Source organism: Eublepharis macularius, chromosome 1, assembly GCF_028583425.1.
Source record: "Eublepharis macularius isolate TG4126 chromosome 1, MPM_Emac_v1.0, whole genome shotgun sequence".
Classification (NCBI taxonomy): Eukaryota; Metazoa; Chordata; class Lepidosauria; order Squamata; family Eublepharidae; genus Eublepharis; species Eublepharis macularius.
In genome coordinates this window covers 183,611,504-183,683,592 of record NC_072790.1, presented here as the reverse complement: position 1 = coordinate 183,683,592, position 72,089 = coordinate 183,611,504, and the positions used below count along the sequence as shown (strand labels likewise).

Sequence of the window (72,089 nt, the reverse complement as noted above, 5' to 3'; positions counted from 1 at the left end):
TGAGTGCAGAAAATCTGCTGTTACAGCCCCAGAGAGAATCTGTGTTACGTTCTGAGGGCCGTGATGGGGGCGGGAGGCACAGATTTGCTCACCACTGTTCTCATCACAAAGAGGTGATGGGGGAAACCCAAGACTGTGACAGTTTCAACAGACACTTTGCTACAAACAGAAGCACAGGTCTTTCTGAGATTTCCGTTCTATAGGTAAAAGTCTGCGGCAAGATGTTATGTAAAGCTTTTAACCTCTTGCCCATGCACTTCGAAATATTAACCCATTCTGTGCAGCATTTTCATTAGTTTGATGAAATCTAGACAGACATGAAAAGATATCGTGAAGATCTGTCATCATTTTGTAGTGACCATAATAGGTAAATTTTACAGCCACAGTCATGATCACACTTCCTTTTTTTCAAAGAAAGGATGACCACCAAGTCTCACAAACCCAAACTATCTGAATCTCAGTATTGCTACCCACATTCAAAATCTATGCATCTTTAGCTGTGATGTTTTCTTAAAACCAAATTTTTCTGTAAGAATTAAAGTTCTCATTTTAAACGGATTTTCTGTTTGAGCTGCAAGAACACAATGTATGTTATCAGAAATGGGATTTTGGTTAAGAACATTTGTAATTTGCACTCGAAACATTGGGAGCATCATAAAATAGCTCTTATTTATTATACTGTTGCATAATGTTGTCTTATTAAATCAAGGCGTTAATCGTGCACACATGGCCAGCCAATAGATGCTATCTGAATACGTTTTGAACTGTGGCGACACATTTTTCCAATATATGTTCAAAGCTTCTGTCTGCAAAATACAGACTGCTGTTTCTGCAAGAGTTCTCCATTGTCTGGAGACAAGCAGCATCACTTACAGTTTAATCCTGAGCAGAGTCACTTCAGTCAAAACCCATTGTCTTCAAAGGGCGTAGACTGGAGTAACTCTTTTCAGGATTGCACTGTTAGAATGTCACTCTTGCAGAATGCACTTTCAATGTGCTTTGTCAACACTTGCATTCCCACCTCTGATTGGTATGATTCAACTACCCAATGGGCTGGTTCATCCTTGTCTATATGGCAGTATATATCTCACTATTGATGTGCGCAAAGAACTGCGCCTTGAGTTGCATTTTCCAACTCACTCACTTCATGTGATGAAATATACCCACCTGTAGGATACGATGGTTGACTCTCTCAAAACCTATCTGGCTGAAGTCGATTGGCAGTCTTGACAAATGAAAACCCGTGGTAGATCTTTTGAATCGATGCCTATGCAAAAGCAGTGGTACCAATCCTTGCATTTTCCTTCACAGTAAACCATTGTTAAGTCACTGCTGGGAATCATGCAATTTTCCTTCAGAAAACATTTTGACCAGCGAGCCTCGAACAAGGATGGTAAAATGGAGGAGCAATATGTAAGGGTGCCCTTAGATCCCTTTGGACATTCCCTAGAGACATTGATGCTCCTCTCTTTCAAGATTGCTCTCTTCCTTGGAGGAACGTCAGCCATCTCCAGTGGAATATATTTCTCACATCTTTCAAGATAGGTTTTCCCACTGTACCATATTATTTCTTTTGCAATCCAGGGTCTAATCGCAGTCATATCCTTTTGTGTGAACTGTAATTGGTCAGCAGATGCAATTACATGTGCAATGGCACATGTGAACGGACCACAGTCACTAGAATTTTCTTGCCTGAGTATATCAGTAGGGGCATAAAATGACCGGTCCGCAAAACTACAGGGACATTTTGAATCCATCTCATAGAGACAAGCCAAAAAGGATGTTATGGCATGAATCACAGAAAAGTTTAATCCATGTTTGGAATCTAGGTAGAGCATGGTCTTCCGTTTAAAAATTATAACTATCAGTATCTAGTGGACTCCTCTGTCATTCACTGGAATCATCAAAACATCTTTCTGCAGCACCCCATATTTCAAACAGAACTTCAGGGTTTGCACTGACAGTCTTTGACACATTAAGGTCTGTATGAAGTGGCAACTAAGTGGGAAAATTGTCGCTTCATGACCCATTGCCTTGGCCATGATCACCCGGGGGGCAAGAAATGCATCTATTATCCGGTCGTTTACTCAGTTCAAGCCTTTCAGTGTGTCTATGTCATAATCATAAACACAGATGTTGGCTACCGAGGACACAAGTCCCACATTTTGTAGATTGAGTGTGGGGAAGGTGCAGTCGTACCATGGGGGAGACGATGTGCAAATCTGTGATTTGTCCAGACACCTCTCACCTTGTGTTGAGAACATGGGGCTGCTATCAAGGGAGAGAACATTAGACTCTGTAAATTCCTCTTCCACATCTTTTGGAGTAGAAGTCATTTTAGGCTGAGTGCATCCCAGGTTCGACATATCCAGCAAGTGACCCACTTTTGAGGAGTCAAACTCCTCAGAGGCCTGTACTGAATCAGATGCCGGAGCTACGGTGATCTTTTCCTGAATTCTAGGGAACTTCCTTCCTGATCTTGTCTTCTGCCGTTTATTTCATTTCAGCTGTGTGAGCTGCAGTCTGCGAGGCTTGCCAGGCACCACTGGCATGGAAATAGTTTTTTTGGCAGCCACAATATGGTAGCAAGTCCTGGATGATGGGTAAGTGCAGCTCTCTTTGGGGAAAAGGCGGACAACATAACTATGTTCTTTAGTACCCCTCGCCACAAATACACCCAGTAGTGGACAAAGAACTGTCAAATTGTTCTGCACGGTCATATCTGCAAGTACCTCTTGACATGTAGATGGTGATTTCTCATACCTATCACCTTTCATTGGCTGTGGCAGTTCTCCTTTTTTCACAAGATCCAGTATTTGTGCTGGATCACAAGCAATATGAGGAAAGATTTATTTTCTGGTAATCGAGAGCGCTTAATAAACTGAGGTCGTATATGAAAGTTTCCAGTGTTGCATAATCCACACAATGTTTCTTGCCAGTAAAAATTTTGCATGGCATACAAGGATAACACCATTGCTTCCACTGTCATTTCTTTCCATTCTGACAATCTTTTTAGAGCAGCATGAAAACTCTCTGAGACATTTGTGGTGATTCCACTTTTTTCATTGTATATGTTCAGTTTCTTCAGAATCCAGGCACCAGCATGATTGATTATTGCTTGGTGAAGTTCTTCATTGAAGTAGTCTAAGAAAGGTTTGCTCCACTTCCTGCTAAGTTTCTTCAATTGAAGTGTGTAGTCCTTCTCAGAGGATGACCTGAAAAGGCAGACAATGTCTGCAAGGTACACCTTTGTATCATCTGAATTAGCACCATGTTTTTTCAGCCAGAACATGATGTCTCTACGGATGTGATTCCAGCAGACTACTCTGTGGCTCTTTAGCAACACACGATCCAAAGCCTTCTCAATCCCTTTTTCTCTGTCCGTCACTATGACCACATTGTCTGAATCAAGCAAAGGACGATGGTTGTTGTGGGTTTTCCGGGCTGTATTGCCATGGTCTTGGCATTGTAGTTCCTGACGTTTCGCCAGCAGCTGTGGCTGGCATCTTCGGAGGTGTAGCACCAAAAGACAGAGATCTCTCAGTGTCACAGTGTGGAAAAGATGTAGGTCATTTGTATCTACTCAGGAGGGGTGGGGTTGAGCTGAGTCATCCTGTAAGAGTTTCCCAGGGTGTGGAATGCTAATGGCGGGAGGCTTCACTGTATCCTGAGGAGGTTCTTTTGCATATGGATTGGTACTTGATGTGCTAATCTTCTCTGCAGGGCTATTGTCGGGGATAGAATGTTTTGTTAGCCTGGTGTTTTTCAGAACTGGAAACCATGCTCTGTTCATTCTTAAGGTTTCTTCTTTCCTGTTGAAGTTTTGCTTATGCTTGTGAATTTCAATGGCTTCCCTGTGCAGTCTGACAAAGTAGTTGGAAGTGTTGTCCAGTATTTTGGTGTCCTGGAATAAGATACTGTGCCCTGTTTGCGTTAGGCTATGTTCAGCCACTGCTGATTTTTCAGGTTGTCCAAGTCTGCAGTGTCTTTCATGTTCTTTTATTCTTGTCTGGATGCTACGCTTTGTGGTCCCGATGTAAACTTGTCCACAGCTGCAGGGTATACGGTATACTCCTGCAGAGGTGAGGGGGTCTCTACTGTCTTTTGCTGATCGTAGCATCTGTTGTATTTTTTGGGTGGGTCTGAACACTGCTTGAAGGTTATGCTTTTTCATAAGCTTTCCCATCTGATCAATAATTCCTTTGATATATGGCAAAAACACTTTTCCTGTAGGAGACTGTTTTTCCTTGGTTGTTTGATTCATCCTGGGTTTGATTGCTCTTCGGATTTCATTTCTGGAGTAGCCATTTGCCTGAAGTGCATGGTTTAGATGATTAATTTCCTCATTGAGAAAGTGTGGCTCACATATCCGTCTTGCACGATCCACTAATGTTTTCATTATGCCTCTTTTCTGTCGGGGGTGGTGATTGGAGTCAGCACTAGAATCAGCACCCCACAAACCTAGTGTATAGTTCCGGTTTGTGGATGATACATTTATCATTTGGAGCCATGGGGAGGAAGAATTGATGGGGTTTTTGAATCATCTCAACAACATCCACCTGAACATACAATTCACAATGGAGAAAGAAATCGAGGGGAAACTCCCATTCCTGGATACCTTGGTCATCCGCAAAGCAAACTTTCAGTTAGGTCACAAGGTCTACAGGAAACCAACTCACACTGATCGGTACTTACACAAAAACTCCAATCACCACCCCCGACAGAAAAGAGGCATAATGAAAACATTAGTGGATCGTGCAAGACGGATATGTGAGCCGCACTTTCTCAATGAGGAAATTAATCATCTAAACCACGCACTTCAGGCAAATGGCTACTCCAGAAATGAAATCCGAAGAGCAATCAAACCCAGGATGAATCAAACAACCAAGGAAAAACAGTCTCCTACAGGAAAAGTGTTTTTGCCATATATCAAAGGAATTACTGATCAGATGGGAAAGCTTATGAAAAAGCATAACCTTCAAGCAGTGTTCAGACCCACCCAAAAAATACAACAGATGCTACGATCAGCAAAAGACAGTAGAGACCCCCTCACCTCTGCAGGAGTATACCGTATACCCTGCAGCTGTGGACAAGTTTACATCGGGACCACAAAGCGTAGCATCCAGACAAGAATAAAAGAACATGAAAGACACTGCAGACTTGGACAACCTGAAAAATCAGCAGTGGCTGAACATAGCCTAACGCAAACAGGGCACAGTATCTTATTCCAGGACACCAAAATACTGGACAACACTTCCAACTACTTTGTCAGACTGCACAGGGAAGCCATTGAAATTCACAAGCATAAGCAAAACTTCAACAGGAAAGAAGAAACCTTAAGAATGAACAGAGCATGGTTTCCAGTTCTGAAAAACACCAGGCTAACAAAACATTCTATCCCCGACAATAGCCCTGCAGAGAAGATTAGCACATCAAGTACCAATCCATATGCAAAAGAACCTCCTCAGGATACAGTGAAGCCTCCCGCCATTAGCATTCCACACCCTGGGAAACTCTTACAGGATGACTCAGCTCAACCCCACCCCTCCTGAGTAGATACAAATGACCTACATCTTTTCCACACTGTGACACTGAGAGATCTCTGTCTTTTGGTGCTACACCTCTGAAGATGCCAGCCACAGCTGCTGGCGAAACGTCAGGAACTACAATGCCAAGACCACGGCAATACAGCCCGGAAAACCCACAACAACCATCATTCTCCGGCCGTGAAAGCCTTCGACAATACATCAAGCAAAGGACATTGCTTCGGAAGGCTTTCAAAAAATCTCCTGTGATTATTTTCTCTTCTGTTATCATGTATCATAAACATTGCTGGAAGCAATGGTGACCCCGCAAAAAGAACATTATTAAATAACAAAGTGGATACGTAGACATCTCCAAGTTGGAAAGTTGTATCATATGAGAAGAGCATGGGCAAACTGGTCTTCATTTTTATTACTTTCCAAATTTCAGACAGAATATCCTGTAGTCCCATAATAACAATCACTGAAGGATGCAGTGAATAGTCATGAATGAAGCCTTCAAGAAGTTCTGTAAATTCCAGAACACTATACAAATCATCATGGCTAATCCTTGTATATTGTCTTTTAAGTTTTGGTTGGTTTCTTATCTGTTCCAGGTTTCTAGGCTGAGCTACAGGTATATGAGCGTAGTCTGTTACAGGGTCATTACATAGCTGCTGATAGATCTTTGAAGGGTTTGCATTCATATCTGAAATCTTTCCTATAATTGAAGGCATTGTACGAACATGTGTTCTCATCAATTTTTTTTCTATTGCCATGAGCCAGTGCCTTGAATTCCTTTTCATTTCCAATGTAGTGTAATAGAACTATTTCACTGGAAGGCTCAAGCAGTATATAACTGTGCCTTGAAAAATTTCCTGTACTGGATCCACTTTTGATTTTGTAATAATATTTCCTCAGCTTTGGATCCTTTTTGGGCCACAGTCGCACACCACAGTTTATCCAGGAATATTGATCACAGCGCCAATAATTTTTTCTCTGAGGTGCACCTTTGAACGAATAGAGGAAGACATCACGACCATGAGGCTTACATGGTGGATCAGTTACAATCTTCTGATAATCAGGATAACTTAGAATTTGCAGTGCCTCTTCCACCGTAAAAGGTTTCGTTCTCCTACAATATAAGACCATCCTGGAAACTTCTCTCTACTGAATTTTGGAGGACTGTTCTAATCAATTACAGTGCCAGTTTTTAATCTGCTCCTCTTATGCAGTTGAGAAATAAATTTAATATGTATCTCTCACCAGTTCTGCACCTCCAGCTTGGTCACCAGACAGACAGGCCACACCAATATGAGCTCCACCCAAATGTCAACCCCCTTAAAGAAACAGTTCACTGAAGCCACTTTAGTTTCACTTTCCATTTAGTCAGCAGCCATAAGAAAAAAATCTCCAGTAAATTCTAAACACACAGAGTTCAGTAAGTGACTGATCTAGGGCAAGAGCCTTCAAGGATTAACAAGTGTCCTCACACTTCTCTGTTACACAACAACTAATAAAACCAAACCAAAATATAAGAAACCCAAAAGCAAACCAAAGAAAAAGGCAGAGAAATATTTGGGCACTGTTGAGAGGGCTGTTCCCTACAGGCACCCACCACATTTACAATGAGAAGGACTATGAAAAAAGGTGTGGGAGGAATAGAAGAGGAGCCTTGGAGAATGATCAGTAAAGTCCATCATGTTCAAAGAGTTGCCCTGGTGGGCCAACAAACCTGGCATATGTATTTGTTTATTCACTTTATTTATAGTAGACATTTCTCAGTGAAACTCAAGGCTTATTAAACGATCAGTGCAATGGTTGCCACTTCTACCATGCAATGTAATAGGACCAGGATAACATCCTCCTATTAATGGGTTCCAGAGAAACACAACTGCTACAACCACTTGCTGTTTGACGATCTCCTGGACTTGAACCTTGGTCATGTACTACAGACACTTCTGTGACTTTATCCGAATAAAGCGGTTCCCTCTAGTTTTCGTGGCTAGTAGCCATCTTTGGACCTCTCCTCCAAGGTTTTTTTCTTTTTACCCTCAAAGGAAATGAATGCAGCAACCACTATACTGTCCAGCCCTGAAATCTCAGTCAAATCATGATTAAGTAAAAAAGAACTTCTTTTTTAATGTCACATATCTACTGACGATCCTCTTTATTCCCCCCTCCCCCTGACTGCTAGTGACTATCAGAAGAATCACAGAGCTCCAACATAGACTAGCAGGCTTCCCTGGCAGAGGAGGGATCCAAATCTGGGCGTCCAAGATCCCATACCAACATACCAACCACTGTAGCCCAGTGGTTCAACTGTTAGATTACAGAGTAAATATTAATGGTGCTCCAAGAATAAATCTTGAGGATCCATAAATTTTAATGTAGTCTCAGTAGTGTTGTGGAAGCATGAAATGCTATACCTGTTGTTTTGCGGGATCACTCCATGGACGTTGATATAATGTGTGATTGCACAGTGATATTGTAGGAATTAAATTAATCATCACAATATTCAATCAGGATATTTTAGGCAGTTCTTTTCCAAATAGCAGTGTCACAATTACTTGGATCTGTGATTGCTATGGTTCAATCTGTGTCCAGGGATATTTTTTGAGACATTAAGAATTTAGGGTGGGGAATGTCTAAAAATCCTGAGGATGAAAATAATCCATGTTTTGGAGTCACAGGGTTGAAAAAGTGGTGGATCAACAGTATGTGGTGTGTTATTTGGTCATGGATGTCAAAAGTACATAATTTCTCTGGTGCTTTTGCACCGTGGTGGTGCCGCAAAGTGCTGAGTGCCTGTTTTTTTGTTTGCCATTTGTGACAACACACATGATACGGGATTGTATGGCGGATTTTGGGTGTACCCATGTAAAAATTAAGAGGATCCACAAGGATCCGTGTTTTTAAACAACTTTTTGCGGTAAGATGGTGCCACATAGCTGTGGGTCCCTTAATTTTTTGGCGCCATTTGTGGTACTGGAAATGATCTGAGATTATGTGGTGCATTTTGGATGGCCCTATGTAAAAATCAAGTGGATCCATGAGGATCTGTGCTTTTGAATCATGTTTTGCGCCATGGCGGTGCCCCAAGCAGTGGATGGCTGAATTTTTGGTGCAATTTGTGGCAGTGGACATGAACTGGGATTGCATGGTGGATTTTGGGTCACCATGCATAAAAATCTAGAGGATCGATGAGTATCCGTGCTTTCGAACTAACTTTTTGCGCCGTGGCGATGACACAGAGCTGGATGGCTGAATTTTTTGGTTCCATTTATGGCAATGGACATGATCTTGTATTGTATGGTGGATTTTGAGTTGCCCAATGAAAAAATCAAGAGGATCTATGAGGATTCGTGCTTTTGAACCATGTTTTTGTGCCTTGGCGTTACCATAAAGCTGAGGGTAGCTGAATTATTTGGTTTCTTTTGTGGCAATGGACATGATCTGGGAGCATGTGGCAGATTTTGGATGGCCCCATGAAAAAATCAAGAGTATCCATGAGGATCATAGTTTTTGAATCATGTTTTGCACTGTGGCGGTTCCACAAAGCAGTGGATGACTGAAATTTTTTGTGCCATTTGTGGCAATGGACATGATCTGGGATTGTATGATGGATTTTGTCTTGCCCTGTGTAAAAATCAAGAGGATCCATGAGGATCCGTGATTTTGTACAAAGTTTTTCTGCCATGGCAGTGGCAAAACTGTGGAAGGCTGGATTTTTTGGTGCCATTTGTGGCAATGATTATGATCTTGGACGGAATGGTGGATTTTGAGTGGCCCCATGTAAAAATCAAGAGTATCCATGAGGATCTGTGCTGTCGAACCATGTTTTTTTGCTGTAGCAGTGCCATAAAACTGTGGATGGCTGAATTATTTAGTTCCATTTTCGGCAATGGACATGATGTTGGACATTATGGTGAATTTTGGTTGGCACCATGTAAAAATCAAGTGGATCCATGTGGATCCATCCTTTTGAACCAAGATTTTCTGCCGTGGCAGTGCCACAAAGGGGTGGATGGCTGGATTTTTTGGTTCCATTTGTGGCAATGGACATGATCTGGGACAGTATGGTAGATTTTAGGTCACCCCATATAAAAATCAAGAGGAACCATGAGTTTCTGTGCTTTTGAACCAAGTTTTTCTGCCGTGACAGTGCAGTAAAACTGTGGATGGCTGAATTTTTTGCTTCCATTTGTGGCAATGATTATGGTTTTGGTCTGTATGGTGGACTTTGGGTGACCCCATGTAAAAATCAAGTGGATCCATGAGGATCCGTGCTTTTGAATCAAGTTTTTCTGCCATGGCGGTGCCACAAAGGGGTGGACGGCTGGATTTTTTGCTTCCATTTGTTTCATTGGACATGATCTAGTATTGAATGGTGTATTTTGGGTGGCCCCATGTAAAAATCAAGAGGCTCCTTGAGGATCTGTGCTTTTGAGCCATGTTTTTGCCCCGTGGTGGTGCCACGAAGAGGTGCATGGCTTAATCTTTGGGTCCCATTTGTGGCAATGAACATGATCGGGTATTCCAATGTGGATTTTGGATGACCCCATTTAAAAATCAAGAGGATCCGTGAGGATCCGTGCTTTTGAACCATGTTTTTGCCCTGTGGCAGTGCCACGAAGCGGTGGATGGCTGAATTGTTGGTCCCATTTGTGGCAATGGACATGATCTAGAATTGTATGGTGGATTTTGGGTGACCCCATGTAAAAATCAAGATGATCCGTGAGGATCCGTGCTTTTGAACCATATTTTTGCCCCATGGTGGTGCCACAAAGGGGTGGATGGCTGGATTTTTTGCTTCCATTTGTGGCAATGGACATGATCTTGGACTGTATGGTGGATTTTGGGTGGCCCCATGGAAAAATCAAGAGGATCCATGAGGATCCGTGCTTTTGTACAAAGTTTTTCCCCTGTGGAAGTGGCACAAAGCAATGGATGGCTGGATTTTTTGGTGCCATTTGTGGCAATGGACATGATCTTGGACTGTTTGGTGGTTTTGGGGTAGACTCATGTAAAAAGCAAGAGGATCCGTGAGGATGTGTGCTTTTGAACCAAGTTTATCCGCCGTGGCAGTGGTACAAAGGGGTGGATGGCTGGATTTTTTGGTGCCATTTGTGGCAGTGATTATGATCTTGGACTGTATGGTAGATTTTGGGTTGCCTCATGTTAAATTCACAAGGATCCATGAAGGTCCGTGCTTTAGAATCATGTTTTGTGCCATGGCAGTGCCACAAAGCTGTGGATGGATGGATTTTTTGGTGCCATTTGTAGCAATGATTATGATCTTGGGCTGTATGGTGGAAAATGGGTGGCCCCGTGTGAAATTCCAGAGGATCCATGAGGATCTGTGCTTTTGAATTGACTTTTTCCACAGTGGCGGTGCCACAAAGGGGTGGATGGCTGAATTTTTGGGTTCCATTTGTGGCAATGGACATGATCTGGGAGTGTATGGTGTATTTTGGGTGGCCCCATGTAAAAATCAAGAGGACCCATGAGGATCTGTGCTTTTGAATTAACTTTTTGCACAGTGGCGGTGCCACAAAGGGGTGGATGGCTGAATTTTTGGTGCCATTTCTGGCAATGGACATGATCTGGGAGTGTATCGTGGATTTTGGATGGCCCCATTGAAAAATCAAGAATATCCATGAGGATCATAGCTTTTGAATCATGTTTTGCGCTGTGGCGGTGCCACAAAGCAGTGGATGGCTAAAATTTTCTGTGCCATTTGTGGCAATGGACATGATCTGGGATTGTATGATGAATTTTGTCTTGCCCCATGTAAAAATTGAGAGGATCCATGAAGATCCGTGCTTTTGAATTGACTTTTTCCACAGTGGCGGTGCCACAAAGGGGTGGATGGCTGAATTTTTGGGTTCCATTTGTGGCAATGGACATGATCTGGGAGTGTATGGTGTATTTTGGGTGGCCCCATGTAAAAATCAAGAGGACCCATGAGGATCTGTGCTTTTGAATTAACTTTTTGCACCGTGGCAGTGCCACAAAGGAGTAGATGGCTTGGTTTTTTGGTGCCATTTGTGGCAATGATTATGATCTTGGACTGTATGGTGGATTTTGGGTGGTCTCATGTAAAATTCAAGAGGATTCATGAGGATCCATCCTTTTGAATCATGTTTTGTGCTGTGGAGGTGCTACAAAGCAGTGGATGGCTGAACTTTTTGTTGCCAGTTGTGGCAATCGACATTATCTGGAGTTGTATGGTGGATTTTGGTTGGCCCCTTGTAAAAATCAGGAGGATCCATGGGGATCTGTGCTTTTTATGTTTGTTTTTGCTCCATGGCCATGCCACAAAGCGGTTGGTGGCTCAATTTTTTGGTGCCATTTATGGCAATAGACATGATCTGGGATTATATGGTGGATTTTGGGTGGCCCTGTGAAAAAATCGATTGGATCCTTGATGACGCATGCTTTTGAAGCAACATTTTGCACCGTGGTGATGCCACAATGTGGTGGAGTGGTCAATTTTTGTGTTCCATTTGTGGCAGTGGACATGTTCTTGGACTGTATGGTGGATTTTGGGTGGCCCCATGTAAAAATCAAGGGGATGCATCAGGATTCATGTTTTTGAAACAAGTTTTTGCTCCATGGTGGTTCCATGAAGCAGTGGATCGCTGACTTTTTTCATGCCATTTGAGGCAATGGACATGATTTGGAATTTTATGGTGGATTTTGTGTCCTCATGTAAAATTCATGAGGATCCATGAGGATCCGTAATTTTTACGCATGTTTTTGTGCCATGGCAGTGCCACGAAGCAGTGAATGACTGGATTTTGGGATGCCATTTGTGGCAATGGACATGATCTGGGATCATGTAGTGGATTTTGGGTGGCCCCATGTAAAAATCAAGAGGATCCATGAGGATATGTGCTTTTTGATCTTGTTTTTGTGCCGTGGCAGTACCACGTAGCAGTGAATGGCTGAATTTTGGGGTTCTATTTGTGGCAATGGACACGATCTGGGATTGTGTGGTGGATTTTGGGTGGCCCCATGTAAAAATCAAGAGGATCCATGACAATCTGTGCTTTTGAACCATGTTCTTGTGCCGTGGCAGTGCCACGAAGGGGTGGGTGGCTGAATTTTTGGGTCCCATTTATGGCAATGGACCTGATCTAGTATTGTATGGTGTATTTTGGATGACCCCATTTAAAAATCAAGAGGATCCGTGAGGATCCGTGCTTTTGAGCCATGTTTTTGCCCCGTGGTGGTGTCATGAAGAGGTGGATGGCTGAATTTTTGGGTCCCATTTGTGCCAATGGAGGTGGTCTGGGATTATGATTGTTTTGTTGCTCTCTGTAGCCTGGGACATGATCTAAAATATGACTGCCTTTTTGTTTTGTTTCATTGTAAAAATCATGAATTCATGAGGATCTGTGTCTCAGATTCACGTTTTTTCACCGTGGCAGGGCCAAATATTTTTGGATCTGTGTTTTTTATATTTCAGTCTGCGGACCTGGCTGTGATATGTGATTCGATGTTTCATTTGTGTTTTCCTATTTAAAAAACCACAGGATCCGTGAGGATCCTGGTTTTACTTTCTTCCCATCATTATTATTATTAAGATGGCCCAGGATGCTCAGTGGATTGTGCTTTTCACTGATCCAGTTTCCCTTGACCAGTGAAATCTCTGCACCAGCCCCACACTGCGACAAAACAATAATCTTGTTCAGAACTAGAACCTCTTTTCCAACCATCCCTTAACAACATAAGGGGGCTATGCAGAAATGCGTTGCTTGCTTTCCCATATTGGATTTCCACCAAGCGAAGAGGCCTAGGCCTTTATCCCGGCCCAGACGTCGTGCCCATCGTCCAGTAAAACAGAACTCGGCGCTTCTCCTCGCGGTTGCCTTTTGAGCTACCCTTCTGCCCCACCCCACCCCCCGTCACCCCCACGCCACTATTGTTTCCAGCGCAGAACCACAAGTGACAAAAGGCACAGATTGGACACTTGTCAGCTTCCCTCAAGTTTTGATGGGAAATGTAGGCATCCTGGTCTTGCAGCTTCGCTCTCTGACTGCTGTCCAATGGACTTTTCAACTGTCACTTGTCCAACATTCCGCCAAGCTGCCTACATTTCCCATCAAAACTTGAGGGAAGCTGACAAGTGTCCAATCTGTGCCTTTTGTCACTTGTGGTTCTGCTCACAGAATGAAAAATGGTTCCACGTGCTAGACGGAATTACGTTTCATGGCAGCCACGCGGCTGCGCAAATACTTGAATGGGGCGAGGAGGGTTTCTCAGCTGTAGAAGCCCAGCTCAGTTTACTTGGTGGTGCCGAATTGCCCGCGAAGAATGGTTGCGGCGCTCGCAGCAGCCGCGCAAAACACCCAAATCTCGCCGCAGCTCACTTCAAGGCTTGACCACCCGCTGCTACCCACCGAGCTGTAGCTAGAGGGGACGGCAGGCCCTACGAAGCAGGCCGCCTCTTGAAGGCCAGCCTGGCCCCACCCCGAGTGTCCTGATGGTATTTTTCCTCTTTGCGATGAGTCACCCGCAGCCCGCTTGGCTCCGAATGCCGCCGCTGTTGCCGCTTGCCGTCGGGGTCGTGAGTCTTTTTTTTACTGAGCAGCAGGAAGGTTTGCATTCTTATGCCACCCTCTGGAGAGGCGGCGGCAACAGCAGCAGCAGCAGCAGCAGCAGGCGGCAACCATGGCTGGGATTGCAGCTAAATTAGCGAAAGACAGAGACGCAGCCAGGGGCTTGGGCTCCAATGCAAAGGCCGTGAAGTATCTCAATCAGGATTTTCAGGCGCTGAGGGACGAGTGTCTTCAGGCGGGGAAGCTCTTCCAGGACCCCTCCTTCCTCGCGGCTGCCGCCTCTCTAGGCTACAAAGAACTCGGACCCAACTCGTACAAAACTCAGGGCATCGCCTGGAAAAGACCGACGGTAGGAGATGAGACGAGCCAGCGAGCAGGGTCGGTCTTTTGTGGGAGGGAATCACAGAGGATGAGGAGGACGAAGAGAAGGGAAGGCCATTAGCGCTTCTCGTTGGGTTGCCTGGAAGCGGTTAGAGTTCGGTTTTGGTTTGGGGTGGAACGAAAGAAGAGCTCAGGAGGCGTGCAGAAAGTCGAACTTGTGTACAAAACTGACATTTGTTTTTTGGGCTGCGCAGAAGCCCTAAAAACATCTCCCAGTGCCAAGGATCGTAGCTGATTCCTTTGTAAAATCTGTGAACCAGATCACCCCTGAATTGTGTTGGGCATTTGGATCAGTTTTGGTTGGGTGCAGTCAGTAATTAGGAAAAAGGGAGCTAAAATAGTATTGTTCAAATAGTACTGTTATCCCTGCTCAAAGTGCTAAAAAGTTGTATTTCCACCTTGGGGGAGGGAGGGGTTATCAAGTGTGGCACCAAGAGGTGGTAGTTCATTTGGTGGAGTGGATATGATTGGAATTGTACAAATGTTGGCCTCGTAAAAAGGATCGCATGGGTTTTGTTTTAAGTTATGAGTAAGTATCCCAAAAATGTTAACTCTGAAGAGGAAGCAAAGTAGGGTGGAGCTGCAAATGAATTGTATGCCCTTTTGCAAGCTGATACTGGATGGAGGTTGTGGTTCTTGCAGGATGCTATTGGGGCGAGCATATATACTCCCACAAAGTGATGGAGAAATTTAGATGGCTTTTCAAACAATAACAGAGGCACAGGATGTACATGCTGGCATAGTATAGTGGCTATGAGAAGGGCCTGGTTTTTATATCTGCACATTGGAGAATGATGAACTTAAGAAGAGCCCTGTTGAATCAGATCTGTGGTCCATCTAGTCCAGTGTCAATAGGGCAATAGTGTTTCTTCATGACACTGGTAGTCAGAGGGTAACTATCACTGCTTTGTGTACTGTTTAAAGCAAGAAGGCCTTTGGAAATGCTCTAAATCTGCAGTCCCAAGGCACGATGAAATGTAAATATTAATTTAAATTCCAGATTCCCATCTTGTATTTTATATGCCTTTGCCAGAATTAGTTCAATACTCTTGTCATATCTGCATTAATGTATCAGAGTTTCTCAAGAAGACCGGAAGTTGCATTCTGGTTAGCATATAAGACTAAGATCTGAGAGATCCTGGTTTGAATCTCCAGTCTTCAGATGGAAGATGATTGCTGGATGAACTTTGGTCAGTCATGCACTCCCAGATTAACCTATCTAGCAAGGTTGTTGTAAGGATAAAATGGGGAAGAATGATGTAAGCCACTTCGGGTCCCCATTGGAGAGAGAAATGGGATATAAATGAAATTTTAAAAAAAACGAATAGTGCATAAGTGGAAAAGTTCATAGCAATTACATGTATAGTTTGCCCTTTCCAATTAGTGTTAATATACTGATATACAATATATTTGTGATTTACAGGCAGTAGAAACTGCTCTTGCCTTAGAATTACTCCACGTGAACCAATTTCTCCTGCCTTTCATTGCATTCAGGAAATGGTTGCATACTGTTTGATAAGGACATTCCACAACCTTTTTAAATGTAGGAAAGATTAAAGGAGATATTTTGTTCCTTTGGCACTGATTCTGCTGAAATGCTATGCTTTGATAAGTGTTATATCTTCCACTAGTAACAAACTGATCATCAAACAACCAATAGGGAAGTGCAAACTTTGTAATACAGGGAGGGTGTTCCCAGGTATAAATTTGATGATGAACCTCTTGTAAAATACAAACATTAAACTTCACGCTCTTCTATCTTAGTGACAGCTTTTTAAGGTTGGACCTTTAAGAATGATGATTCTGGAACTCTAGCTTCTGAAGATTCAATGGCAGATCTGAACAAGTTGAAAAAACCAAGGCCTATTGACTTGAATCTGTCATCCCACAAATAGGAGTCAAGTGATACTTCAGAGGCTAACAAGTTCTGAAACCCTTCTGTGCAGGCCAATTTCGTAGGTTCAGTTCCCATACTGCAGCAATTTTTTCATGACCCATCTGCATCCGATTTGCTACCTAAGTAGTCACTCCTGCAACTATATGGCTTTTCCATGGCTTTCCTGGGAGCACTTATACCATGACCTTTAAAAAAAATCAGTTTTCAAGCTTGCTGTTTCCCTGTGCACATTCTTTATCCTGTATTTTAGCCTTTTGCCCACATCTTACCCTCTGCCAGCACACTTCATTGTGATTGGCCACTGCTGTCTATCCAACCACTCCCTTCCCCTCCTTTCCATTCCTCCCCTCCTCTCTTTTTCTCTCCATTTTCCTTTCCATTCATTTTTTTAAAAAATCTTTTAAATCAAGCGTAGGATCAATGCACCGAAGGGGGAGAGAGAAATCCAGGAAATAGATCGACCCAGCATTCCAGCGATGTATCAATTCATCACATGGGCAAAAAAAAAGGAAAAAGGAAACGGCTGATGCTATGATATCAGTGATGACAGAATTGGTGACAAAAGCGTCAGCACTCAGCAATCCAGATGCATTTTGACATGGTGAAGACTAACCAAACATGAGAGGTGCAAAAGGGTCCAGACAAGCCGATTCCATGCCTTTTGGCTTGACTTCACAGTTGGTGAGGAGTTATGTCCCCGGTGCAGAAGGGGCTATTATTCTAGTAAAAGCTATGATGTACTTGAGGCAACTGAGAGCCAGTTTGGTGTAGTGATTAAGCGTGGGACTCTAATTTGGGGAGCCGGGTTTGATTTCCCACTCCTCCGCTTGAAGCCAGCTGGGTGACCTTGTGTCAGTTACAGCTTCTAGGAGCTCTCTCAGCCCCACCCACCTCACAGGGTGTTTGTTGTTGTGGGAATAATAATAACATACTTTGTAAACTGCTCTGGGTGGGCATTAAGTTGTCCTGAAGGGCGGTATATAAATTGAATGTTGTTATTATTATCAGATGCTTGCAGTAGTCTTAAGAAAGCAGATACGTGATGAAGAAAAATGGCAAACAGCAGCGAAATAAAAAAAATTCTCTTCATAAGTTCGTATCTGCCTAGTGAAGACCCATTTCATGTACCAGACAAAGTGAGCTCTAGTCCAAAAAAAGTTTACACAAGAATAAAACCTTAATATTCTTTAAGAGACTACTGCACCATAATGCCCCCCCAGGGCCAAGGGTTATATGCCCTCAGAGATGTACCATGGTGTATCCTCATTGTCAAGCTGAGTTAATCCTCAGGATACCAAGGTTGCCCTTTTTATTGCTTAGCTCAGTTCCAATCACCTTGTTCCCAAGATTAACAGTCACTCTGCTGCCTGGATAATTTTCGGTGGGCAGCCTTGTTGATCTGCAGTAGAACAGAATTTGAGTCCTGTGGCACCTTAAAGACCAACAAGATTTTCAGAGTGTAAGCTTTTGAGAGTCAGAGCTCCATTCTTCAGACATGAATAGGAATGCTGTCTGGCTCGTTTATCTCTTCCTCCAACTACTTTCACTCAGGTTCTTAGACCTGCTTCCCTGTTGAGGTCCTTCATTGGGTCTGGTAACTCCTGTATTTGGCCACTTTGTCTTCTAGCAGGGTTAACGCCTGCAGTGGCTAGGTCTCCCAGGCTCAGCCAGTGACAGTTGTGGCTTCTTGAGCAGGAATGCCACCCTCCTGGTCCAGGGGATTCCTGTGTCCATACCAACTGTACAGAGACCGAGCTGGTTACACGCCTTCCCTAACCCTAGCTGGGCCCATCCCACTACTTACCTCATTCAGCTGGGCCCTTTTTATTCTCCTGGACCCACTCAGTCCCTGTGTCTACTTCTGAGTAGATTTTTTTCTCCAAAGGAGACCTCTGTGACCTTTGTCCTCAAGTAGCTCTTCCCTCTAGAGCTGGCCCTAGTTGTGGTTCCGCCTATCTATTCCTGCCATACCCTTACTGACACCCAGGATGCCTCCTGCTGCCCTGTTATGGTGCTGCCAGCGAGCTTAGGGCAGTGGCCCATTCCACTCCTTCTCCCAGAGGCCCGAGTGCCCCAGGGAGTGACACACTGCTACTCCTCTGAATTCCTCTGAACATGATAGGCTAAGGAAGTACAGAGCAGTACAGAGTTTGATATAGAAACAGACTAATTTATTCACTTTAGAGAAGTCAAAGGTAGGGTGTCAGCGGCCTGCACTTCACATCCCTTTTTCATGTCATTGGGACTTTAAGTCCAGATAATTTCAAGCATCTCTGTTCTTGTGACAGAGCCCTGCTTCACCAGTGGAAGGGAGTAATTGCAGATGTGATAAAATATTCTAAAACTTATGGTTGGGGAAGTAGTCACTTACATGAGGTTGTTTTTGTTTTATTTGTTTACAGTCTTGTGATAAATAAAATGTGTACCAGTCCAGGGTTTAGTGCTGGTTTAGAAATATGAGTGCATAGTTTATTTTTAGAAAACCAGTATATGTCCTATTCATGTACCAGACTCACCCAGTTTCCCACACCCAACCTTTATATTCTGAAATAGTCTTGTTTTTAGGAGGTACAACTAATCCTGCGCCAATCCTGCTGCTTCACTTTTTTATGCTTTTGTATTCTATTAGGCCACACTTCATTGTCTTGTCTTTTCTTCCTGTCCACCTTCCTCTCTAGATATTTTTATTCATGTCTCTCCTTTGCATCCTTCACCATATAATTTACTGTCCATACTTGGCATAGGAAATTTAAATACAAGTTTTTTAAAAAACTATTTGGATCTTTTACAAAGCCCATCCCACCTGGGATTTTGTCCTGCTTTGCAGGAAAGGGATTCTTGGCTAAGCTCATTCAAGGAACAAATGGAAAAAATATTTTAGGATCCAAACCTCTAATCAATGTGTTTTTTGAAAAGGGAGAGGCAGCTGATGAAACTAAAAGCCTCTGTTGATCCAAGAAATTTCTTTTGCTATAAAGCAGGCAGACTGAAGTTTCATATGCCCTAAATCACAAAAAGCCCACTTGATAGTTAAGAAAAACACAAGCAAAAAGCTATAGATCACATTAAACTAGGGAAGTAAAGATGTGGATCATATGGGCCCACACATTGCTTCAGTGTCTGTGAAAGGAAGGGAACTTAGGAATGTAAACCCCCCCCTCCACTCTTCTAGAACCATAACAAATAAAGAAGCATCCATGCTGTGTCCAGCCATAGCTCTGTTTATTTTTTAAAGTCCCAAACTTGGGGTAAGAGAAGGGTTCATAGTAGACTGAAAGCTTCCCCTAGCATGTTTTTGGAAGCTTGCCTCCAATATCATAAAATATACAGAGGGCTGTTAAAGTCAAGTCTAGATTGCAAATTGAATATTCAGAGGGGCAGATGTAGGTTCTTATCTCTCAAGATAGTATAATAGGTTTTCCCAGTTTGTCACTGGTGCCTACTAATGTGACTTTAGTTGTGTTATCCGCAGGCCTTTACTTGTTGTAAAGCTTATCTCCATGTTGTGAAAAGTGTCACTATTGGTTTCTGCAGATCACAAACATTACCTTGTTGAAGGTTTGGAACACTTGAGAATGCTATACATACATTAAGAGTAGTATTACTGTTGTTGTTAAAGGCTTGGGAGCTAGGCAAGCCATTTTTTCCCTCCACAGTTTATAGGTTGATGTTGATAATACCACATTCTCTGCCTCCCCTCCCCACAAGGCACTTGTACAATGCAAATACTGCTAACAGTAAAATAATGTTTTAACAATCTAAAATACTAATTAAAATCACAAACAAAACGAGGTAAAATTCCATATAGGCACAAAACAGAAAAGACAGATTGCTCAGTTTTCAGTTAAGTCATGTTTTAATTTGGCAGCATATGTGGATACCTCTGTTAATAAAGGCAGGCACCATCTTTAAAGAAAGCAGATCCTTTTGTTACCTGAATGGCCACCCCGTGTTTGTCCTCTGGCCTCAAGAGGCATCCTTCTGAGCATGTCTAGAGTGCAAACTGGCACCACTTGAAGTTTACTCTTTTTATTCTCAGGAGCTAGACAGAGCACGCATATCACACCTGTTCTGCAGTCACTCCATTGGCTTTCCATCAGCTACTGGGCTCAATTCAGGGTCATAACTATCACATTCAAAGCCCTTCATAGCCTTGGTCCCTTATATCTGTGTGACCACCTCTCCATGGGAGCTTCACTCATCTGGACGGGCCTTCTACAGTTGGGCTAAATCAACATCTGCCCACTCATGTGCTTTCTCTATGATTGCCCCCACCTTATGGAATGGCCTGCCATAGGAGGTCAGGAAAGCTCCCACTCTCCTGACTTTCTGCAAACTATGCAAAACTGAATTATTCAGGAGGGCTTTCTACTCGGATTATAGGGCTGTGTTGTAAGAAGTAGCTCAGAGAGATGCCTTGGTAGAGGGACTATAAGCTACTCTGTTGAGTAGCGTCTGCTGATGTAGACATGTGACTTCCAGGGAGTTTCCATGCCGCTGAACATGCCATGTAAATTAGTTACATTTTCTCTAAGAAAGATTTCATCTTTGTGCTCGGCTTTGTTTGCTTTCCGAATTTTCTGCTGCCATACCCTACTGTATCCTCACTGAAATGTCCTAACAGTTGTTCATTATTATACTTTGCTCAGTAAATGTCCTAGCTGTTGATTATATTGTATTTTCACTTACACTGTATAATCTGCATTGGATCTCAGTGAGAAAGGCAGATAATGAATAAATGAATATAAGTTCTGCTATACACTAGTGATATTTATGTCTAGTTCAGGCTATGAGCTGTGAGTTTCCTAATGTAGGTTTAGATGTGGGTACAAAAGAGAAATCATACAACCTATCCTGAAGCAGGAGCGGATGGGATGCTCTCCACTGGAAGTCTGATGAGACAAATAGGGCTTCTCTGAGTTAAGCCTCAAAAGGACACAGAGGGAAGATGGATAGACGAATAGCTTTAGCCTCCAAGTATAGAGTTCAACCTTTGAGCAAGGCAAAAAGTATTCCTTTTGGGGTTACCTCTGTACAAGGGCAACCTGTACCATATAAATGAGGATAATCAATATGAACACTTGATGTGTCTCAGTTCCAGTTGAATGCTTTGAATTAATGTGTACAGAGATTGGAAGTGTGGGTGCTTGAGTATGTGGTGAGTAAACGGAGTACGTGATGGATTGACGATAAAAGTTGTGTAGAAACAAAGGACTGGATACTTGGGGATCAAGATCGGAAGATCCCCTTAATGTAAAGTGTAACAGGACTTTGTTGGGATGTGATATCCTGAGTGAGTCCATAAGGAAAGGAAGTCCACACCCTGGTCGCTTCGATAAATCAGAGCAATACAGCATGCATTGGTACAAATTACCAGTAACTGTGATCTTATCACGGTTACGCTAATGCTTTTCCATTTGGGGTTTTTGTAAGAGCAGATAGTGTGAATGCAGAGGCATTTCCTTTCCCTGTAACCTCAGAGCAGTTTATGACCTTTCGTATTAATATACTAGCAAGGCACAAAGAACCATGATTTTTATAAATCATGGTGGAACCACCAGTTTATTTAGAGGTTTGACATGGAAACCTTTGTCTTATAAAAATAGCAGTGTTAACTATTTCTAAAGGATTAATCTCCATGTCCAGAAACAGGAGAGAGGAAGGAGAATGAATGATGGTGTCTCTTCTGTCTGCAAGCCTGGAAGCCTTCTTTCCCTCTGCATACATGAGGGGGGATTGGAAACTCCCAGCTTTTTGTCTCTAGAGCACTGAATTCTTCCACAGATGTTCTGAGTCTGTGGGAGGGGGGTGGGAGGAGGTCATCCAACCCAGAATGTGTAAGCCACTGGGTTAAGGGGTGACACGAAGCATGCCCTGTCTCTTTATATCCCGTGCCTGTATTGTGGACAGGGCTATCTCCTGGGGGTATCATCGTCTCCATGGCATGTCTTTTTAATTGCTTCAGTTTAAAACACCTTGGTGTCTTGACACGATTCAGAACAACACTTTTGTCACAGGTACAAAGAAGGAGATCCCAGATTCACAGAACCCAGGCCTTATTGGGATTTAAACATCAGTGTATTCAGAGTCTACTCCCTTTTTAAAAAATTATAGTTCCCAGCACATCTCAAGACAAGCCACAACATTTTTCACAGACTGGCATTTCTGAACCATCTTCATTCACAGCCCTTCACAGTAGTAAATAGTTGATAGTCTGGATGACGGAGGCTATGCTGTTGTCTGAAAGAAGAGGTCATAGCAGGCTCACTAACTTATTGTTGAAAGGCATCTCCATTCAGTTTAGCCCTTGTGAATCAGGTAGCAATGCAGTACCCAGGAATACCTCTAGACTGGAGACCTTATCCCCCATGGAGAATGTAACCACCCAGGATAGGTAAAAGCAAGAATCGGGGGGGGGGGGGGTGCTTTCTACCATAAGGTTGTATTGATGAATACATATGAATACATGCTGTAGATAAAGTGGTGCTAAAAAGGATAATTAATCAGATAGTAATTATTAAACTTGAACCAAATACCAGCAATGCCAATGTAAACTAGTGCTTCTGTGCCCTTGACAATTATGTTTGTTACTCATTTCTGATTTGCTGACTTAACCATGGCTTTACCACAGCCTGATGTGTTCACAGATTAGAAAAATCAGAGGATTTTATTTACTGATTAGTAGAAAATAAAAGCCTTGAAAATCCATCAGATGTTTTTAAATCATAAATGTAATTTGAAAGTGCAACAAACCACCCCATAACAGAAGTCTGCCAAGAAAACGCCGTGATGCGACGTCCCTCCATGGATCAGCAATGACACGTTGCTTGCACAGGGGACTAGCTTTAACTTTTTTTTAACATCCAGATTATTGCTGCCTCTCAGTATCAGGAAACATGATCAAGTTATACCTTTGTTTGGCTTACAGTCCTGGACATAATTAGGCTGCTTAAATTCCATAGATTTCAATTAGATTTAAGCAATCTGTGCAGGATTTTAGCTTCTATATATTGTGATGGGAAACATGATCTCAACACTCCTTGAGCATGCATGTCCCAGTATTAAGGTTATTGTCAGTGACTGGACCAGAATGTCCTTACATTTGTATTTCTTTTTCTTACTCTTTTCCCCCCAGGAGCTGTGTTCTAATCCTCAGTTTATCGTTGGAGGGGCTACCCGGACTGATATCTGCCAAGGAGCTTTAGGTGAGGCAGGGAATGCGTGTTTCATTCCTTGCAGAAGCACGCTTAATACAGTGTCTATATTTTTCTGTATGTATCAAACATGTTTTTCCTTGTGCCAGATATATTCCACATTGTTTATTACCTTTAATGTAGTTTTCCTCAACCTGTTAGATTTACTTTGATTGAGATTTAAAGAATCCTAAGGTTAGACCTCCCTTTCCCACAAACCCTGCTGTGGCAAGCCTTATTGCTCTACCCTCATCTCCCAGTTGCATAATGAATGTAGTGCAGTGTGGGTTTCAAGAATTACTGCACTGTCCAGAGAGAGTTCTTATTTCTTCTTGTTAATTTTCTTTTTTGATCCTTCTCCTTTAATCACTCTTCTCAAGAATCTTACATGATCCCTGCACTGGAGCTGAATCCAGCGGGCTTTTCTGCTGATGAAAAAGGGGGGACGGGTCCCCTTTGACCATGAAAAGAGGCTATGATGGTGATCGTGGGACCTGTATGTAAAAAACCTTCATGGTACGAAGTTCGAAGTTCGTAATTGGGAGGGGAATTGAGTAAGATAACACTGAAAAAGCTCGCTTCTTGAATCCAACCCCTTATCTTCTACTGATAAGCAAGAGTTTCTTTTATTTTGTTTAGTGTCATTCTTCATGCAAATTGTACATCATGCCTCAAATGGAATGCTGTTTTGCTTCAGGGGAAGTATGTAGCAATTTGAGCAGGCTGGGGAAATACATTGGTCTTCCCTTACTGCTTCAGAAAGCGCTGTTTCGGTGTAGATTTTTATTCCCTTTCTATTTTGTTCTTATAATGACAGAAACCACAAAAGAAACTCTGTTTCATGTGTCTTCCTGAAACCAAGTGCCCTCCTGCACACACACAGGAGATGATGTAATTGACAGAGTAATCCTAAGAACAGTTGTTTGGGAGTATACTTGCTTAGGATTGCTGTTTAAGCGAGTATGCTTTTTGCTCACAGACCTAGTATCGGGATGCCTTAACATTTCAGACAGAATAAGCCAGGTTTCATGTTGGTACTTAATTCCTATTGGAGCTGCAAATTTCCCTGCCATTTAGTTGTATTAATGTTGTCATGCCAAAATGGGTGCATATGCAGAACTGACATGCAGTCTCAGCATCTCTTTCTTATTTAATGGATTGGAAAGCCATTCCGGAAGCTCTAGAATCTGCCCACATGATTCCTTCGTCTTTCGGCCCTGCAGGCTCTGCAGAGGAGGTTAGGCTACTTTGAGTTCATTCTGCTTTCTTGAGTGAATGAGAGAGAGAAAGAGAGAGCACAAGCAGATGCTGCTCGGGCCTGGTGCTGGCTCTGCAGAGGAGGTTTAGCTGCTTTGAGTTCATACTGCTTTTTTCATTTGTGAGAGAGACAGAGACAGAGACAGAGAGAGTGCAAGCAGAGCTGCTGGGGCCAGCTCTGCAGAGGAGGCCTCGCTGCTTTGAGTTCATTCTGCTTTTTTTCCATTCCTCTGTGAGTGAGAGAGAGCTGGGGCTCGGCACGAGCTTTGCAGAGGAGATTTAGCTGCTTTGAGTTCATACTGCTTTTTTTCATTCATGAGTGTGAGAGAGAGCGTGCATGCAGAGCTGCTGGGTTCGGCTCTCCAGAGGAGTCTTAACTGCTTTCATTTCCTTCAGGGGGTTCTGTGTATGTGTGTGCTGCTTTGAGTTCATTTTGCTTTCTTTTCATGGGGGTGTGGGGGCTGTGTGTGTGTGTGCTGCTTTGAGTTCATTCTGCTTTCTTTTCATGGGGGTGTGGGGTCTGTGGGGGGCTGTGTCTGTGTGCTGCTTTGAGTTCATTCTGCTTTCTTTTCATGGGGGTGGGTGAGGCTGTGCATGTGTGTGTGTTTGTTGCTTTCATTCTTTTGTTCACTGAAGCTGACATTGTTATGGTTCCCACAGCTTTTGAATGCAGATTGGTTCTGTGTTAGTTAAATATATCAGTTATGATTATTTGTATTAGTTAAAATATCAGTTATGGTTATTCCAGTTTTATGCTAGGAATGGATAACTGTGTCCAAGTCACAGAAGGCTTTCATCAATATATTCATATAGGTGTTATTATGTCTTAATAGCTGTAACTCAAATGGTTCTCCCCACCCTCAGCTGATTATCACTGAAATTACAGTGGACATATGGATGTTAAGGAAGTTTATATGAATATTGTTTGTCTGGGTCATTGGAATATTTATGAGCATTTCACAATGTCACAACGACTTAGCCATTGGTAAGGTAGAGTTGGCAGGCAACAAAAAAAGCCATTTTAAACTAAGTATAAATCTAATGCAGCTAAAGTTGAGTATCTAATTTTGAATTGCTCCAGTAAAGCAAAACCCTCCCTAAACATTTGAAAATTCAGTATTCATTAGATTAGGAATTTCAGACTCTGTGGAATTTTGAGAAAGAGTTTTGGAATTATTTTTTCTATGCTGGCATAGAGAATCTGTTAGAATTTAGATTTGTGAGATGGTTTTTGGATTTTTAGATGCCCCCTCCTTGCATATTTTAAAATATGATTCCAAAGAAATGAAATGTTTGGGAAAGGGAATGGAAGATTTCACTTTTTGTAGAGGATACAAAAAGGAAGAAAACCCTTTCTCATAATAGTGTAATTTTCCAAGCTTACTAACATTTATCTTGTCGTAATGCATTGTGCTGGGTTCCGGGAAGCGGCATCACTTCCGGGAGTGGTGTCACTTCCAGGAGTGATGTCATCATGCATTTCTGGGAGCGCGCACACATGTAATAATAGAGAGCTCCACCACCTCTTTTCCCAGAAAAAAAAGCCCTGGGAAGAAGGAAACTAAACTCTGCCAGAGGCCATATCTGCATAAGAGGAAGATAGTTTACATATAAACATTTGCCCTGCAGTGGCTGTATCACAGGCTTACTGTGCAGGGACAAAACATACTCCATCGAAGTGTCTTGTAGACACCAGTGAAAAGATGGGATTCCTTAAAGTTTGAAATTAACGTGGAGAGAGTTGGGGAGTAATAATGGCAGAAGAAGGCCAGGAGGGAAATCATATTTTGGGGAAGTGATTGATGCTTTTTAAATCTACTTTCTACTTCATGTGATAAGAGGTTGTGAGTTGATATGATGAGGTATTTTCCCATCTCTGAAATAGATATAACATGTATGATGGATTCTCATAAAGATCTTGTGTGGGATACTTTAGACATAGGATTCATGAGAATTTCTTGCGCTGCTGATTCTATGCAAGAAATCAGAAGAATAGGGTAATAGCGCTGTCTAGTTTCTGCAGGTGCAGTCCAGCTGATCTGGAAATGTCTGGATCAAGGCAAATATTCAAAAGTAAGTCCCATTATTCAATGGGGTTTACTCACAGGATAGTATTCTTGCGATAGCAGCCTTAAGTGTTTCCTTCTTATTCCAGCATCACCTTCTTTGGAGGTGGGTAACAATTGTGCGGAAGAAACTGTGCTGCTCTTCCAATTCACAAGGCTTGTCCATCTGTGTGGCACTGAGCCACATGGAAGTGGGTCCCAGAATGCTGTGTTAACACATGATTCAGGACTAAAGAGGGAACACTTCATGTTGTCCAGTGTAGCTAATCTACTAGCCATCACTTTTGGATGGTGTTTGTCTAAAACTTGGTGTTACATAGCCCCGTTAATATGTGGGCACCCCCAAAAGAATAGGCCTAGAGGCATGGGGCAGCACTCTCCAGAAATATAACTTTTAAAAATACCAGGAATGGAGGCATAAACTATCTCAAGAAAATTTGGCCAACATGCATATCTTATATATCAAAAGAAGGTCTATTGCTCAAAGGAAAGAACTGATAAAAGGCATTCTCAACACAGGAACAACCTAACAGCACAGGTGCTGCAGAAGCGCATGGATCAAAAGCATCATTGGAACTTCTGAGTTCCTCACACATTCTTGGCTCTAAATAATGGCCTTGGTTTGCAAGATAAACAATCAAAGCTAGTGAAATTTTCTTTTCAAATGCAATTCTAGGATAATATGATAAGCATAAGCAATTCAAGGGCTGTGGCTCAATGGAAGAACATCTGCTTGGCATGTAGAAGGTCCTAGTTTCAGCTCTTTGCCATCTCCAGGTGTAAAGATCAGGTAGTAGATGATGTGTGAAAGTCTTCTGCTTGAGACCTAGGAGACCCAGTGCCAGTTTGAGAAAACAATACTGACCTTGATGGACCAACAGTCTAATTCGATATAAGGCAGCTTCATCTGTTCAAAGTACCAATTGTCGAACTTACAGATAGCATCTGCATATCCATGTCAATCTTAACACCTACTCCAGGTGAATTTTGCATCCATTTTCTAGTTTCCTTGTTTCTATAGGATGGCTACATTATACTGTCATATCCCAGTTATGCAGTATATAGCAATAGGTTCTTGAATCCGTAACTACGCCAATCAGGTTCCAGCCCAAATCCACCAATGACCATAGGGGTCCAAAGTCCTGTTCCAGTGCTAGGAAAGATCCCAATATTAGGTCGATGGCAATTTCCCCCATTAGTACCAAGGTAACTTCAGATAACGTAAAAAGCCACCCTTTGTAGATGGATCCATCTGTCTTCCAGTTACCATGAATATCAGACCCTTTCTCTTCAAGGCAGGCAGAGTATGATTTCTTCTCTCCCATTCTACTTTCCATTCCAAATTTAACTTTTCACATCCCTCTTTCTGGTTCTCTTCTATTAGCTTTCCCATTTCCTGTTGTGGACCCACTGGCCCCTCCCTATTGCATCCTGGTTAGGTACTCCTTTCCCCTTATCCTAAACTCTGTTTCCTCATTGCAGCTTCTGGTCCCAATGTGGGCAGCCCATCAGCAATCTCTTCTCTCTGGGTTTGTTCATTCTGGACTAGCAAAATGGGAAGACATAATTTGTATCAAAAACAGCTTTAATTGAGAATTTAGTTTAAACTGCATGTTTGGGTAAATTGATTGTTTTTTATTTGGTTTCTGAGATACAGCTGCTGAAGTGTCTGTTACAAGATTTCATCACTGATTCACTGGTCTGTATCTTGTTAGGGTCATAAAGTTACTTGCTGGTTAAGTGTTTTGTCTCCCTTCTGTCTTTTCTTTTCTTGAGACTTGTTGTGTCAAAACAGAAGTTATGTATATGTCAGCCTGATATTATTCCAGTTTTACCCTAGGTCTGTAGACTATACATGCAGGGCTCATTTCGAGAGGGAACGCGCAGGAACGCAGTTCCAGCAGATCCCCAAAGAGGTCACATGTCAGGTGGCCCCGCCCACCTGACTCTTGGCCATTTTGGGCCTGTTTCAGCCTTGGCTGGGGTAGAAATGGCCCGGATTGGGCCTCTGATGGGTGGTGGATTACTTTCCTCAACAGCTGCCCAATCCTGACCATTTTGGACCCCTTGTTTGCAATTTTCAGCCCCTTTTTGCCCAATTTGGACCCAATTTTGGCCCTGAATGGTCAGGATTGGGTCCAAAACAGCCAGGGTAGGTGATGTTAGGTGGTGCGGCATGTGCAAATCAGTTATGCTAATGACACACTTCTTGTGATGTCAAGGGGCATGGCATATGCTAATGAGTTATGCTAATAAGTTATGAGTTCCTCCAGCTCTTTTTCTACAAACTGACCCCTGTGTACATGTATAGGGGGGACACTCTGATGTGACAGGCTGATTTGGGTAGCACTGACTCTAGCATCAGTGTGTCGCATGAGAGGAGGCCCAGGAAAAGCTTCTATTCTGGCAGGTGGAGTGCAGAACTTTATTGATCAATGTTGTAGACCACGAAAGCTTAATCAGTGCTTCAGTGTAATAGTTATTAATAATTCATCGTGACTGCATGGAGAAAACTCAGGAAAGGTGGCAAATAAACATCCAAAGCTTAAAATGTTTAAAAGGAAGCTATCTGGTATTAAACCCAGCTTCTGGATAATTAAACAAGCTATAATAATTATACTTTTCAGAGTTACGACTCACACTTTCAAACTCATTTGTGGTCCATTGAATAATACAGTCGAGCAAGCTTCTTGCATTACACAATGCCTGAATTTTAGTTTTAAATTTTTTTGCAAATTAATTTATTACCTTTAAAAGTATTTATCTCAAGTTCTCATATTTTATGGCAAATCCATAGCAGGCCGATGTTCAGTTGGATAAAGCTCATTGGCTGGGATGTGGTGAGTAATTATAGCAAAAGGAAGGAAACAATGTTTTTACATAAAGGAAGCATTCTTATTTTCTGATACATTTTTCTAAGGATGTTGCCATGGTATCATAACATGAAAATACCAGGTTTTTTCCCCTCTGATCTTGGCAGCAGTTTCCTCCCTACAAAAAATATTTGTAGAATAAAAATTCACAAAATATACATTTTTCTATAGCATTGTGTTATGCTGTGGACTTCTCCTATATTGTGCATTAGTGTTTTGTACAAAAATATAACATTTTCAGAAAACGATTTGATAGTGCCTATTGTTGGCTTCAATACATACATTATTTTTCCCTGTCCACTGTGTGCTCTGAGTCAGAACAGTCCTAACAGACTGAAGTACTTGAGCCAGTTCTCTATTGATTTTTGTTCCAATCAAGTACATCTTCTGTTCTGGAAATAATGTATAATAACTAAGAAGAATCATACCGCTTAATATCAGCATAGGAATGGGATGGTGGTGAAATGTAGTAGAATTGAAAGTTCTGTGTAATAAAACCACTGAATGGGAAGGGAAGTCTTGGGTCACAATAGCATTTTAAGAGGCGAACAGGTTTTGGGGAATTTTTTAGTGAGAAAACAAAGGCAAATAATCACCATTTTAGGAAAAAAACGGTCCAGAGGAGTTAGCCATGTTAGTCTGTAGTTGCGAAACAGTAAAAAGTCCAGTAGCACCTTTAAGACTAACCAACTTTATTGAGGCATAAGCTTTTGAGAACCACAGCTCTCTTCATCAGATGCATCTGATGAAGAGAGCTGTGGTTCTCGAAAGCTTATGCCTCAGTAAAGTTGGTTAGTCTTAAAGATGCTACTGAACTTTTTACTATATAGGAAAAAAGCAGTTACTTAAGTAGAATACAGTGTCAGAAGATAGATCTTAAACCTTCATTTCTCAGTAGCCAGTTTCTCTCCAAATTCCAAAACATTCCCTCCATTAACAGAACAATTATTCAAGTGGACCACAGATTTCATTGGACCATGGCTGCACATGGCTGCACGTTGTTCATTGCCATCTACGAAAAACGAACATTGACGAACATGACCTGTTCACGAACATGTTCGTTGTTCGTGGGGGCCAGCAGGCTCTCCTCCAGCCATCAAGATCCCTACCGCACCACTCCCAGAAACCCTACCTGAGAAGGCAGCAGGAAATGTACCAATAATAAATAATTGCTTGGCCCCAGAGCCTGGCAGCAGCCCTGGAACCTGAAGGAGTAGATCCCTACTGCACCACACACAAAGAAAATTCAAACTCCAATGCACTCTCCCTGTCTCTCAAAATGCCAATAGCAACTGCCTCTCCCTCACTGTCTACAAAACCAGAGCTGGGAGCCCCCCTCCCCTTTGCTCTTTGCTTCCTTGTAACAAATTTGGAGCTCCATACTTGAAAGGAAGACCTGCCTATGAAGCTAAATTGGGCTTAGATTGGGGTTTCCAGAGCAACAGCAGGAGTTCAGACAGAGTTCAGGCAGTCCCTGCCTCTGGTTGCTAAGGGAATTGATTGCAGGTGCCAGATTGTCTGCCTTGACGAACAGCAACAAACAGACCTGTTCGTTTAGAATGGGCCCTCATGAACAGCTTGTTCACAAACAGCCAATTGGGCTGTTCGTGGCTTTTTTTAGTTCGTATTGCTGTTCATGCCCATCTCTAATCCTGAGCTCCATACAGTACTGGGACTGCCATACTGCACCATACCTATGCAAAACTCTGCCTCTTCCCTACAATTCGCTTTCCACTGACTGTTCTTGCTCTTCTTCACTGATGCTGGGCAGTGGCAGGCAGTAATTGGATTTCTCTATGGGCCATTCCTTCTGATTTTCTAGACCTGTTTAGCCTTGGGGTAGCAAGAAATTATTAAATGGTTCAATTCACTGGATTAACTAGTAAGCATCCATCACAAAAAGGTCTCAACTATGCATTTGTGTTTACTGATTTTGAAAATACTGATGTTATACATAGTTTTCCATTAGATTTTTAAATTCCACCTTCACAGCTAGCAAGTTGTGTGTGCCTGTGTTTAATGTTTAGTAAAGCAGAGTGTTAGTGGCAGCAAAGGTGAGGAACTTGCATGTGGACATAGTGTACACAGGCATAGGTCCAGCATCAGTGTGGCTAAGTTTTTGGCTCCTGAAAACAGAGCCAGTCTTCAGAGCTTCCATGAAGATGGAAGACTGTGTTGGAGCAGAAGGACAGTGAATTTCCACACACCAATAACAAGGACCTTGTTTGCAAATATCATTTAGATGCCTCTGGCAGGGAAGAAAAGGAGAGAATCCAGAGTTCATAAAACAGCTTTTTTATAAGGTAACCAGTTATTGGTATGATTTTTCCTGTGAATATCTAAGTGTGCTTGCAATTCAGACCTCATTCATCTTGTGGGCAGCTTACTACTATATCATTTTTTTGAATGAGAATTTCTCCACCCTTTGACACCAAATATCCATGGACCAGATCCAGCCACAATTAAACAGTAAGGATCCTAAATTGCTGTTCTGCTGGTATAAAAGCAGTTCTGTTGATCGAACAGCATTTTTGTTTGCAAAAGAAAGAAGAATTGTTTTGCGTATTTCCCCTTCACTGAAATTTTGTCAATATTTTACTTAACCAATGTAGAGAAGCTAATAGACAAGGTTTGTTTTTATTTGTCATGTTTTTTTCCACAGGAGACTGCTGGCTCCTGGCAGCCATTGCATCTCTGACTTTGAATGAAGAGATTTTGGCTAGAGTTGTTCCCAGTGATCAGAGCTTCCAGGACAAATATGCAGGAATCTTCCACTTCCAGGTACCACAGATACAGACTTCTGCCTTTTGCTGATGCATGGGAGAAATGTCATCATAACTTAAGGAGTGTACAGTGTGAGGGCCATACAAAACAAAAGCTTTTTCCAGAATGCTTTCTCTTAACATTTCAGTAGCTCTGCACCAGTTATATCATGTAATACCTTGCTTTCTTGTTATGAGGAAGGGCAGGGCTTGCCTGGGTGCCAGGAGAGACCTTGCCGTGCTCAAAAGAAGCCAGTCATGTTTTAAACAAATTTATTGTAGATGGTGTTGGGGAGCTGGAATGGAGGCAGTGAACACACAGCCTCTGAGCAGCATAAATATTAAAGGAAAAAATTTTAGTGTCAGGAAATTCAGAATTGGGTAGATAGGCTTCGATGGACTTAGAAAGATTACAGGTGTGGTCTTAGAAGGATTGTGGGTGTGTCTGGCACTAATATAATGGGTACAACAATCAATAGGTGACAGTGACAACCCTTCCACACAGCAAAATACATGCTAGAGCCACTAGGACATGATTTACACACATATTGAGGTATGTATGTCTTTATTTGTTATAAAATATATACTGCATTCCTCCCCAACATGTTCTGGGTAATTATTAATTTGTAGCCTGAATTAACTGTGTGTAACTTTCATGCCTCAGGCAAATGGCTGTCTACAATTTTGAATTATACTCTGTGGTTAAAACAATAGCTGGCCTAATAAACAGTCATGTGGTAGGGTGGCAAGCTTTTAGGCTGCAGAGAATTCTTTCTCAAAACTTGCATGTATACAAATGCCTCACTGCCCTCCAAAATTAGGGTGCAGCATCTGTTTTCAGCTGAGGTAAAGTGCATAGTTCCAGCACATATTATATATTGATGTGATGGTTTTCTTTCTCCCTTTCAGTTCTGGCAGTATGGAGAGTGGGTGGATGTTGTTGTTGATGATAGGTTGCCCACCAAAAATGGAGAGCTTCTCTTTGTTCACTCAGCAGAAGGAAGTGAGTTCTGGAGTGCCCTACTTGAGAAGGCTTATGCCAAGTAAGTAGAAAGAGTTATGAAAATTATTCCAGTTAATATTAGGTTAATAAGGAGCCAAAGTGTGTCAGTAGCTTGTGTGTTGGACTAGGATCTGAGAGACCCAGATTCAAATCCTTATTCAGCCCTGAATATCACTGGGTGACCATGGGCCAGTCACTTTCTCTCAGCCTAACTTTTCTTACAGGATTGTTGTGGGAATAAACTGGAAGAAAGGAAGCCCTGAGTTCTTTGTAGAAAGGGCATGTTTAAAATGTGATAAAGAAAATATTTTAATATTTGACTTCTGAACCTTGACTCAAAAAAAGAACTAGTTTAAGGTTAAAGGGAATAATGGAAGGATAGTTGTATAATACAAATTATGATCTGATGGTCTGTGAGGAATCTGGGCAGGGGAGGGGATTAACACTTTGGAAATCATACACATACATTTCCCAAATATCCCTCCTCCAGGATTCTATAAGGAACTCTGGGAGTTCTAGTGTCATCACTGACTGAGATGGACGCTTGAAGTCCGAGCTCTGCTCCCCCCTCCTCTTTTTACATAATTTGCTTCTCTTAAGAAGTTCCGACTGCATCCACTCACAAGAAATAAAGAAAGCAGGAGGTGTTATCAAAAAAATTTGGGTAATTTGCCAAGATCTCAAACAATTAGGTCTTATATTAAGGCAGGGGTTTTGACAGCTGAGGGGCCTAGCAACAGACAGCAGAATTCTAACACGGCTTCAGTAACTGCCGTTAATGCTGTCTCCTCACCAGACACCACAGCCATTACAAAAATCTTTCTGAGGCTTTAAAAGACTGGGATTTTTGACAAGCTCTCTGCATTTTTAAAACCACTTTCCGATCAACTGGAAGAGATTAAAGACATTAAACTGAATTTAAAGCAAGTCAGTCATGCGGCTGAAAATGTGATTGAAATTGGTATCACAGTGCAGGAGGAAATCAGGCAATTACAGGAGAGGGAACTAAGTTTGTCTGAACAGGTGATTACTCTAGAAAATAAAATAAAAGATTCTCATGTAAAATTCAGAGGGTTTAATGATGGGGAGGAAGAAAAAACTAACTTGTCTGTTTTCCGAGCATTGTGGCTCGCCACAATTCTAGATCTAGAAAAAGGGGTTGCCCCACGAATCAACAAAGCTTATCGGCTTGACAAGATAAGCAACCCTCAGCTTGCTAGATCTAGGGATATACTAGCTGAATTCCTAGATGCTAGGACAAAGAGGAAAGTATTGCAGCTTGCCCGTTCCTGTGGTTTCCTTCCATTTAAAGAATACAAGATCTATGTATTTCTTGATCTTCTGCTGAGTCCCTTTCAAAGTGCAGAGAACTGAAGTTTGTTAAGTTTCCTTTTTTGCAGTGGGTTAGTTGAGAACTACTCTGTCAAACAATCAAGAGGCCTATTATTATTTATAAAAGGTTGTTTTATTCTTCTGCTTTTCAATTCATTATTCGCTAATATGTTTGCTTTTTTACTAATGTTTGGTGTTGCCACATTCTTATTGGGTGATTTTGCAGTATTTTTACCTGTTGGTCATCTCAACTGTTATGGTTACTTATTCATTAGATTTACCAGTTTTTATCTAAAGGTAGTTATTTTACTCTCTTCCTTCCACCAATTCCTAATACAAAGGGTAAATGTATCAATTCTAACCATTGACAGAATTGGGAAGTATTCTGTTTTAACAAACAATTTCCTTCTCAGTTTTATTTAATTCACTACTAACCAGATACGAGCTTATTAATATGCTTTTACTGCTGATTATTGTCAATCCTATTTGCAAATTAATTTCTTGGAACAGTGTTCTTGCTATCAAATATCCCCAAAGGAATTCACAACCTCCTCCGATGAATGTAGCTGGAGTGATACATCCAAATGGTCCTCCCTTACAAATTATGAGTAATTTTAGTGAGTTTCCCAAAGATTCCAACAGCCAATCTATTTATCAATATGGATCATTATTAACATGGATAAAAAATTTTATTCCTGTTCTCATTAATGAATTTGCCAATGGCTAATAAAGTTAAACTTTTATCTATGAACTGTAGAGGGATAAACAATAAAATTAAACTTAAAAGAATTCATGGTTGTTGTGGGTTTTCCGGGCTGTATCGCCGTTGTCTTGGTATTGTAGTTCCTGACGTTTCTCCAGCAGCTGTGGCTGGCATCTTCAGAGGTGTAGCACCAAAAGACAGAGATCTCACGTCAGGAACTACAATGCCAAGACCACGGCTATACAGCCCGGAAAATCCACAACAACCATCGTTCTTCAGCCGTGAAAGCCTTCGACAATATATTAAAAGAATTCAAACCAAGCTCACTAAATTAAGATCAGACATTGTATTCCTCCAAGAATCACATCTTAAGCCTGGTTTTAGCCAAATTTTTAAGACTTCATGGTTCTCCCAACAATTTTATGTGGCAGGGTCCACTAAATCGCATGGGGTGGCAATCCTGCTTTCCAAAAATTATAGATTCTCTGTTAAAGAAATTGAATTAGACCCACAAGGTTGTTATCTCTTTCTTATGGGTTCTTTGGAGGAAAGACAAATTACTCTTGCATCAATTTATGCCCCAAACTGTAATCAAATTCCTTTTTGAATGAGACCTCTAAATTGATCTCTTTTGGTATGGGTGATTTCTTAATAGGTGGTGACTTTAATCTCATAGCTGATAACACAATAGATAGGTGCAAGCCGAGAGCATATTTAACAAATACTGCTAAAGGCCCTTCTGAACTTAAATATTTGTTTGACAACTTTGGATTGGAAGATATATGGCAAGTTCAACATCCTAAGGAATGGGACTATACCTACTATTGTGCATGCTATGATATTCATGCCAGAATAGATTGCATTTTTAATTTCTAGAAATCTAGTAGATCTGCTTCATTCTACATCCATTGGCCAAAGAATATGGTCTGACCATTCCTGGTTAGATTGTGTACTAAAAATGGGCAAGGAGGACACTAATACTTCACTCTTCAATACTTCACTCTTATATAATAACACTGTAAGTTCAGAAATTGCTTCCTCTATACAGACATATTTTAAAGATAATGCTGACTGTGGAGTCAGTTCTGCAATAATATGGGAGGCAATGAAGGCTGTGACTAGGGGAGAAATCATATCTTTGGCCTTTTCCTATAGAAGGGAGAAGGAAAGGGCAAGAGGGGAAATAACCTATTTGGAATAAAAGCATGAATTGACAGGAAGTAAAACAAAATCTATACAAAGTTGCAAGCTGAGAGGAAAATCTTGGAAACATTGGAAACTTCTAAGATCAAAAAAGACCTTTTATTCCTAAAACTGAAGTATTGGCATTCTCATCTCGGGTCTTTGCACCTTTTAGCCTGGAAAGTCAGGCAAAAGAAATCCTCAAGTTTTATCAACCACATTATTGGCCCTAATAAAAAAAAATTGTAACAAAATCTTCTCAAATTTTGAACATATTTGTTAATTACTATAAGGATCTATATGCATCTTCCAATCCAAACTTGCATCAGATTGGGGAGTATTTGATCTTCAAATCGGCTGTTCCAAAACTTATGAAAGAACACAGAGACCTAATGGAAGCCCCTATCACAGCTCAAGAACTTCTAACTACTATCAAATCCTTGAAAAACAGTCCACTAGCCAAGGTTTGCAATGATGCCTTATTCTCTGGCAGAGTTCCTGAGTCATGACTTCTTTTCAGAATAGTAGTCATACCAAAATTGGATAAGGGCCTAACTAGCCCAAGTTCTTACAGACCAATTTCATTAAAAAATCAAGATGCAAAAATATTTCCAGCCACCATCGCTAATAGGTTAAACTCATTCATCACACATTATGTTCACCAAGACCAAACAGGGTTCATGCCAAAATGAAATATAGCAGATAATATCTGTAAATCACTTGACATCATAAATTATAACAGGAAAAAGCAAATTGAATCGCTTATACTATCAATTGATATAGAAAAGGCCTTTGAAAAACTAGAGCCTAAATACCTAATCTCACTCCTGAGTCACATGGAATTTGGGGAACATTTTTTGTGCACCATCCAAGCCTTCTGTTTGTCTCCAGTAGCCCAAATTCGAATAAACAACCTATCTTCGAAAGACTTCCTGCTGTCATGGGGTACCAGACAAGGCTATCCGCTCTTGCCATTGCTTTTTACCCTTTCTTTTGAACCCCTCGCCATAGTTTTCTGTAAGAACCCCCAAATCCTTGGTATCAAAGTAAAAGATAAGGAGATGAAACTCACCCTGTTTGTAGACAATGTAGTATTATACTTGTCTAACCCATTACAAACCATTTTGGCTGTTGACACAGAACTTACCCAATTTTCACCAATATCAGGTCTTCAAGTTAACTGAACTAAAACAAATATTTCCTATACATCTTTCCCAAGTGATTACCTTCCAAATCAAAAGGGCCTATAATTACAAATGGATCTCTATATTCTGGTGTCATTTGGAGATCAAGATCCCCCTTGATTTAAATTATGTGTTTAAACATCATTTCCTGAACTTGTACCATTTGACATTGTCCCTCTTTAAGCATTGGAACAATCTACCGTTTTCCTGGCTAGAGAAAACAAATTTGGTTAAATCGTTTATTCTATCTAAAAAAATTTTTCTTTAGAACTTTACCAATTCCTCTCCCAAACTCTTTTCTTAAGAAAGTTCAACAAACTTTTAATGAATTTGTACAGAACAACAAAAAGCCTAGAATTAATTTTAACACGCTGAGTAAGCCTAAGAATCAGGGAGCACTAGGTTACCCAGATCAAAAATTATATCGAGATGCATCACTCGTAGCAAGTCTATTAAAAACCCTAAATCCAATTCCAACTTTAGATTGGATACACATAGAGCAGAGTTTTGTTTATCCAAATATCTTGCCTGTAATATTTTGGAATAATCCAAAGGAAAGAGCAAACTTTGTTGTTGATAACACTTTCCTTTTAAATTCACTTCAAATATGGGATAGTTGGCGTGCCAAGTTTGCACCCCCAATATCACCACTTTCTGCTTTCATAGGTAAATCATGGTATGAACCAGGGTTGCAGACGCGAGCTTACAGGTTTTGTAGGACAACTCATTGTACAAGGTTAATAAATTTAACCAAGAACGCTAAGGTTTTAGATAAGTCTGTTTTAGAGGCCAAATTAGATTCCCAGATCCGTTGGTATCAGTACTTTCAAATAAGAAACTTAGTTAACTCGTTTAAAGATTGTTTGATGAAACCATTGACTGACTTTGTCTCCAAACAGTCTCCAATAATAAACCATCATCATATGTGCAGACGTGGCACAGAGATCTTGGTTTTACACACTCTCTAAAGTTCAGTGGTAACAGATATGGCAATCTAAATTGGCTACTTTCAGATCAATCAATATTAAAACCCAGATGTTTAAATTATTAATGAGATGGTATCTTATGCCAGTTAAAATTCATCGTATGAACTGCAACCAGCAATCAACCTGCTGGAAAAAATGTGGAGACCGAGGTTCCTATTTTCATACTTGGTGGTCTTGTAAACTTGTCCCATCATTCTGGTGTCTACTTTGAACTCAAATATTTACAATTACAACATGTCTAATTCCTTTTAAGACAGAAGTAAACTTATTGAATTTCTTTCAAAATACAGGTATACCCTGGATTAAGACTTAACCTAATAGCATTTTTATGTGCCGCAGCCCACTTGGTCATTGCAGCAGCTTGGAAGAGCAGTAAACTCCCTTTATTATCTGATTGGTACAAGAAGATATGGGACATATTTGTAATGGCGAAAATTCTAGATCAACAAAAGCAGATCGAGTCAGACAAATATATTTCTGATTTTGCTGAAACATGGCAACCTATAATTGACAATGAGGCAACATTCCGCTTCACCCACCCCAAACAGTTCCTACTTTTATGATGTATATCTATCATTAGCTGTAGTTCTATCCATGATTGCAAATTTAGTTGGCCCATTGTTCTTTAATTACTTAGTAATTCTTGTGTATACTTTAATATTTAGTGTCTTTCAATGTTTTGATTTCTAACTTCTGATGTATGTTGTTTTTAAGCTGTTACTGTACAATTTCTCTCTCTTTTAATGAAGTTTATTTAAAGCTGGGGTGGGAAAAGGAACTCTGGACTTGAATGGGCAAATTTCTCTCTCCCCCCTTAATTTTTTTTCCTTCTGACTCATATCTGCTGTCAATATTTTGTGCCTCCTGGAGCATACTCAGTCCTTATCAAGTCATTTCCTTTTGGTTAATTTACAGTGTCATAGTTTTCTGCATACCCAAGGAGTCTCCTGAGTATATAGAAACTCATACCTTGTCAGTGGTTATCTGGTTCAAGTATTAGCATAAATGACATCCCCATGCATGCGCAGAATGCGGGGATAAGGAGTGGGGCAAAACCGTTTGCCTCCCCACCATGGGGCTGCAGGAAGGCCTGGTGCCATAGCACCAGGCCTTCCCGCTGTCTCGGGGCTTCTCAGCTGGGAAAGGAGAAGGCGGATGAATGCCACTTTCTCCCTGCCCAGCTGATCCATGGCCAGGCCCAGCAGCCCGCTGCTGCCTGGCAGCTGCTGTGGTATACTACTGCCTGGCCCGCATAACAGCGGGCCAGCCCAGCCCTGTGGCCCACAGTGGCCCAGCCTGCTGCAGCCCATGGCAGCCCAGCCCGTAGCAGCCCAGCATGCGGTGGCCCCCATCAGTGCTCTCAGGAGTCCACCAGGGTACCTGGCGCAGCCTCCCCAGCACTCCCTGAGGCAGGCAAGGGGGGCAGCGGTGCCCACCTCAGCTGGGCAGAGAAAAGGCAGGCAAATCGCTGCCTTCCCTCTGCCCAACTGATCCGTGGGCAAAGGGGGGCCGTGGAGCCCACCTCAGCTGGGCCAAGAGAAGGCGGCAGCTGCCTTCCCTCTGCCTGGCTGATCCGCAGGCAGGGAGCCCCCTGCTAGAACCTGTTGTATTAAGATAGAATGGGCTCCGGCGCTTCTTCAGTATAATCATTTCTGCAGACAGAATTGTCATATCAGAACTTAATATTAGCAACAGCGTCTGTAACTTTATAATTTGGTTCACACACAGATTAGAGAAAGAAGATAAGGAAATTTAGAGGGCCCACCAAAACCACACAGGCCAATTCAGAGTTCCCTGATTTCATTGGCTTATTATTGTGTCCATTTCGCTTTTTGACCACACCCTGATGTTATTCAACTGAAGCTGGTACAGGAGAAAGATTTGGTCTCACAATTACCCTCACCCAGGAAACCTTTAGACACTCTCTCCTCATGAGCCTCTCAAAACCCCACATATGTCACAATCTATAGCAATAGACTGAGGCCCAACCAAGAGACAGTGGGGCAAAATGAATAGGACCATTATAGAGTCCCAGGGAGCCAACTGAAAAAGAAGAAAGGGCCCTAGTCTGAGATTCCCTATGGCAACGTTGGGCTTTTCAGGAGAAATAGAGGACATCTGAGTGGGATTCTGCTTCTGATATTTCAGACAGAGAGAAAGTTGAACTATTAACTGTTCTGGTTATGTCTTTTGTAGGGTGAATGGATCATATGAGGCTCTCTCTGGGGGAAGCACCACTGAGGGTTTTGAGGATTTCACTGGTGGTATTGCAGAGTGGTACGAGTTGCAAAAAGCACCACCAAACCTGTTCAGAATCATCCAGAAGGCTCTTCAAAAAGGTTCCCTCCTTGGATGCTCAATTGATGTGAGTTCATGCTACCATCTCTCCTATTTTGAGTGCAGGACAATTGTAAAAGTACTCTTGATAGCTAACAACATGGTAGTACACATTACGAACCCTCTTGTAGTACATAGAGTCTGTGCTTGGGCAGTGAGAAAGCCTTTGCTATAAAAATTGTTGGTGCAACTTTGAACTAGATTCTGGGTCTGTAACAATCCAGGTAGAGATTCAGGACTTCTTTTATGTTACAATAATAATTTATTATCTAGATATTTATACTCAGTTTTTCTCACCAAGATCATTTTCCTTACCTGCCATTTTATCTTCAAGAGCCTTCTTTCTCTCTTTTTTTAAAACTCTGGCTCTGAATGGAATTTAAATCACAAACATGTGGTAGAAAACTGTTGGGAGTTCTTACTTCAAAGGCTTTCCAGTTATTCCAGTGTGAAACTGCAGATAGTGTTCCTGTTCCAGAGCTCCATATACATTGTGGTGTAGACATGGAGCTACTGAGCACAAATGGGGCTCTTGGATGAAGAGTGCTGCTGTTTTTCTCTCACGTAGCTGGATTCTCATATCACGGCACAACTTGTGGGAGGGGGGAAACTGTGTTGAGGAACAGCTTGTAGAGAGGAAAGTAACAGGAAGGTGCCCTTGCTCATTCAACACTTTTGTTCTTTTAAGTTGTCTCCTGCTTTACATGGGATGGGGACAGAGCTACGTTTTCAAATGCAGCTTTGCCAACATCACATGCATTTGGGGGCCCCCAATTGGAATCTGAGGACTAAACCAGACATGGACTTTCCATACATTTAAACAGGAAATAGGAGTGATGGAGGTTAACTCAGATCAAAGTTATAAAGTGGGGAAACAGTGGGTTTCACCATTTTTTCCACCCGTTTCCTGACATCGACTGCCCTCCTGCCCTGAACTGCCAGTTGTCCCAAGGGAGAGAAAAAGGTACTCTGAACCAGCTCTTCTTTGCCTTCAGCTGCCTTTTCCATTTTAAAATTTGAAAGTGTAGTTTGCTCCAAGTCTAGTATTCTATCTGATATACCGTACCGTCTCCAGAATTTTTAATCTGAGGAAAACCATCCTCTGAAAAAAATATTACGAAAAAGAGATGATTAAACATAAGCATCTACAAAGTCATTTGCCTTGGTGCAGCAGAAATGGATTCTAAATGTAGCATGAATTTCAGGCAAGATTGATAAAACCTTTTGAAAATGGGCCAATATATCAATGTACGCAGATGGCCAAAGGCTTGTTATGCCATTTCTGTAAACAAAAAGAAAAAGAAAAAATCCAGGAAGGCTCTTCAGTAGCAACCTAAAGGATTTGAAGAAAATCCATTTGTTTAAGATAAAATAATGTATTTTGAAAAAAAATTATCAGAGAAAGAAAAAAAGGATCAAGGACAGGAACTTGGGGCCAAGAATGCAAATCTTTAATGTGATAGTATTGGAAGACCCAAGATATATACTAAGTACTATCAGCCTAGGAGCAGATTGCAACAAATTTTCTAGAGGAAAGCAGGGGTTGTTTTTATTCTGTTCAGAGAAGGGGAGGCAATTGTTTAATATTCATAGTTCAGTGTAACACCCACTTTTCTACATCAGTGTAAGGCAAACTAGGGCAAAGACCACCACTTAAAAGTGGGAAAGTGCCATTGGGTTGCTTCCTTAGCAGTTTAGAGGGACCAGAGGCATCTCATGTGTTTCTTGCATCTGAAGTCAGTTGAGCATTCCCTCCCTCCGCCCCTCCCCCAGATTCCTAATGCCACCTAATGACTCTGTTCAGTATATAGGAACCTTGAACAGTACAAGCTACTTATGCATTTATCACCTGGGATTCATCCAGGATGATTTCCTGGTACACTGTTAAATATTTGCTGCCCTAACAAATATCTCATGGCAGCACAAGATACTTTCTACCCACTTAGTGTCAGTAATCTGCTCTCACATTTTATTATTGCAGAGTTAAGTCAGTGTAGTGCATTTACATCCTGCCCTTCTTCCAAGAAAATTGGGAATACAAATGTAGTTCTCCTTTGCATTTTAACCTCACAATGACCCCACAAGGTAGGGAATGCAAAGTGAGTGGCCCAGGTTAATCTAGCAAGCTTTGCAGCAGAAGGGGAATTTGAATTCAGGTCTCCAAGATCCTAGGCTGATGATATAATTACTGCATGTCTGCATCCCCAAGAACTCTCAAAAAGCAGACATGCTATTACACCAAGAATAGATGGTCTGATGAAATACAAGAAGAGCCCCACTGGATCAGACTAGTGGTCCACCTAGCCCACATCCTGATTCCTATAACTGCCAACCAGTTGCCCTGGAGGACTAAAACACAAAGCATGGAAGCCAAGGCCTTCCCCATGAGGCTGCCTCCAAGCTCTGGTATTCAGAGGTTGCTGCTTCTGTATACGGAGGCCCCCTTTATTCACTATGGCTAGTAGCCATTTGCAGACCTCTCCTCCATGAATCTAACCTCTCTCCAAAGCTCTTTACGCTTATAACCATTACAATAGCCCCTTGAAACTGTTGTATGAGTTTTATACTACCAGATAACTAATATAATACACATGCTTATGAAATGAAATTTTTGGAACCAAGCTTCGGATTGCTGCCTTTTCAAACTTAACTAGAAGATTAATGCTTTTTTTATGTTTGTAGATCACAAGTGCTGCTGAGACTGAGGCTGTCACATCACAGAAGCTGGTCAAAGGGCATGCATATTCTGTAACAGGTGCAGAAGAGGTAACCTCTCCATCTTGGGAAAGGGGAAAGTACAGTACGCTAAGGATGTATCACTGCAAACCAATGTTATTTTCCAGTACATCTGAGGCCTCTTTTCTTGGCAGAATCTTCTAACGTGCTTGTGCATCTGCTGCCCTCCTGTGGTTGTGTGGTCTCACAACAGTAAATATCAGTGCTGAAGAAGGATATTTACAGCAGGAGTCCCCAACCTTTTTGAGCCTGTGGGCAATTTGAAATTCTGACAGAGGGTGGAGGGTGCAAACACAAAATGGCTGCCAAAAGATCCAGAGTCACCCACAAAATGTCAGGGAATGAGGTTATGCAGAACCATAATAGTAACTTTTCAACATTTCAGCCGGAAGCTCTCTTTAACAATGGGCTGATTTAGTGCTGGCTTAGATGTGATACTCACATTTCTGCAAATAGAACTGCCAAGTATTTTTTTCTTTGAAAATGGTTGTGTGGGATCCTGATTTGGTGGCCAGCTGTCCCCCACACTGTTGTCCTGACCTTAAATAGTTCCACAGAATTATCATCATCATCATCATTTTTATTACAGTACCAAGACCAATATACAAAAATTATGTTACGAAGCCACTTACACAGAATTACTGTTTGCGCCAGTGGAGAAGTACAAGGCACCCTTATATTGCCTATTTGTAAAGCTGTTTTGATTTGGGACAACAGTATATGGGGGGAACAGATGAACTGGGGCTTTGTGCAGCTATTTTCTTATGTCAGAAATATCAGAAACAATATTCACCAGCACTTCCTTAACTGAGCATAATGATGACTAATAATTTTATAATTTTCTCTGTTGGATATACCCTTTTAATCAACCTCTAAGAAGCACCAGAGGAGTTAGCCATGTTAGTCTGTAGTTGCAAAATAGTAAAAATTCCAGTAGCACCTTTAAGACTAACCAACTTTATTGTAGCATAAGCTTTTGAGAACCACGGCTCTCTTCATCAGATGCATCTGATAAAGAGAGCGGTGGTTCTTGAAAGCTTATGCTACAATAAAGTTGGTTAGTCTTAAAGGTGCTACTGGACTCGTTACTATTTAAGAAGCACCAGTATCTTCTTACTTTGCAAATCGTTGACCAATTTCTGGCAATTCCCCTTCTCTTATTTTGTCACTTGTCTCTAATTATTTGGTGCCCTTTTTGATATCAAAGTTTTATTTTCAGTTTAGTTAGGAAAGAAACCAATTTCAGGGTATTTCACCCATTCATCTACCAGAAAGGTGTTCTGGCGCCATGTTTCACAGTAAGTCTGCTTAAGATGGCACTGCAAACGGCTTAGATGGCCAGTATTGCTGGCTTCCCATCATGCACATGATGGTGCATCCCTGTAGGACATGAGACACTACAGTGCTATCAACAGAGCATTATAGCACCCAGCCTGCACCTGGATTAGATTGTAGGCAAAGTGGTGCATATTCAAGCATTGGAATACATTGCTTGCGGCCTGCCTCTGCCAACTCTGCTGAAAAAGATAGCTCATGGTTTTAGGAAAGGTTTGTCTGTGCAGCAAAGGATTAACAATGATAGCATAGTGGGAAAGGGGAATACAGAAAGAAAGATTATATAATCTTCTCTCTCTTCATTTCAACAGCTTTGAAAGAGGCCCAGAGTAATTAAGCTGGAAGCATCCAAAGCTGAATCTCTCGCTGGCTGAGCAGACTAATGAGCAATGGGCAGACTTATGATTGTAGCTGGCCTTGGATATTTTTGCTTTGGCATTTTGCTGTGTAGTCAGGAGAGAACATGCTGCTCTGATTGAGAAATAAGTAAAACAGAACAGGATTCTGCCTCTGACATCCCTCCAGGTTGCTCCAAGACGCTGCTTTGTTCCAGACCACTAACCAAGCATTACTGTGGATCTTTATTACCACTGTATAAATAATTGCTATAGTGCATATAATGAGTAGAGGCCTTTGCAGTCCACTTTTCATTCATCTTCATAACCATCCTGTGAATGGGTCACCTTCACTCTAAGGCTGGGAGAGGATCAGGACTATCTTGTGGGTTTTCATGGTAGAGAGCCAGTTTGGTGTAGTGGTTAAGAGCGCGGGACTCTAATGTGGAGAACTGGGTTTGATTCTCCACTCCTCCACTTGAAGCCAGCTGTGTTACCGGAAGTGGTCTCCTTGCAATAAATATGATTTGTGGGGGGAATTCGCAAGCAAGGAAGGAAGACAGCTATACGAGAGGCGGTAACTGGGATCTATCACCGGTGTATACCCGGTCTCTTCTGAAATAGCAGGTTCTTAAGGTCCCACAATAACTTTTATTAAAGAACAAGATGGCGTGCACATACACTCACAATTACAGGGTAAAAATAATCATACACATGCACACAGAGACCTAGGAAGTTTAGCCAGAAATTGGGGATAGAGAGAGAGGGAGCAATCTACCTATCCTGGAGAGGGGAGGTCCAGTCCGCGGAGAAGAGGGCCAAGGGAGCAAGAGGCTTGGGAAAGCCTCAAGGGAACAACGCTTATGGATCTGGAAGCATGAACGATTTGAATGGGGCCAGAGCTGTACCTTTATAGGTACAATGTGCCCTGAGGTGGAAGAGCCCACCTAGCCCTTAGAACAAAGGCTCCAGCGGTTAGTTCCTGGGTTAGAAAAAAGATTTTATTGCCGAGATGGGTAGCTGCCGGGGCATGTGAATACAAATGTAAAACTAGTTTTAGCACTGCACAAAAAGGATAGTTTGCTGATGAAGTCCACCAGAGCTAAGTTAAGTACTTTTAGGGAGGGACTATTCTCTCCCAGGAATGACTGTCTATACTTATGAATGTCATTTCATTAGCTCCTCAATCAAGGACAGGAGATCTCATTACAGAAGAAGGGAAAGGAATGTGCTAAGTGGGGATGACTCTGCGAGACCTTGTTGCACTGGGCACTGGCGGGGCTGGAGAGATAGTAAATCCAATTGCTTCTCAATCATTCTGCATTCCTGTGCAGCATTCCATGCATGCCATGTTCTCCCGGGCAGGATTCAGCAACTGCTGGAGGTCCTCTGGTGGCCAAACAGCTGCCATTTTAACTCCAGAGGCCTGAACATTTTTAATATTACAAGCAGCCATATATACAAAACTGCTATTAAAATGGCGGAGGCCAGGCCAACCGCTTACAGCTGGGTGACCTTGGGCTAGTCATGGCTCTCTGGAGCTCTCTCATCCCCACCCACCTCACAGGGTGTTTGTTGTGGGGATAATAATGACATACTTTGTAAACTGCTCTGAGTGGGCATTAAGTTGTCCTGAAGGGCGGTATATAAATCGAATGTTGTTGTTATAGAACAGAGGTTTGATCCCAGGGCCCAGTATAACACTGTCCTATGTACTGCACCAGATCTCATCTTAGAATTATTCACAAAGAGGCTGTTGGGCTGCTTCATTATATATGGATTACACAAGAAAACATAAATCCTAGCTTGCATTTTAAATTCTCAACCACACATTCTGATATTGCTGTTTCTAAACAGAGAAGGAGGGGAAAGTATCTCCAGGAAGTTTTTCCCCCCTTTCTTGCTTGCTTTCACCAAATACTTTAAAAGACAAAATACTAACCATGCAGTTTCTCAGAGAAAGCAAAAATTTTGTGTGTTTGTGTGCGCAACAGTGTACTTTTTAATCATTAAGCATCTCAGCCCAATAAAATATAATTCAAGTGACAAATGACCACTTACCAATGAGAGCTATTTTTGTTTTACAAAGTACATGTTTGTTTGTTTTTTAAACTTCTGGATCAAGCAGTTTTTCCCCAGTGCTTGGTATAGATGACATTTCCATACATGCACTGCAGTCCTAAGCACAGTTATCCCCTTCTAAGTCCATTAAAGTTAATGGGCTTAGATGTGTCTGATGGCACTGACAGTATGCTAGATCGTCTGTTGTATCCAGATCACATAAGGTACTTGTTGCATGGGAAATGCACTCTCAATCAGCTATATGCTCACATTATATGAATAATCTCGTACATTTTCCAGAAATGCAATTCTAGCAATTCTAGCATCACTGAGTTTGTGAGTGGCATCTAAGACTCTTACCCTTGTTATTTCTTTGTAAGGTCAGAAATTGTTCTTACTAGCAGAAGTCAGAAGCAGCAAGGTAGGGGATGGCATAAAATAGTTTAGAAAAACATTAACGGGTCAGATTGTGCATAATTCGACTACTGATCCGATGAAAAATTCTAGTTCACAGGAAATTCAATTTTTGATGTAAAAACCACAATTATGGGGCATTGACCTATTCAAATTGTATGCCACCTTGCTAAACAGAAAGGGAAGGTACAGTTTAAAAGTACTGGTTCCATCCTTCCTGGTAACCATAGTGCTGAATTTGATAATAATTTGATTTTATCTTATGCTACCAGGTGAATTTCCGAGGCAGCATGCAGAAATTGATCAGAATCCGAAATCCTTGGGGGGAAGTAGAATGGACTGGAAAATGGAATGATAAGTGAGTTTCTGTCTTTCGCATGTGTTCACCAACAGTAGTGTGTATGAAACAGAGTTTTCTGAGGGTGCTAAGAATCCTCTCTTAAAAGTCCCTGGTCATCTTGGTTTTTATGACACTTCTTATGGGGAAGCCATAGAAATTAAGACCTTGGGTCCAGTTTGAAAGCACATAATCCAGCAACTCTGCGGTAGCTAAGAATCCACAGGATTGGCCACTGCTTGTGTGGGAGACTTCCCAGGGAGCTTGTCTATGCTGCCTTGAGTTCCATACTGGAAGGGAAGTGAAATATAAATAATCAATTCAGATTTTCTCCTCATTTAACCAAAGCTTTATGTTGCAATTCATTCTCAGTTTATCCCATCTGAGATGTTTTTCAATGGCTGCATTCAGACATCATGTTTTATGAACCACAGTTTGATTTTAAAATCCAGTTCATCATGACACCTGAATGCAGACTGACCAACAAACAGCAGTTTTTTGTTGGGTACTAAACCAAAGCTCCTAAACAACAATTTGTAGTTGTACCTAGTTTGTTAACGGTGGCTGACAAAAGCTTGGATCCACTGCAATACTTTTGCAGAGGGAAGGATTTCCATGTATACAGTGTGACTTTCTCACCAACCCCACACCCCACTGCAGCAGCAGGAGCAGGGAGATGAGAAAAATCATACTCCACAGATAGAAATATTTCCATCTACAAAAATGGTACAGTGGATCCAAACCAATCTGTGGTTTCTTGCTAGCCTGCATTTAAATATTCAGTAGCAACTTCCCTCTCAAGCTCCTGGGACACAGAGTTGGTGGTACAAAGTAGCAGAAAAATCCAGCTGTTTCAGTGACATTCAGCTATCTGTGGTGCTTTCACAGGATGCACTCTTCACTTCCTCCCTAAGAGTGGCAACTCATAAACCGGACTGCGTAACTCTAACCTTTTCCAAAGAGAAAATGTCAAAGGCATTAGGACAAGTTATCTCACTTAATCACATTTATATTCAGTTTGCCAGCATAAGCAATAAAAATTGTTCCAGACAGACATTATTTCAGTGAAAACTGAAAACCCACCTAGTGCTCTACCATCCTCCCCATACAGAGAGCTCCTCTTTATATCATAATGAGAAAAGGAGGGGGAGAGCAATTAACTAAGCAAGTTTTGATCCCATGTTTCTTCTCAAGCTTCCCCCCCCCCCTCTATGAAAACAAGCTTAGTGAATGAGATGTAGCAGCAAGAAAGAAAAGAGTGAAGTCTGTTTTGTTTCAGAGTAAAAGAGTTTAGGGCAGGGGTGGGCAATTGTTTTGGCTCGGGGGCCACTTTGTGGGAGCGGAGGTTAGCAGAGGGCTGCACCTTTTAAAATGATTGCATTCATTAGTTAACTTTGCATTTCAGAAAAGGTATAAATTGTATCATAAAAATCAATAAATATAAATTAAATAAAATAGTGGTAGTTTTATTCAGTTTATTTATTGTGCTAATTTCATATCACGCACGGGAAGGAAATCTCGGTTTAAGGCGGATTTTTCTGACTGTCTTGGCGGGCCACAAAAAACCCTGTAGCGGGCCGCATGTGGCCCGCGGGCCGCAATTTGCCCACCCCTGGTTTAGGGAATACATTGAAGCAGGGTGGGACAGGTGATTGATGGTCAGCTTAGCTGACAGTAGCCTGGAGACCTCTGAGAAGGACTAGCTTGCTATAGGCTTCCCTGCCTATTTTCTGCTCCTTTATTGCAGCTGAGCAATAGCATACAGTCTGCATGCAATTATTTGCAGAAATAAAGATTTTCCAGACATTTTGGGGCTGTGGGGGGTGGGAATGGGGGACAGGGCAGGTTTGGGGATGGAAAAATAAATATTGGGAAAATTCAAACATGGAATATTTACTTCCTTATCAAATCTAAAATTATTTTTAAGAACATAAAATACATATAGTATACAAAAACATACTATGTTTGTTGTATGTCTGAAATTAATTAATACATTTATTTATGAATTTAATTAAATTATTAATTTAATTTATTAATATTAGTTTTTATCATCTGAACAGGACAACATAAAAGTTGAAGTTAGAAACCATAAATTTTGTAGTAAACAAAAGAAGGCTTATTTTGGGGCTTAGAAACAGCCTTCGTACAGCATTAAGGACTATCGGGAGTGTTTCCTCGAACTTTCCTATTTTTCTATTCAAAAAATGGGGAGGGGATCTGAATGTAGAAAGCATAATAATAAGGCCAATCAAAATCTTTATCTTGACTGTGTTCTGAGGTTGTCCTAAATTGGCTATACAGGTCTGTAGATGAATGCAGAGCCCAGTTACTGCTTTGGAGATTAACTGTAACATCAGGTAACTTGGCTTTGGTTCTATATTTATAGCTGTCCAAGCTGGAATAGTGTTGATCCTGATGTGAGAGAAAAACTAACCAGAAAACATGAAGATGGAGAATTCTGGTAAGGATGTCTTACTAAGGGGAGGAGGACACTGCTACTGCTACTGCTACTACTCCTACTCCAGTTAAACTGAATTACCTATGGTCATCCAGTACAGATTCTGGGTGTATAGATGTAAACTATTCAGCCTTTGAACATCTGGCTAGATGATAAGCCATCAGAAAAATAGAGGGAGGAAGTTGCGCCAGGGGCAAGACTAATGCTATAGCTTTCCAATACTTTTTGCCATCATGATGGATGATAGCAGTTTTGGCTTAATTGATCTGGAAGAGGGTGATAGGAAGAATCTGTAAAGAAGAAATCGATCCATTGTACATTGAATTAGGCACTGTGCACAACTCTCAATACTGTCAGATCCTTTACTTCTGGATTCTGCTACAGATCCTGGATCTGGGTGGTTAACTCTGTGTAACACTGATGGACTACCCCAGACCAATCCTCGATTACCACCAATGTGGTACTTGTTAGGCTACTTGACTCCTTGAGGCTTATGTGACATGCCTCAGCTCATTAAATGGAGCTTTGGTCAGCTAAGATTGGCTGCATCCACACATTATTGTATATTGAATTATACCAGTCATTCACTTCCAGGATTAGTTATACTGCAAGAACAGTATAGCAGTGGATGCACCCCTAAATCACAAAAGGGTGATCATTAATTACAGAAGCAAGTCAGGGTCATCCATTCTTAACTGAACTTTTGTGTTAAGTGCCTGACCTTACTTTCACAGGATGTCATTCAGTGATTTCCTAAGGCATTACTCCCGCCTTGAGATCTGTAATTTGACTCCAGACACGTTGACAAATGAGAAGTATAAGAAGTGGAGCCTAAATGTGATGGATGGGAACTGGCGAAGAGGCTCCACTGCTGGTGGCTGCAGAAATTACCCCAGTGAGTTGTTCTTTAAACAGCTTTTGCATTCGTTGTTTCACTGGTATTTTCCTAGCATCTTTCACCATCAGGGCTTCATTAAATTCTGTGTTCATAGATGCAGAGGAGTTAGCCGTGTTAGTCTGTAGTAGCAAAATCAAAAAGAGTCCAGTAGCACCTTTAAGACTAACCAACTTTATTGTAGCATAAGCTTTCGAGAATCACAGTTCTCTTGCATCTGACAAAGAGAACTGTGATTCTCGAAAGCTTATGCTACAATAAAGTTGGTTAGTCTTAAAGGTGCTACTGGACTCTTTGATTAAATTCTGTGTTTGGGACCATCTGGGTATGTATCCCAAATTTACTTCTCTGCCATTGAAAGATTTTTTGTATTCAGTATCTACTCTTGAACATGCAGTCAGTAAGCCCTATCATGGGCAATAATTTGTAGAAAATCTTGGGATGCTTGCATTTAGGGTTTCCCCCCCTAGAACAGTGCCATCTCTTATGTATGACAATAAATCTGAGATGAGGCTGTGACTCAGTGGTAGAGCATATGCTTTGCATATAGAAGATCCCAGGCTCAACATCTCCCGTTAAAAAGGGTCAGGTAGTAGATGACATGAAAAGCCTCTAATTGAGATCCCGGTGATCCTGGGGTAATCAGGCCTTCAAGCTTTTCTTCATTAAGTAAATTCAACCCATATAACTCTATATTTGGACAAAAAATAGTGCACAGTCCTGGTATTTTTCTCTTTCTTTTTCTAAGAATCAACCTCATACTGAGTACCAGGAGGCAGATACTGATGCTCTGCATGGGTATTGGCAGGCAACTGAAGCCTCCATCTAAAACTGGCCATAAATTCTGGGTCTTCCAGGAATTTGGTTCACAATATAACATTTTCACCCAGGTCTTCACTGCAATGCAAAGGTTCAGAACGAGTTGGTGGTAGAGAGTGCCCTCAAGACATAACTGAGTTATGGCAACCCCTGGCAAGGTTTTCATGGCAAGAGACTAACAGTCATGGTTTCCCGTTGCCTGCCTGGATCTTCGTTGGAGGGCTCAATACTAACCAAGGCCAACCTTGCTTAGCTTCTGACATCTGATGAGGTCAGGCTCTCCTGAGCTATCCACGTCTGGGCTCAAACGGAGTTTCATGTACTCATAACTTATGGAAAAATTAATCCTAAAATACATCCTTAATGTGGACATGAAAATTTTAGATGGAAGGACTATGTTTCCAATATACTGTAAGCCAGGATCTGTTACAAAATGGTATGAATTGATCATGTTTCAGTAACATCCTTTGTTTTGTCAGATACATTTTGGATGAACCCACAATATTTGATTAAACTTGAGGAAGAAGACGAAGATCCTGATGATCCTGAGAAAGGGTGCACATTCCTAGTGGGCCTGATTCAGAAACACCGCCGGAAGCAAAGAAAGATGGGGGAAGATATGCATACCATTGGCTTTGCCATCTATGAGGCAAGCTCGTTTTTTCTTACTTCCTTACAAACTATTAATCAAATAAAGACTTTTAAGGTGGGGGAGATGAAATAAAATGCATCACAAATAACTTTCAAAACCATACATTCATGAGCCTCCTCATAGGTTGGACAGTGGGTGTTTCTTTAACACAAAAGGCCAGTTCACAAATGCACACCCTTCACTGATTTAATTACAGTGTTTGTAATAAGGAACCCCCCCCCCTCCCTACTCTAAGAGGTAACATATTGTGAGGAGTCACAAAGGACTGTTGTTAGATAGTCTGCAATTTCCATTAGGGACTCCTAGAAGAAATATCAGTGAATGACACCTAGAAAAAGACAGTTTCAGTGGGTACCACTTTAAAGACCAACTATTCCAGGGTAGCTGTTGTGGGTTTTCCGGGCTGTATTGCCGTGGTCTTGGCATTGTAGTTCCTGACGTTTCGCCAACAGCTGTGGCTGGCATCTTCAGAGGTGTAGCACCAAAAGACAGAAGTCTCGCAGTGTCACAGTGTGGAAAAGATGTAGGTCATTTGTATCTACTCAGGAGGGGTGGGGTTGAGCTGAGTCATCCTGTAAGAGTTTCCCAGGGTGTGGAATGCTAATGGCGGGAGGCTTCACTGTATCCTGAGGAGGTTCTTTTGCATATGGATTGGTACTTGATGTGCTAATCTTCTCTGCAGGGCTATTGTTGGGGATAGAATGTTTTGTTAGCCTGGTGTTTTTCAGAACTGGAAACCATGCTCTGTTCATTCTTAAGGTTTCTTCTTTCCTGTTGAAGTTTTGCTTATGCTTGTGAATTTCAATGACTTCCCTGTGCAGTCTGACAAAGTAGTTGGAAGTGTTGTCCAGTATTTTGGTGTCCTGGAATAAGCTACTGTGCCCTGTTTGAGTTAGGCTATGTTCAGCCACTGTACCAATCAAGTACCAATCAAGTACCAATCCATATGCAAAAGAACCTCCTCAGGATACAGTGAAGCCTCCCGCCATTAGCATTCCACACCTTGGGAAACTCTTACAGGATGACTCAGCTCAACCCCACCCCTCCTGAGTAGATACAAATGACCTACATCTTTTCCACACTGTGACACTGAGAAATCTCTGTCTTTTGGTGCTACACCTCTGAAGATGCCAGCCACAGCTGCTGGCGAAACGTCAGGAACTACAATGCCAAGACCACGGCAATACAGCCCGGAAAACCCACAACAACCATCGTTCTCCGGCCGTGAAAGCCTTCGACAATACATATTCCAGGGTATAAGCTTTCAGGAGTCAAAAAGCTGATTTTAGTATTAACTTCTTGTATGACTGCAAATTCATGATTGTATATAGTTTAATAGTTTATTATTATAATTTTTAAAAATATATATATTGATTTTAAAAAGAAAGAAAGAAAAAGCTCATACCCTGGAAATCTAGTTGGTCTTTAAGGTACTAGTGGACCTAGGAGACCCTAATCTAGAAAAAGCCACACTCTCTAGCTTAACAAGAAATAATGTAAGTCAGGCTCATCCCATTTAAATTAGAGCTATGGCTGAGGAGAGTTATGTAGCTGTTGGTCAATTTGAAAATGTAATTCTCTTTTTGCTTTTCCACAGGTACCTCAACAGGTATGTAATGTGCGTATTATGTTAGATGGAGCCCTGTGTCTCTAGCCCGAGATACCCTGAGCCAGGGGAGTATTTTAAGCACTGCTATATATGTGATTTTTTAAGATACCAGACTTATATGTCATTTTCATAATACAGATTTTATATCTTTCACCATATAAAAATCAGATAGAAATAATTAACCACATGAGGAATTCAAAATGAGCAATAATGTGTCAGAAATTCAGATTCACTTATTTATTATTGTTATTACAAATTATTATAACTATTATATCTAGTTTAAAAATGTTTAAAATACTGCCCAAGTCCACTATCAAGTGCAGAATATCAGTGAGAATCTTACTGGGTAAATTACATCATATATGGCCAAATAATAGTCAGGTGCTTCAAGCATTACTTTAGTAAAACTGTAATAAAAACAGCCTTGAAGTAATTGCCAAAACCAAACCGCAATGTTTTAAAACAATTACAGTAACTATTTTAATTTATTATTACCCTTAAGTGTTATAATTGTATACAATATTTTATATCAATGTATAAAAAGTGTGAATATTATTCAAAAGATTAAACAATTTTTCTTAGATATATTGTGGTTCCCAAGGATACTTCAAGAAGTTTATTTTGTTTCAAATTAAACAAACTGGCTACCACAAACAAGCTTAACAGATGGTAATAGTTGCTTATTTCAAATGAATTATGTAACATACCCTTTTCCTATCAAGTCATGTGCTTTCCACAGCCTAACCTATCCCATCTCCCATTGGGAGATTCTGTGGGGGGCAAATGGGAGGAGGAATGGGGTGAACATATAGGGCCCTACAGCCACAAGATTTAATTGTAAAGCAGTGGACAAGGCACAAGAGCTGAAGAGCTCTACTTTCTCTGGGCTCACATCAATAAGGTGCAAAATGTTTTCAGATCCTTTCATCCTTCTGAAGCAATTAATTTCAGCCTTTTCACATCTCTGGTATTTGTCTACTATTCTCAGCACAATAGTGGGAATCACTATAGATTTCTTCCCCCTGCGCCCTGCCCCCCCAGTACTTTGACTCTTGGATTGTTGTAGTGAGTGTTATCATGGCCAGTAAGAACTGATAGGCTTGCCATTTTCCACCTGTGGGCAATCCCTTGTCCATGAAAAATTGACTAGCTGCCACATTCTAGAAATTATCCCATGGTAAGGACCATAGAGATTGGGGGGAATTCCTAGAGTGTCACCCAGACATGATGTCACATCCTCCCCAGGCACCGCCATCAAAATCTCCCAGCATTTGCTCAGGCAGTGCTGGCAACTGTAAGAAGAATCCTTTTACATTAATTGAAGGAACATGTTCCATGTTATGATATATTCCCCTTTCTTGTACTAATCCTGTATTCACAAATGTTTATTTAATCTATATAGCATTTTACTGTTATCTCTTCAGTACTGGAATAATACTATTGGTTATGTTGCTTTCTCCTTTGAAGTTTTCTGGCCAAACCAGTGTTCACCTTAACAAAAACTACTTTCTGACAAACCGAGCAAAAGAGCGATCAAATACTTTCATCAATCTCCGAGAGGTGCTAAACCGGTTCAAGCTCCCAGCAGGAGAATACATTATTGTACCATCCACTTTTGAACCCAACAAGAATGGAGATTTCTGCCTCCGAGTTTTCTCTGAGAAGAATGCAGAATCACAGTATGTTCTAGTTTTCCTCGTTTCCTGTTTTCTTTCCTTGGCTAGAATGACTCAATTGATCTGGGGAACCATGCCACTTAGGGAATACAAAGTTGTAAGCCATCCATTTGGAGCTCTCAGCTCCTATAAGAAAAGTAGCTGCTGTTGCTATCTCTGTCTAAGCCAGAACAGTTGATTAGGTGGGCCAGAGGTTCTAAATACACAAATTTGGCTCTGTGAGGGCAGTTAGACTCCAAGGTCCATTGAGTCGTCATGATTTTTTTTAACTCCAAAAATTAGGAACTAGAAGGGAACTAATATTTCAACTCTGTGACCACCAAACTATCTTTGCATCTACAGGGAATAAGTGATAATGTGTGCCAAAGCCTTCCGTTTACATTCTTCTGTTATCAGGCTATGCCTCTGGTTACATCTATGATTCTTAGTGGGGTTGGCAACCTAGAGGCCTAGAGATCTTCCAGAATTATAACTGATCTCCAAACAACAGAGATCAGTTTCCCTGGAAAAAACGGCTGCTTTGGAGAGTTATACCTCACTGAGATCCCTGCCCAGGCTCCATCCCTAAATCTCCAGAGTTCACAACTGAAATTCATAGTCATGTTATAGCATGCCACTCAGAGTTAATTTTCAGGGTCATGTAAAAGAATTCTAAAACTATTTTTATCCAAATGGTTTAGCGTGACTTTTTGGGTGTTTATATTGCTTTTGGGGGGCAGAAATGTTTCAAGCCTCTTGTGTATCCCTCCAGACAAGCTCTAATAGAAGCAGTTTTATTATACATATTTCCTGTGGATTACTCTAAGAACAGTTGTGCATTGCATGCTTCTTGGTCCTGCTCCAGTGCACCACAACCTCACTGAAAGCTTGCCGCCCATTTTTGTAATAGCTTAGGTGATTAGTGTCAGACAAGGATTGGAGACACTTGGGTTCAGATTCCAACTTAGCTATGAAGTTCACTGACTGACCCTGGGCCAGTCACACTCTTTTAGCATAATCTAAGATGAAGAATAGAACCACAAATACCATTCTCAGCTTTTTGGAGGTAGGTTGAGGTTATGTAATAGATAGGTCAAACAGAAAACCTATTTCTGCCACTGGTTTGCTCTTTCTCTGGGTGGGAACTAATTTTCTTAAAACGTATCTCCATGAAAGTGCAAATGAAATTAGTTTCTTCCTTGGGCTCTGATCCAGCTTTTGTGTGTTGTATAGCACTGATGACCCAAAATGGAAACAGGCTTCCATCTTTTTGCTATTAAGCTCCAAATGATAATTGTGATATTTTGTGATCATAGTTGTGTAGCTAGCTTGTAACATGAAGATAAATATTGTTGACTAACTTTCTTTAATATTGATTCCTGTCTGTTTTTAGAGTTGTTGACGATGAAATTGAAGCCAATATTGAAGAGGTATGCTGCCTAATTGGATATAAGCTGTTTTATGTTGTAGGCAGATTACTGAAAACATTTTCCTCTGGAATATGCTTTTGCTTTCCATGCTTGCTTTGTTTTGAAACAACTGCAGAACATGCACAATGATACATTTCCCTAAAAATGAATGGCCAGTTTCATATATCCATACCTAAAATAGTATTGCTTCACCATTCTGAATTTCCCCATTCCAAACCGTTACAGAAGCATTACCAGTAAGAGGTTATTAAAAACTAAGATCTGAAGTGTTGCACTGGGGTACTGTCCCTATCAAAAGCCAATCAGTTTGGAGTGTGAAAAGAAGGCATGTGATTCTGCAACCATGCTTAAGGCTAGCGGATTGGTAGTAGTTAAGTAATTGAGCTACGATGCAACACTTTTTGTTGGTTCAAATCTCACTACTGCCATGAACTCATCAGGTAGCCTTGGGTAAGTCACTTTTCTCAGCCCCAGCATCCCAGCTGTACTGTGGAAATAATACCACTAATTTTGTTCACCACTCTGAGGGGCACTAATCTGTCCAGGATAGCAGTATACAAATGAAATGTTGTTGTTGTTGGATGGGAGAGCTTATAGGAACCTTATATATGCTACTATGAGTTCCATGATGGAAAATCCTGTCCAAGAACAATCTTCGTATGTTTAGGATTCCTCAACCAGTTATCTAGTGAGTGGGAACATATTCAAGGAGTTAAAACACTGGACACTTCTTGCTCTGTAAAGTTAAGCATGTCCATAAGTTTTATCACAATGTAAGCCCCATCCGTTGTTTTTTATTTCTTGACTCTGAGCTTTAAAATGTTATGCAAAGCTTGGTTTTGTTTTAAATCATGAAATGGTGAAAGAGTTTATTCTGGGCACACATCTCTCTCTCTCTGAATTGCTTTTAAACACTTCCACCATGCATGTGTGTTATGTGCTGTCAAGTTGCCTCTGAACTATGGCAACCTTATGAATGAAAGACCTCCAAAACATCCTATCATTTATTGAGCCAAGCCATCTCATTTTAGGTCTTCCTTTTTTCCTACTGCCTTCCACTTTTCCTAGCATTACTGATTTTTATTTATTTATATTCAATTTATATTCCGTCCTCCCCACATCAGCAGGCTCAGGGTGGATTACAGCGAAGTTTAAAATCATATTTCATAGTATATACTGTTTAAAACCATAAAACATCTTAAATACATGGATTAAGATACGTGTGTGTGCATGCGCGTGCATGTGTGTATATAAACACAGCAGCACACAATTTAGGCGACCACCTTTTTAGCCATCTCCGGAGTATTTTGGCAGGGAAATATGGGAGATGGAGGTGTCACTAGTAGGGAGGGCATATCTGTACTCCCCTGGCTAGGGGGCAATGCCCGGCATCAACCATATGCCTTGCGGAACAGCTCTGTCTTACAGGCCCAGTGAAAAGCTAATAAATCTCACCGGGCCCTGTTCTCATTGGACAGAGTGTTCCACCAGGCTGGGGCCAGGACTGAGAAAGCCCTGGCCCTGGTCAATGCCAGGCGGGCCTCCCTAGGGCCAGGAATCTTTAATAGATGCTTATTGCTAGAGTGAAGAGTCCTCTGGGGTTCATATGGGGAGAGGCGGTCCCACAGATATGTCGGTCCCAGTCCATATAGGGCTTTATGGATTTTCCAGAGAATCTTGTCTTCTCATAATATGACCAAAGTACAATAGCTTCAGTTTTGTCATTTTAGCTTCTAGGAAGAATGCAAGCTTGATTTGATCTAGTACCCACTTATTTGTCTTTTGGGCTGTCCATGGTATCAGCAAAACTCTCCTCCAGCACTACATTTCAAATGAATCAATTTTCTTCCTGTCAGCCTTCTTCACTGTCCAACTTTCACATCCGTACATAGTAATGGGGAATACCATAGTTTGGATTATCTTGATCTTGGTTCCCAGAGAGACATCTTTAAGGATCTTATCTAGCTCCCTCACAGCTGCTCTTCCAAGTCTCAGTCTTCTTCTGATTTCTTCATTGCAGTCTCCCTGTTGGTTGATGATTGAGCCAAGGAATAGAAAATCTTGAACAATTTCAATTTCCTCATTGTCACCTTTAAATTTGTGGAATTCCTCAGTAGTCATAGCAAACAGCTAAACTGGAGTCTCCCCTTGCACTGTTCGTAATTTTAACATTGCAGCATGAGAGAAGCATCCTGCGTTTTATTGGAGGACTTATGTATTATTCAGTCCAAACAGAATCTTAAACCAGGCCCTGATAGTGCAAATTAAATTTTAATACACTTCTCCAGCAAGAGAAAAAAAGACATTTATTGTAATCCTACAAAAGAAATCTGTTCACTGAAATACATGATGATTAATGGGGGTAGAGTCTTCCCTATGTTTCTGCCATTCATTCCTCTTTGTAGAAAGAACTCACTGAAGATGAAATTGAACCAAGTTTCAAGAAACTGTTTGGACAGTTAGCCGGAGAGGTGAGTGGTTTGGTTATCCTTATCAATATCTCTTTAAAAAAATGGACCATCACTAGCCAAGGGTCAAATTGCCACAATGTCAGTGTAAATCTCTGCATGGAAAAATGTGCTCGTCATTGTGACCATATTTGACGCAAACAGTTCTCTCAGTGCTGTCTTTGCCTTTTGTTTCTACAGGATGGTGAGATCTCAGCCTTTGAACTGTGTACTATTTTGAGGAAAATCATGGCAAAACGTAAGTCCTTGACTTCTTTATTTGAAGTCAGTGGTTGTGTCACAAAGTGATGTGGCAGACCTGACTGACATACTTGACTCTATCTAGTAACCAGTTTTAATATGACCTTCTGTAAACATTCAGATCCAGTTTGGTGGAGATCATTGCTCTCTCTAGTCCCACATGGAAAAGGCCCCTAAAATATGTCATTAAAATTAGCTTTTCTAACCACAGAGGCCACAAACTTCATACCTCGGCTGAGGTTTTTTTTTCTATATTTAAACTGAGAATGTATTTAAAAGTTTTAAATACACCTTTAATAAAACATGGTTTGCAAAAATTAAAACCGAATTAAAATATCGCCACAGAATATAAACAGCAGTGAAAAGATAAAAACTTAATCTCTAAAGCAAATTAAAACAGAAGGTTTTTAACTTGCATTGCTTTATCTTCACAAACCATCCTCCCCCCGCCCTTTCTTCTCCAGCTGTGAGAACAAAAGAGAGGGGAGGCAGGCTAGCTTTGTGCAAATAATAAAACAACTGTTTTCCATTGCAGGCCAAGATATTAAATCAGATGGCTTCAGCATTGAAACATGTAAAATCATGGTTGATCTATTAGACGTATCCTTCAGCGTATTTTGTTTTACTGCATTTTTCTACTTATAGGGCTATTTATAATATATGTCATATTTTTAGGAGATGCTGGGAATTGGTTAAAATGGGGAGGGGCAAAGGGTAACTAGAGGGAAAGGGGTTCTTTTAATGCTTTTAAAAGTGATGTTTTTATGACTATTTCCTCGTCTTTCCTATGAAGCCTCTGGGTCCTTACCCAGAAATGTGATCAAGTGCATAACTACACTTGCATGTAATCATCCTAATTGATTTCTTCACTTTATTTGGATGGGTATTGTAATCCCATGAATACCTCTTTTAAATTCTTTGGATGTGAGTCCCTAATAAAGTGGAACAGATGTTATGTAGAGCTTGACTGTGCAGTGTCTCAGGGTGACAGCTGTCCCCATGTAGATATCTGTAGGCTTTCAGTATAAGGTGGTGCTTATGTGTCCATGGTTTCCAGAAAATGCACCTATTGCATGAACTGGTCATTGCTGTGGTTGACGGTGGTGAAAATGTTTGTAGCCTTGGTGGAATCTCTTGAGAGCATCTTTTCCAACATATCTCAACATACTAGATAAACTGATAGGTATTGATGAACCAAGCCACTTGAAAGGATATTGTACAGTGTATAAAACTAATCTAGCATTCAGTGTTAGTCTTTTGAAGAAAGAATATAATGGAATTTCCCAATAAATGGAGGCAAGAGTCTGCTTTTCAAAGATTTCCTTTGCTAAAGGAACTTACTTTAGATAAATGTTTTTGCCACTTGAAATGGGCACTTCCTTAATAAAAACAGACTGATGGGAGTGGTAAACTGGGATTGAAGGAGTTCCATGTACTTTGGACAAAGATTCAAAAATATCAGGTAAAAAAAAAACTTTAAATGAAATCAGGCAGGACACTGAAGGTGCCTAAAATTTATTGTGTCATAAGCATAAGCTACATCTACCTGCCTACTTCATCCAGTGGTGGGGTAGTTGTTAGGAGTGTCAGACTAGGATCTGGGAGACCCAGGTTTGAATCCTTGCTCTGCCATGGAAACTTGCTTGGTGACACGGGCCCAGTCATACTCTCTCAGCCTATCCTACTTCACAGGGTTGTTGTGAGGATAAAATAGAGAAGAAAACGATGGAAGCTGCTTTGGTTTCCCAATGGGGAGAAAGGTGGAGTATAAATGAAGTAAAATAAACCAATAAATCAGATGCATGAAGTGGTCAGGATAGTTGGTGGACTCACATAAAACTATTTCCCTCCAACTGTATGTATATAAGATGAGAACAAGACATATTTTGATAGCAAAGATACAATATGTTGAAATAAAAGAACCTGGTGAAAAGTTTAAAGCTTCACTGGGAATGAGGCATGCTTAACCTTGGCAAGATCCAGATCAGACTTTAAATGAAACCACAAGCACTTTGTAAATATGGCTTTCTATACAGCATGGCATGAACCAGTTTGGAGTTCACTGCTAAGGGCAGTGTATATTCTGTCATTTGCACAATAAAAGTCCAAAAATGTGATGTTTACAGCATTTAGCTTCCTAAGAACTGAAAGAAGGTATGTTTTTAACTGCTGTTACTTCAGCAGTCAGCTTGAAAGAACATGGGAAATGCATACAGAAATTTCTGAAGCTAGATGTGTTGCAGAAGTAGATTTGCAGTGGAAAATTTATAGAGCTTCAGTGCTGTGCCTTACCCCTCCCCATAAATAAGGGAAGAAGTCTTTTGGCCTCTTATTTGACAGAGTGGCTATATATATTTTGAATGGATCTTGGCTATACAAAGCACAGAGGCATTTAAAAACTTCCCCATTCACAAACAATGCCATGAACACAAGGACAAGTCCAGCTACATTTTCTCTGGGACAAAATAAAATTGTCTCAGAATGGGTTGCTTTCGATCAAGGTGCTCATATTCATGCTTCCCCTCTGCCTTCTGATATTTCTTTGGAAAGACTCAGACTATCTAACAGCCATTGCAGCTATGCACTGAGCAACTACTGTTAGGAGTAGAAACTGCAACCAGGCTATGTATATATGTGCAAAGGGCAGTAGTGGTGTTCAGCTAGACCAGCATTATTAGGCTGCAACTTTATTAGGTTGTAACTTTCAAACAAAAAGAATAGCTCTTGAAGTTTATCTAAGGGAAACTGCCAGAATAAGAGGGCAATTAAAGCAATGGGAGTAGTCAGTATTTTACAGTTTATTCTTCTATAAAGCTGAAAGATTACTTTGTTTTTAGCTGTTTACTCTGTTTACTTATTTACTCTGAATTCCTGTCAGGTTTATAACTTGGGGTTTTATGTTGTGCAGAAAATTTACCGAGAAATAGACGTAGATCGTTCTGGAACCATGAACTCCTATGAGATGCGGAAAGCCTTAGAACAAGCAGGTACTTCCAAGACTCTGTTTAAGTGCTTCAGTTAATGCAGAAAACAAAGCAACAATGATGAGCTTCTTTGCATCTGAGTTCTGCAAGTATATGAGCCCGTCCTCTGAGATTTTCCCAACGCTGCTGAAATTGTTTGCTATGTGTTTTCACATGAAGGACAAAGAAGAATTATTTCAATATCCTTAAGTATGCCTCAGTTTATACTTTATATAGCATCATTGCTGCATTTTACAAAATCAAACAAGAAAAAAGGCAGTTCCTGACACAAGGAAATTTAAAACAAAGTGTACTACGTCCCATTCTGTGCCCACAGCTCACAGGAAAGATCCATAGCTCTGTAACTATCCCTCAGCTAAGCATTCAGGGAAACACTGGGCTTTTGGAGCACCTAAAATGGTTCCCTAAACTCCCATCTTTGTTCACGTTGCTGACACCTGTTTGTTGATTGGCTACTTCAGTGCCCATTTCCCCCTTCAATTTGGTCATCCCCCTAGCAACAGTGGCTTCACCTCTTAGCAAGACACTTTGCTAGATGAAGGCCTCTGGGAGCAAATAAAGCCAATTCAGAGTAATAAATACATGGTCCTTATTCTGAATGTGTGAATACTTCAGCTCCCATTTGACACTCTCCTCACCCCTCTGAAAGTTACCCAAAATGGGCTGTTGTCAGAGGAAGCAAAATTGTAAAGGAAAAAACACACTCATTTCAGTTCATCTCTACATGGATCCCAGTAATCTGGATGTGTATGTCTCCTCTATCCAGAGGAGTTAGCTGTGTTAATCTGTAGTCGCAAAATAGTAAAGAGTCCGGTAGTATCTTTAAGACTAACCAATTGACAAAGAGAGGTGTGGCTCTCGAAAGCTTATGCTACAATAAAGGTGGTTAGTCTTAAAGGTGCTACTGGACTCTTTACAGTTCTGTCTCCTGTAGTATCATCCAGGCATCTAATTTTCTAATAGAACTATACACACAGAGACTCCATCTTATCAGCAAGCTCAAAGGATGAACCATTTGCACAAAAGTTTTTTGCACGGAGTATCCCTTATCCATCTATGATTATGCATGCAGAAGCCTGCTTTCCACATGTGTATACCACAACTGGATTCAGGCAATATTATATAGAATGCAGCCATTCTGTCAATGCTGTCAAATACAGCCATGTTAAAAAAAACAATACGTTTTTGAAGTTAGGTAGATCTAGCTATCCTAATTATACATGTGAGAATTTGCTTTTATTTAAAAGATGCTAAAATTATCACTCTTTTGGGAGCTGTGCTGACTGTTAATTAAATTTCTTTGCATAACTTGTCGTATATGGCTGTTTGCAGATTTAGGGCATCTTTTATTTATGAGAATTAGCAGCCATTTAACTGAATCATTTCTACACGCAAAGCTAACTAAACAAAAATGGTGCAAGCAAAGGACATTCATCCAAGAATTTTCACCCAAATGGCTCAGGTTTTTCCGGGGTGAATTGGAAGTGGTGGATTATTATGAGGATGAAAAAATAAAGGTCTTCTTGAGATTATTTCTATGTTTTGTATATAAATAATCCTTTCTTTTGCCAAAAGCTGATGTGTACAAATGCCAGTTTAGCTAGGCCTGTAGAAAATGCATAGATTTTTCCTTAATTGCTCCACTCAGTGGTGAAAAAGAATGAGTGTGGCTATGTCTTCACCACACATTGCAGGGACAACACAACTGCTCAGAAAGCTAATGCAGAACCCAGAGATCCCAGTCCACCAAGCTTATTTTATTTACTTCATTATAGCCTGGCTTTTTCACTGAGACTCAAAACAGATTACATTATGTAAAAAACAATTCAGTTGAACAGCACAAAGCAGGCATCTGGTAACAATGCAATAGGACTAGAATTATAGCAACTGGTAAACAGTGCAAGCAGAAAACTGTCTAAGGCTTGACATATGTAAGGAGGAGGCCCTATTCCACCATATTTTTAGACATTTTTTAGACATATACTGACCAGAAATTTACACAGAACTGTACAGTGTACACTGTACACTGAGCATATGTAGGTCAGCACAGCACTTTTGCCTGCTCTTGGAAACTCTGGGCCGGCCTGCGGCCATATATTTTTTAGACATATACTGACCAGAAACTTACACAGAACTGTACAGTGTACACTGTACAACTGACCCGGTCAGTTACCGCCCAGTTTCGAACCTCCCGTTCCTGGGTAAGGTGATTGAGCAGGCGGTGGTAGAGCAGCTGCAGGTCTTCCTGAATGATTCCTCATCCCTAGATCCTTTCCAGTCGGGCTTACGTCCAGGACATGGGACGGAGACATTGCTGGTCGCCTTGATGGATGATCTCCGTAGACAGCTGGACCAAGGCGGGTCGGCACTGCTGATATTATTAGATCTATCAGCAGCATTCGACACGGTCAATCATGACCTGTTGGTCCACCGCCTTGCCGATGTGGGGATTCGAGGGACAGCTCTGCAGTGGTTTGTCTCTTTTCTCCATGGTCGGGGACAGAGGGTGGCACTAGGGGAGAAGTTGTCATCCCGCCACCCGTTGGTGTGCGGTGTCCCTCAAGGGGCAATACTTTCCCCTCTGCTATTTAATGTATATATGCGCCCCCTCGCCCAGCTGGTACGGAGTTTCGGACTTGGGTGCCATCAATACGCAGATGACACCCAATTGTATCTGATGATGGACGGACGGCCTGGCTCTGCCCCAGATGTCCTGGAACGTGCCTTCGGAGCTGTGACTGGATGGTTGAAGCAGAGTCGGCTGAGATTGAATCCCTTGAAGACGGAGGTCCTGCAAGTGGGTCTAGGGTCCATGGGTGTGGGACTCCGGCTCCCTGCTCTCGACGGAGCGCTACTTACGCCGGTGTCGAGAGTGAGGAGCCTGGGGGTGGTCCTGGATGCTTCCTTGTCTATGGAGGCACAGGTTGCAGCAGTTGTTAGATCCTCTTTCTTCTATCTAAGACAGGCTCGACAACTTGTCCCCTACCTATCGACCCATGACCTCACAACAGTGATCCAGGCAACGGTCACCTCCAGATTAGACTACTGCAACTCACGCTACGCAGGGCTTCCCTTGGGCTTGATCCGGAAACTGCAGCTGGTTCAGAATGCAGCTGCACAGGTGGTTGCTGGAGCACCAGTTATGGCTCATGTAACACCTATCCTCCGTCAGCTGCACTGGTTACTGGTTGAGTACCAGGTCCAGTTCAAGGTTTTGGTGTTGACCTATAAAGCCCTATGCGGACTGGGCCCAGCATACCTTCAGGACCGCCTCTCCCCATATGTTCCCCGGAGGTCGCTTCGATCAGCCACTAAGAACTTGCTGATGGTCCCTGGCCCCAGGGAGGTCCGCCTGGCCTCTACCAGAGCCAGGACCTTCTCAGTTCTGGCTCCGACCTGGTGGAACTCTCTGTCTGAGGAAACTAAGGCCTGGCAGGATTTGTTATCTTTCCGCCGGGCCTGCAAGACGGAGATGTTCCACCAGGCATTTGGTGGGGGCTAGGCTGTCCTCTCGCTGGCCATACCACTGAAGACCTTCCACCACCCATGCAGGACAATACTGCATTTTAATATTTAATATTCTACACCCGCCAATTTTAATGGTTTTTTATACGATGTTTTAATGTTTTTATAATGTTTTTACTGTTTTTAATTTGTTGTCAAACTGCCCTGAGCCCGTCTGACGGGGAGGGCGGTCTAAAAATGTAATTAAATAAATAAATATTCAGAGTAAAACTTTGGTTCAGGCATCATGCCTGCAAGAATTCTTTCTAGGCCTGTTTGCTGAGAGGGGCACAGCCAGTTAATTAGCTGCACCTGCAATCCTATCTTTCCTAAGAAAGTGGCCTTGAGAAGATCAGTGCCTAGCACTGCTCTCAGCTCTAACCATACTCCCTAAACTTTCACTCTTAGGTAATGTCCAATTAAGTAACGAGCCCTGGTTGGTTCCTTGAGTGAGCTGATGGCCCCTACCACTTTGAAAAAGCTTCAGTTTCTGGGCAGTTTCTCTTTCCACTATTCTACCTCTGGACACTATTCAGTCCAGTCATGACCAGCTATGCTACCTTGTAATCACTGCCAGCTACCAGCTGTGGAAGAGGAGAGCTTCTAGCTCCATGCCAACTCCAGGATGCCTAGAGTGAGCTGGCATGGATGGACTGCCTTGGAACCAACTCAGAATGTTTAGACAGATAGCCAGCAAAGTAGAAATTTTAGCTAGATAGCACATAGATAGAACATAGAATTAGTTTTTGCCTTGCCTAAATGCTTTTATGAGCGGTTTCTGCCTAGCACAGGCTCCTATGTTCTCTTCCTAATAAATCCTTCTATCTTTTACCAGCCTGTGTCCAGTGTTGCTTGCTAAGGAGGTACACACACTCCAAAAAGAACCCAGAAGCAAGGGTGCTTCAAGCTAACGACCAGAGCTCTTAGAGGCTCCTAGGAGTCCTGTGCAGTCTGGAGAACCTGCAAGGATGGGAGATGAGAGGCTCTGGGTCGACACAACAGACCATAAACAGTCCTGAGAGCAAATAACAAGGACAGAAGATGGTGCAGTTATGAGTGATAGACCACAGTTCTGTCCCTAGCACTCGTTTCTACTGTTCATTCTGATCTCTTTGTAAAAATGCCCTCTGGAACACTTGTTTTTTGCCTTCTGCAGAATTATACAAGTGTGGGCACCTTCTTGACCTCCTCAGGCAGAAGTCATTCTACAAGGTTGCATTTGTTTATCTATTCACTGTGCTCAACTCAAAACTGTCAATAAGATTGCCTTTTCTTGTGTTTTAGGCTTCAAACTGGATTGCCAGTTGCACCAAGTCATTGTAGCCCGTTTTGCTGATGAACAGCTGATAATTGATTTTGACAACTTTGTTAGGTGTTTGATCCGACTGGAAACTTTATTCAGTGAGTATCTCATCACCACTAATCTACATTTGGATCTCCATCCTAAAACAATATGATTTAATTTAGATCTTTTTTCTTACTTGTTTCCAATGCTGTTTTTATACAGCATGTTCCACTGTAACGTAGGCCATTCTTTCCTCTGACTAACCCTTCTGCCATTGGCTCACTGGGCCCAATTGCATAGGAAAAACTGTGGGGTTTAGAGGATAAACTATTACGTAAATTTCTATGCACCTGCAACCTGGAATGAGGAAAATAATGGTTGAAATTCAGAATAACAGGCTCATTAGGTAACCCTATCATGCTTCTGCTCATTTCAGATTTGGATCAGAAAGGAGGATGCAGCCACACTGTGGTTGTTTCCCATACCAGTCTCACTCTACCCTTTTGGTATTGGGGGGCAGATGCTGGAATGGAAGACTTATCTCCCTATATGGCCCAGATCATATTTGGACACATCTAAGTTAATTTTCCCATGTGCCCAACTGGATGCTATACCACAGAAGCAAAAGCACAAAGTATCTTAATGAAAGGCAGGCACCATCATGACCCTTCTTGCTGCATTCCAGCTTAATGAATGGACTAGCTGCTCCTGTCCACTGTTAACTACAAGGACTGGAAGGAGTTCCAGCTTAGGATAAAAGACCATGCTGTTGGGCTCAAAGACAGGAAGCAGCCAAAGCAGGGCTCCCAATCCTTCACAAGGCAGGTGCATATAAGCACAAAGCTACAATATATGGAATGACTTGTGTTGTAAACATTTTGATGACCTTGGGACTTTATTTCCTTATATTTCCTACTTGTTTGCTTTATTTATACCCTGTCTTTCTCCCCAATGGGACCTAAAGTGACTCACATCATTCTCCTTCATTTTTATAGTTCATACTGAAATGTTTGTTACTTTGATCCCAGGGCAAACTAGACATGGGAGATCTCCAGAAATATAATTTGAGAAAGTTGCTGGGGGGAGGAAGAAGTGGATCAGGGATACTGTGTGGGTTAAGTCTTTCCCCAATGACCATTCCTTTAAAGAAATCCTCCCTCATATTCATGGTGTTAGATCCAGTAGGGGGATGAAAAGACAGACATAGTTCACGTACCAGGCAAAATTTCTCTTAGACAAACGGCATGGGGAAAACATTAATACTCGACTGCTATGGCCCCAAAGCATCCCCACCCCCAGCTGCTCTTTGAGCTTAAATAATATTTTGGGAGATCCAAGTAACCACAGCACCAGATTATAAATGAAGTAAACACACAAATAAAACAGTTTGGGCTTCAGGTCACTCATTGTCTCCCTCTCCCTTTTTTTCTCCCTTTTTTCTCCCTCGTAACAGAAATATTTAAGAAATTGGATACTGAGAAAACTGGAACCATACAGATGAACCTTGTCACTGTAAGTGAACTAGCCTGTTGACACTGAACAGCATAATTTTATCTAGTGATAAATCCCTTTTGGAGGAAAACTTCCAAATCTAACCTTTTTTTAATGAAGCCTAGGCATTCCCTAAGAGGAAAGTGGGATATGCATTGCTGTAGTCACCTGTTTAAGGCTGGGGGCTAGATTCAGTCCTCCCTCCAACATGCTATCTGTAACTTCAGGCCACTGCATAATCATCTGCATGTGATCAGTATCTTTTTTGCATGCAATTGTTCAGGACCCAGATCATCCTTAATGGTATGAGGAGGCACATGAAGCATTTACATGCAAATCCCTCCTGGTCAGATGTGGGTATTAAAATGAACTCTTGAACACACTCATCTCCCCACAGGTGAGGTTTGTGTATTACTTCTTCATACACAATAATCCCTCCCATTGTTACAGTAGATGCAGGAATTGTTTGTGCCCTTGCAGTCACTTCAGTTGTCAAAGGCCTTTTGTTTCAAGTGCACCACAAGGTGGCAATAACCCAAGATTGCCAGAGGCTGAGGTGGCCACCAATTGATACACAGTCCAAGCAGAATGCTGCTCATCCTAGTTTTCTGTAGCACTTACCTTGGAAAATCCTGGAAACCACAATGCCCAGAGTTTCTCATTTAGTCCCCGCTGTTTGCTTCAAGTAGCTGTTCTGTAGGCAGATCATTTTCTTTTAAGGGGCATCATATTTTAACAAAATTTATTGTGAGCATTAACAAGTGTATTGCAGAAGCTTGTGACATGTTTCTCTCTGTCTTACAGTGGGTATGTTTTACTATAATATGAACAAGCAACAGTTCTTAGTAGAAGACTTCTCACGGGAACATTAATATTAATACAGAATATGCAAAAAAACTGCTATATTTCAAAACATTGACTTGTGCCTTATATTTATGAACAAACCTGCTGAGGAAAAAGAGCATTGAAAAGCAAGATTAATGCACAAAAAGTTTTTTACCATGTTAATGTCAGCGTACACACTTTATGTTATTCTGTTTTATTTGCTTATGCTGCTCTAAGTTTGCCACAAGAAGGAAATGTATTTTTAAATGAATGTTCAATGTCTTTAAGGTCCTGGTGAGCAGATGCTACTTTTATGAAATCAGTGCAACCTATTTTATTTAATTGCCAATTCTAAAATCCTAGAAGGTAGCATCTGAAAACATATTCTAATACTGTGCAATAAAGTAAATTACATGTTGTAATTAATTTACAACTGTTATTTTTCACAGGACCATTTGCTACAGTGATTTCAGCACCAACTGAAATCAAACTCTTGTACCAATATTCAGTACTTTATAGAGAACTCCACTGCCTTTGTCCCTCAAACACATGATAACTGTATCATGTATCTCAAGTCACACCATCCTTTGCCTTTTCTATTCCTCAAAAAAAAAATTAAGCCTTGAACCTCTTGTAAAAATAAGTGAAAGAAGCCATTTTACTATACAGCTAATCAGATCAAGAATATGTTGGCCCTTCTTCTGATCATCATGCTATAAAGATCCATTTCAGCAGTTCTGAGACTATAACAGCAGTTATTTATAGTTATAAAATGTATGCTTATAGAAAATTATGTACATGTTATGAAATAGCCTGACAACAATGACTTAGAAACTCACATTTTCTATCTAATACAGGAGATATCTAAAACAAGATACCAAATTACCTGCAATAGTGATGTTCTAACTGTTGATAATGGAATAAATTCCTTGGGATTACAGTGTCAAGGTGTCATTTACTTCATTTATTCCCAAATGGAGACTCAAAGTGACTTACAAGAAGCGGGTGTGACTGGCCCAAGGTTACCCAGCAAATTGGGTGAGTGGGGATTCAAATCCAGGTCTCCAGCTCATAGTCTGACACTCTAAAACACTACACTATGCTGGCTCTCATGTATCACTTTGTTGTGTAACATGTTACTTTTCATCAAACCCATCATTACAGAAAGTTACAGCCCATATGTTGTGCCCACCTTCAAATGCTGAGGTTATCTACATATCCTGTGTCCTAACATGTAAGCCAAGAGCCTCCTCAGAAGTTAAAATTACAAAGAAGTGCAGTGGTCCAGTCAACATGCTGTTCCTAACACAA

At 41.4% G+C, this 72,089-nt stretch overlaps 1 protein-coding gene across 1 annotated transcript; it reads left to right on the top strand.

Annotated features, from left to right (window-relative positions):
* The first annotated feature begins 14,049 nt into the window (after positions 1-14,049).
* CAPN2 (calpain 2) lies at positions 14,050-71,721 on the top strand. The gene is made up of 21 exons (XM_054979864.1): positions 14,050-14,438; positions 23,503-23,572; positions 32,419-32,537; positions 33,428-33,561; positions 41,105-41,273; positions 43,928-44,011; positions 48,399-48,484; positions 50,850-50,924; positions 51,656-51,816; positions 53,115-53,284; positions 54,885-54,896; positions 56,364-56,575; positions 57,945-57,981; positions 60,387-60,452; positions 60,630-60,687; positions 61,225-61,289; positions 62,083-62,151; positions 63,598-63,676; positions 68,462-68,578; positions 69,916-69,974; positions 70,758-71,721. The coding sequence occupies exons 1-21, from the start codon at positions 14,202-14,204 to the stop codon at positions 70,779-70,781; spliced, it is 2,103 nt and encodes a 700-aa protein (XP_054835839.1). The 5' UTR covers positions 14,050-14,201; the 3' UTR covers positions 70,782-71,721.
* Positions 71,722-72,089: the final 368 nt, after the last annotated feature.

Coding starts and splice junctions, on each gene's coding strand:
- CAPN2 (XM_054979864.1), top strand. CDS start 14,202: ATGGCTGGGATTGCAGCTAAATTAGCGAAAGACAGAGACGCAGCCAGG. Junction 23,573..32,418: donor TATCTGCCAAGGAGCTTTAG/GTGAGGCAGGGA, acceptor TTTTTTCCACAG/GAGACTGCTGGCTCCTGGCA. Junction 57,982..60,386: donor TTGAAGCCAATATTGAAGAG/GTATGCTGCCTA, acceptor TCCTCTTTGTAG/AAAGAACTCACTGAAGATGA.